The sequence below is a fragment of the Arachis stenosperma genome, chromosome 1 (assembly GCF_014773155.1).
Source record: "Arachis stenosperma cultivar V10309 chromosome 1, arast.V10309.gnm1.PFL2, whole genome shotgun sequence".
Taxonomy (NCBI): Eukaryota; Viridiplantae; Streptophyta; class Magnoliopsida; order Fabales; family Fabaceae; genus Arachis; species Arachis stenosperma.
Genome location: NC_080377.1, coordinates 121,709,523 through 121,781,611, shown reverse-complemented (window position 1 = coordinate 121,781,611; position 72,089 = coordinate 121,709,523). Strand labels below are relative to the sequence as shown.

At 32.0% G+C, this 72,089-nt stretch overlaps 6 protein-coding genes across 6 annotated transcripts; 3 read left to right on the top strand and 3 right to left on the bottom strand.

Annotated features, from left to right (window-relative positions):
• Positions 1-14,719: 14,719 nt before the first annotated feature.
• On the top strand, positions 14,720-15,954 carry LOC130933113 (peroxidase 40). The gene is made up of 4 exons (XM_057862631.1): positions 14,720-14,950; positions 15,038-15,229; positions 15,307-15,472; positions 15,548-15,954. The coding sequence occupies exons 1-4, from the start codon at positions 14,720-14,722 to the stop codon at positions 15,952-15,954; spliced, it is 996 nt and encodes a 331-aa protein (XP_057718614.1).
• Positions 15,955-16,773: 819 nt separating this feature from the next.
• LOC130969482 (flowering time control protein FCA) lies at positions 16,774-26,406 on the bottom strand. Its single transcript, XM_057895224.1, has 19 exons — positions 25,833-26,406; positions 25,131-25,201; positions 24,794-24,872; positions 23,004-23,086; positions 22,864-22,915; positions 22,024-22,091; positions 21,632-21,698; positions 21,372-21,451; positions 21,230-21,294; positions 20,332-20,388; positions 20,047-20,212; positions 19,317-19,394; positions 18,645-19,211; positions 18,137-18,331; positions 17,852-18,043; positions 17,741-17,779; positions 17,527-17,586; positions 17,399-17,444; positions 16,774-17,017 (listed from the first exon to the last, which is right to left on the bottom strand). Exons 1-19 carry the CDS (start codon positions 26,065-26,067, stop codon positions 17,010-17,012), a joined length of 2,208 nt encoding a protein of 735 aa, XP_057751207.1. The 5' UTR covers positions 26,068-26,406; the 3' UTR covers positions 16,774-17,009.
• Positions 26,407-33,635: 7,229 nt separating this feature from the next.
• On the top strand, positions 33,636-39,215 carry LOC130969464 (galactokinase). The gene is made up of 13 exons (XM_057895201.1): positions 33,636-33,936; positions 34,118-34,296; positions 34,473-34,519; positions 34,721-34,815; positions 34,957-35,039; positions 35,724-35,792; positions 36,393-36,578; positions 36,916-37,050; positions 37,234-37,368; positions 37,782-37,852; positions 38,254-38,331; positions 38,474-38,615; positions 38,711-39,215. Exons 1-13 carry the CDS (start codon positions 33,774-33,776, stop codon positions 38,819-38,821), a joined length of 1,494 nt encoding a protein of 497 aa, XP_057751184.1. The 5' UTR covers positions 33,636-33,773; the 3' UTR covers positions 38,822-39,215.
• A 2,235-nt stretch (positions 39,216-41,450) lies between these two features.
• LOC130969472 (uncharacterized) lies at positions 41,451-43,990 on the top strand. Its single transcript, XM_057895212.1, has 4 exons — positions 41,451-41,728; positions 42,056-42,677; positions 43,284-43,440; positions 43,575-43,990. Exons 2-4 carry the CDS (start codon positions 42,224-42,226, stop codon positions 43,633-43,635), a joined length of 672 nt encoding a protein of 223 aa, XP_057751195.1. The 5' UTR covers positions 41,451-41,728; positions 42,056-42,223; the 3' UTR covers positions 43,636-43,990.
• A 1,536-nt stretch (positions 43,991-45,526) lies between these two features.
• LOC130940946 (cell wall / vacuolar inhibitor of fructosidase 1-like) lies at positions 45,527-46,283 on the bottom strand. Its single transcript, XM_057869246.1, has one exon. The coding sequence runs from the start codon at positions 46,188-46,190 to the stop codon at positions 45,639-45,641; it is 552 nt and encodes a 183-aa protein (XP_057725229.1). The 5' UTR covers positions 46,191-46,283; the 3' UTR covers positions 45,527-45,638.
• An 11,097-nt stretch (positions 46,284-57,380) lies between these two features.
• Positions 57,381-57,893, bottom strand: LOC130933105 (cell wall / vacuolar inhibitor of fructosidase 2-like). The gene has a single exon (XM_057862619.1). The coding sequence runs from the start codon at positions 57,891-57,893 to the stop codon at positions 57,381-57,383; it is 513 nt and encodes a 170-aa protein (XP_057718602.1).
• Between the last annotated feature and the right edge of the window lie 14,196 nt (positions 57,894-72,089).

Genomic DNA, 72,089 nt, shown 5'->3' with positions numbered 1-72,089 from the left:
TTGCAATGCATGTAGTACCACCATTTAGCCTTTTCTTATATATGATGGAGTTCCTTTTATTTTTATTTTTTATGTTTCTTTTTTTTTTCTCATCATCTTCCTCTATAAGCTACATACAAAGATGGGGTTCAGCCATTCAATGATGATGTATCTTTCCTACTAAGGAAATTGCTAGAGCATGGTTCTCTTCTTCTTCATGCATCATGATTGATAAGATATTGGTGTGGAGAAAAAGTATTGCCAAATTCATTAAAATCGTACATTTTTATTTTAAGTATAATATATCAAAAATGTTAAGTATATATTAAAATTAATTATTAAAATCAGTCATTAATATATTAGTACATAAATATATATATATATATATATATATATATATATATTTAACTTATTTTTAATATATATTTTGTATTTTAATATGTATTTTATATTTTTAATTTATTTTACCGATTGATTTTAGTGTACACCTAACATGATTATATATATATAACACGCCCTATCATTGTAATTGTGATATATATAGAGAGAGCAAAAGCCATTTGTGTAATGGCCATGCCACTATGCTTTCCAATTAGGTTGGGAATTTTATTTCGATTCTGCTTTGCTAGCTGAATTATATTGAATTGGCTTATAGCCATGCCTATTTATGAAGGTACATGCTAATTATAATTAGTTCTGTAGTGCCATATATATATAGCTTTAGATGATAGCAATTGAATTCTATGTACCACTAGTTTTGATTGCTTTTCTATCACTTCTCATGACACAAAGTATATATGACAGCTTGGATAAATACGGTATATATTCAACGATAAGTAGTCATGCCTCAAATAGGTACTTTGTTTGGGACATGGAATTTAGGTTACTTCTATTTGCTTTTAGTTTCCACTTCTTTGTGCTCATCTTCTCTAATTCCATTGGTAAAAGTTTTATATTTACTACTATTTCTAATTTGAAATCGTTAAGAGATTATCGAACTTTGGTTATTTCGGTTAGGTTGTTCATCAAGATGTTATAAGAGCTTAATTAATTGCAGTTATGATCTGAAACCCTTTTTTAAAGGAAAAAAGAAAAAGAATATATCTATCATAATATGCATGGCCAGGAATAAATTCTTTTCACGATATTGATGAGTTCGTTTGAGGAATTTTAGTATTTTCTCGCCTACAATTTACTTTATTACTGTTTTTAAAGGTTTTATTTTGGATTAATATGTTACTCTCTTTTTAAAATATGAATATTGTTGTAAACTTGGTTGAATGTGGACAGAATATTTCGGATATAGACTGTGCATGTTTTTAACTTGTCTGTGTTTTCTGAATAAAGTTAATATCGATCGAAGTGAGGAGGTAGGAAGAAAATACATAGGATTGAAAATTTTGAGAATAAAGGATTCTGTGTATCCTTTAATTTAGTTAATTTTTCATCATAGTTCATATACTTGAATCTATTAGAAAAGTTGCCTTGACAAGATAGTTGGTATGAGTCAACGTACATTTCAGTCTTTCAGAGGCATAACAATGGCAATGCAACGCAAATTAAATTATAGCAAAAAAATGTTAAGGGAAAAAGGCTTTGTTGAACGCAAAAATTTTGAATTATAATAAGTTCTTTGTGATTGGCATGCATGCAATTGCAAATAGCTATAGAAAGTGAAAACTTTAAGTCATTAGATAACAATTTAATAATTATTTAATAATTTTTAATTATTAACTTTATATAAATGAACTGTATCTAAATTTTCACTATAGAAATATGAACATAATTAGATGTAGGAAGAAGTAAATAGAAAGAGAAGACTTTATTAATAAACATGTAAAGTTGATCATGATCATAAAGCTGTACACATTTTCTCAACCATGCTGCATGCCAATGAATGAATATTCTGTGCTTCAAGCAATCAAAAAACATTTTCCTTTTTTTTTTCGGTTGATATAAAAATTAATTAATATATAAAGCCATTCGAGACTAATTGTGATGACTTTTTTTGGGTATTCCCAAACTTTCCAGCCATCAAAACTTTATGTTCTCGAATTGCAAAAGCTAAGGGCGTATCTTCTTGTAATCCAACTGTAGGAGTGCCAATCAATTTGATGCTTTCAAAAAATAAAAATATCATCGAATCAAGGAATTGGAAGAAGTGAAAAAAAAAAGGTCTATTCATTTGCATAATACAACCCATATGATTCTTTAAGGCATTGGAATCCAAACGTCGGTATGTAACTCATTCATTCAAGTAATAAATAACACTTCTAATAATTTGCGTGGGAAAATAATATTTACTTGATTTATACGTTATAAGATACTATATATATGATATGCTCCATTTAAAATAGAGTAAACGTATGCGGGCATGCTGATCTTAAATTAAATGTTCCACACAAACTCATTATAAGATAAGTTTCAAAATAGGTGGAAAACAAAACAAGAAAATGTTACGTTTCTTTATTCCTTACTTGCTCTGCAAGTTTAGGAATATGTCGGACAAAGGCACATTAGGTGTGTAAAATGTGGCGCCCAAGATGTTAAAAAGAAAGGGAAAAAATAAATAGCATGTAGTAGATTATAACTTCATTTGCCTCTTTTTACTAAACGTTCCTAGCTTTACCCAGGCATTACTATCGCACCAGTTTTTTTCTTTTCTAAACTCAATTCTAATTTACAATCCTGCTTAAAAACTATAATTTTCTGTCGTAGTTATCTTTTTATACGAGAGATTAATTTTCTATGTGAAAAAAAAAATGTAGTGGTGCAACAAGAATAATCAACCGAAAGTCTTATGAGGCACCACATAAATTTAAACTCAATGAAAAATAAGTTCATATATATATATATATATATATATATATATATATATATAATTAAATAAGAGTAATAAAAATGTCAAATTTCAACAATAAAACATCTCGAATGGAGCATCCATCAGTAATGAATCTCTAAGAATAGAATTCACTAAAATCTTCATCATATGCGATGACATGCAACTATGTCCATCTTCGGTCTTTTTAACTTGAATTCTAAGAAAAAAAAAATATTAGCAAAATTTTCATTAAGTTTCGGCGGTTTCATTAACTATTGATGTATCTAAAGGAAAAACAAGTTGTCAACTGCAGTCTTAACTATAACGGGCTTCATTTCCAGAAGCACAAGAAAAAGAGAGCCTTCCACTATCTTCCAAACCCAGATCCTTTTCACTCCGCTGAGTTCATGCCCCACTAACCTCGGCAATGAGTTTTCAATGTACGGATGCAAAACTTCACCAATTCACGCTGTCTGAAATCCATAATCAGTTGGTGGTATATTTTTATTTCACGCCTCTTTCATTTGATTATAAACCCAGGAGGTAAGGGATCCATCATTAGAATTGGGAATGTTCTTGATCTCTTCCCAACTACCAACCATTGGGTCAAGAATCTCGCCAAGGATGCCCGAATTCTGCGATGGTTCTCCCACCACGTATGTAGACCTTTCTGTGGAGGGCAGTCGCTCTGCCTTTGCACGAGAGATATGCATGCTGCCAGCGGTTGAAACGGCAATCAAGAACCCATACATCGGCGAAAAGGGCGTCACCGGAGTAACCACCGATTACATAGATGTCATGATTTAGGAGGGCGCGCATGGTGGACTGTCGGAACGTGGGTGAAGGAATAAGTGGAAGTCGAAGGACAGGGTCGGGGTCTTCAGGGTTGACCATGAACCATTGGACGTGGTTGGAATCAGGGTAGTTGACAGAGAAATATAGCATGGTTTGCTTATCATATAAGGTGGTGTGGGCGTCATAGAAGAGCGGAGAAGAGAGGAGGGAGCAAATAGTTTTGGGAACTTGGGACAGATTAGAGTGGTAGGATCGTGGCACGCGTGCTAACAATGACATTGTTGTTGTTTCTACTTTGAAATTCGCTTAGTGTCCCGAACACCAATTTAATCTTGTATAAACTCTTTCTTCTATGCGAGATTCTTGACCCAGTGGTTGGTAGTTGGGAAGAGATCAAGAACATCCCCGGTTCTGATGATGGATCCCTTATGTCCTGGGTTTATAATCAAATAAAAGAGGCGTGAAATAAAAATATGCCACCAATTGGTTATGGGTTTCAGACAGTGTGGATTGGTGAAGTTTTGTACCGATACGTTGAAAATCCATTGCCGAGGTTAGTGGGGCATGAACTTAGTAAAGTGTAAAGAACCTGGGTTTGAAAGATAGTAGAAGGCTCTCTTTTTCTTGTGCCTCCGAGAATGAAGCCCGTTATGGTTAAGACTGCAACTGACGACTTGTTTCTCCTTTGGATATGTCATAAGTCAATGAAGCCGCCAGAACTTAATGAGAATTTTGCTGATATTTTTTTGCCTTAGAGTTCAAGTTAAAAAGACGAAAGATGGAGAGTTACATGCCACCACGTGTGATGAAGGTTTTAGTTAATTCTTTTCTTACAGCTTCATCACGGATGGATGCTCTATTCAGATGTGTTTTGCTATTGAGATTTGACATTTTTATTACTTTTGTTTAGTTTGTATATATATATATACGAACCTATTTTTCATTGAGTTTAAATTTATGCTGTGCGTGATAAGACCTTCCGTTGATTATTCTTGTTGCACTACTACACCTTTTTTTCTCCAAATAGAAAATTAATCCCTCGCATCAAAGGATAACTGCGATAGGAAATTGCAGTTTTCAAGCAGGATTGTAAACCAGAGTTGAGTTCAGAAAAGAAAGTAACTGATGCGGTAGTAATGCCTGGGTAAAGGAACGTTCAGTAATAAGAGGCAAATGAAGTTATAATCTACTACATATCATTTGAATATGCTAATTTCAATTAATTCATCGAGAAACCAATAACAAAAATAAAGATTGATACATATTTCACAACAATTATATCTCTATTACAAGTTGGTTTACAAACAATAACACCTTATTCTTTTTTAACAGATTATGGAATGAGTGAGTCATTTATCAAGACCCAATTTAGAGCACTACAATATTTAGAGACAACATGGATCAGACTAAGAAGAGTATCAAGGTAGCATTGTGTTGTTTAACTTTCTTTGGGTTCACATATACAAACAGTTACTTGCTACCTTCTGGGTTGAAATATCTAACAAAATTTTATAATATTATATTACAAGAGAACGAGATGTGAATAACCATATTCATAACGACTTTGAATTAATGCTACACCGTTAATAGTCGAAAGAATTTTCCTGCTTTTCTCACAATGGCCCTATACAATTTCATAGTGACTACATTTTTCATTTCACAGGTTATTTAGACCTTGGAGATCCAAATTTCAAATTCCAACATTGTGGAGCTCGATTTTGGTTTCAAGAACGAATTAACAAATACTATAATGCAAGGATTCCAACTTTCACTCTAAGTTGTCATCAAGGCCAAGTCGAATTACTTAGACTACAGTAAGCACCTCAAATACTTAATGATCTAATTTTTAGTCATAATGCAAATGCTACTCACTTCAAAAAAAAAACACGTGCACATACAACAGTATATTTGCTTTTACTTTATTTGGTGGCAAAATAGATAGATGTATTAACTACACTAGGAGGCCTCCTACATTTATATTACATGGTCAGAATTATCATTTAATGAGAAGCTTATTACTAGAAGAGGAAAGTTCAGCAAAATTTGCACAACTTTACATCTATTGCACACAAAATGAGATAAAAAATCGCAGTTCAAATCATGGGTATTAATTTTCTATTCATTCAATTTTGCTTTTCTTTATTAAGCTTTCTTTGACAATGAACATAATTTATACACAACAAAAACTTCTATTTGACAGTTCTGGCGACAAAACCAACCAATGGAATTTGGATATCATATCTGATATTTATCAAAATGCTGGATTAACACAACGTCCTTACAAATAGTTTTCGCATGGTGCGAGATGTTATCAGGACTAATCCGCAAACGAATGTTCGTTTACGGCTTATTGCAAAAAGGGGCAAAGATGGAAGGCGATCTAATCTACTGTCTATTGATGAGGTTGCAGGTTTAGTTGTTGAAGATTTTGATTCAAATACAAAAGTAAGAGATATTATTCTGGAAATAAAATCTGGGCGACTTCAACAAATTTCAGAACTCAACCCATCATGTTTAGGATTAAAATATCTTTTGCTATTTCTTTATGGTGAAGACAGTTGGAGAGAAAACACCCCGTTAAACAAATTGGCAACAAATTCTAGAGAGGAAACCTCCTATATTAGCATGGGGATTTTTTTTGCATTTAGAATCCAGCATAGACCAAGTTGTAAAGGTGTTCTGTTATATTCTCGACGACTTTTTCAACAGTTTTTGGTTTATGCACTCTCAATGGTTGAAGCTTCTAGACTTAAATTTGTATACTCAAACCAAAGACAAATCAGAGCTGAAATCTATAAAGGTATGAAAGATACAATTATGAATGATGAAACTGAGGCGTCATCACTTGGCAAGTGCATTGTTTTACCTGCAACATTCACAGGGGGACCACGATATATGATTCAGAACTACCAAGATGCAATGGCAATTTGTAGGTCACTTGGTTATCTAGATTTATTTATAAGAGTAACCTGCAACCCTAATAGGAAGAATTGAAGCATTATTGTAAGGAAAATAACTTAAAACTTGAAGATAGACCAGACATGATTTGTAGATTATTCAAGGCAAAGTTAGACTTACTCATTAGAGATATCCAAAAGAATAGAATTTTTGGTACATTTAGGGCAGGTAATACTCTAAAGCTACATTTTCGTAGGAAAATATTTATTATTTCAATCCATTATAATACAATCATAATTATTGCATATCTATTATTGCAGTCATATATATTATTGAGTTTCAAAAGCGTGGATTAACGCATTCACATATACTACTATTTCTTGTGCAAGAGCAAATTCCCTGGTCCTGAGGACATAGACAACATTATCTCAACAGAAATTTCATATCTGAATCTGAATCCAAAATACTATCAGGCAGTTAAGGCTTTAATAATGCATGGACCATGCGGAGTTGCAAACAAAAATTCATCTTGCATGGAGAATGGTGTTTGCATCCGACATTTTTCTAAGAAATTCTTAGAGTTTACCACCATCGATCAAAATGGATATCCAGTTTATAGACGTTGAGATGCTGGTTATACCATTGAGGTTTCATGTATTCATTTGGATAATCGGTATGTTGTGCCACATAATAAGTTCTTATTGATGAATTATGGTACTCATATCAATGTTGAATGGTGGAATCAGTCAAGATCGATAAAGTGTCTTTTTAAGTATGTTAACAAGGGAAGTGATCGAGTCACAACTTCTTTTTATTCAAGTTCAATGCTTTCCAACTCTAATTCAATTATAGATAAAGTGAAAATGTATTATGATTGTCGGTATATCTCTCCCTGTGAATCTGCTTGGAGAATATTTGTATTTGATCTTCCCTACAAAAGACCCTCAGTTGAACTGTTAAGCTTTTACTTGCCAGATGAACAACTAGTCATTTTTGAAGATCAAGACAATTTGCAAAAAACTATTAAGAAAGAAACAATTAAAGAATCCATGTTCATAACTTGGTTTCAAGCAAATGCAGAAAACGAGGCAAGTAGACAATTAACTTATAATAATTCTTCAATTGAATTTGTTTGGAAACACAGTCTTAGAATATGAGAACCTAGGAAAAGAAACACTGATATTGGTAGATTATTCTTTGTCCCTCCATCAGTAGGTGAATTATACTATTTAAGAATGTTACTCAATATTGTTAAAGGGCCAAGAAGTTATGAAGAACTTGGGTCTTTCAATGGTGTTGTTTACCCGACATTCAGAGACGCATGCTATGTGCGTGGCTTACTTGATGATAATCAAGAATACATTGATGCTATTGGAGAAGCAAGTCACTGGGGTTCTGGATATTATTTGAGAAAGTTGTTCACAACTCTTTTGTGGTCAAACTCAATGACTCGACCTGAAGTAGTTTTGCAGAAGTGTTGGACTTTACTATTAGATGGGATACTACATAATCATATAAGGGTTAAGTATTTTTTTCGTCCCTAAGATCTTGGGTCAAAATAAAAATCATCCCTGATCTTTTTTCCTTATTAAAATCATCCTCAACGTTACAAAACGTTATAAAATAATCATTTTCTATCTCAATTTTAATTTTTTGACCAAATTACCCTTAACAATTAATAAGAATAATAAAAAACAAAAACAAAAAACCCCTCCCCCTACCCCCACCTCCGATGTCTCTTCCCTCCCCATCCCTTCCTTCTGCTCTTTTCGAACGCCCCTTTCCTCCCCTTCTCCTACCCAAAAAACTCCAATTCTTCTTCTCTCCTTTGACCTTTAGCAACAGCAACAACCAAATTCAGCAACAACAACAAAATTCAACAAATTTAACAATAGCAAATTCAGCAGCAACAACAACCACAAAATAAATCACTAAAAATTTTAATTTGACAACAATTCAACAATCATCAATTGCACTTCAAATCCAAAATCAGCAACCACAGAAATTAAAAAGAATTAAAAAAATGATGTTTATGTTGTTCAAAAGAAAAAGGAAGAACGAAACAAGGAGGAACGAAGATGAATCCAAAACTCCCTAAAACAGCCAACACCACCACTTGAACATGCGCCAAAGGTAAGGATTTTCACCCACTCGTACACTCCCTCCACGTTATGTGTGCCATTTCGGAAGGGGTTTACGTTGAAGCAGGAGGAATGATTGGGGGTTCGGAGCATTCGATGAACTTAAACGGGTTGGGGGAACTGGTCCTTGCTGCAGGTCCTTCACCACTCGTACACTCCCTCCACATTGTGGCTTCTGAAGGAAGTGAGGGAGTATGGCATGGAAAGGGAGATGGAGCAGCTTCAGTGAAGCTCTGTACGCACTCTTCTCTGTGACTCTTGCTACGATTTTCCTGCTCTGTTCCTCGGAATTCTCTGTTCTCTGTCCTCTATACACACTCTTCTCTTCCAACAGTACACGAGAGAGGTTCCCTTGAAGAATTCACTGCTTGCCCTTCCGTTTAGGAGCTTTTGACCATTCTAAGGTTTGAAGATATTGGGATAAAGGCTTTGCTTTATGGTGGTGGTGATGGAGGAGGAGGGAAAAAGAATTCTACTGATGACTTTATGGGGTGTTAATGAGAATGTTAATGAGGAAGGGAGGTTTAATCGAAAGTGATGATCATGGTGGGATGATTTTTAATTTTTTTTTTTTTTTGTTAAGGGGATGGGGGTGATGATCACAGTGGGATGGGGTTTCAATTTTTTTGTTAAGGAGATGGGGATGAGGATAGGGATGGGGATGGGGTCCGGTGGGGGTGGGATGGGGTGCGGTGGGGTTGGGTTATGTTTTTATTTTTTAATTTATTTTTTTATTTTTTTATTAATAGCTAAGGTTAATTTAGTTAAAAAATAAAATTGAGATAAAAAGGATGATTTTATAACGTTTTGTAATGTTGGGGATGATTTTAATAAAAAACAAAAGTTGGAAATGATTTTGATTTTGAGGTCAGACGTTAGGGATGAAAAAAGTACTTAACCCATCATATAACTATGCTTAACTTACCAGGTTTGAACTTATTCATTAACACCTAGATTTATTTTGCTGCAAGTTTCTTCATCAAACGTCCGCAAGATACCATTTATTATCTCCATATTCATATCAAGGTTGTTGAAATTTTTTAACAAATATAAATGTGGCAAGGTACAAATAAATGTTTTGAGGTGTTTTTATTATTCTAATAAGGATTTTCAATTATAATTGCAGATTTAATTTTATCAGATGATGAATTATTAGACCATACTCTAATAGAGATTGAACAAATACTTAATAGCAACAGCAAAATACTTCAAGAATATTCAACAATGCCATTTTCCAACATGGATAACATTCATAGTATGAGACGTGGCTCTTCACAAAATAAATTAATATTAGATAAACTCTGCTATGATAGAGTCATGTTGGCTGAGCAACATAAGCAATATTTATCACAAATGACAACCGAACAAAAATATGTTTATGACCAAATCCTTCGGGCTGTCAATTCAGATTGTGGTAAAATTTTATTCTTATATGGGTATAGAGGTACAGAAAAGACTTTTGTTTGGAATACTGCCTGGAGGACGAACAACTTATTCCAGGTTTGCAATCCCCTTTACTCCTGATGAATATTCCACCTGTAACATAAAACAAGGAAGCCCACCAGCTGAGTTAATTTTGGCAACAAAACTGATAATTTGGGACAAAGCACCAATGATAAGTAAATTCTGCTTTGAAGCGCTAGATCGAACTATGAGAGACTTACTTCAGCACACAAACCATTTAAGTTCACTGTTGCCATTTGGGGGAAAAACAGTCGTCTTTGGTGGTGATTTTAGACAAATTCTTCCAGTGATAACAAAGGGATCTAAACAAGATATGGTTAATGCATCGATTAGTTTCTCTTATCTATGGCATGAATGCAAGTTATTAACTTTATCTCAAAATATGAGATTAAGGTTTTCAATAGAAGATGAAAGCATTAGAGAACAAAAAGAATTTACACAATGGATCCTTGATTTGGGAGATGGAAAACTCGCTCATTCAGAAGATGGAAATAGTGTAGTCTCTTTACCACCTGAACTCTTAATTAATAATTTGATGACCCAATTCATGCAATCATTGAAGCTATATATAATGACTACCTATAGGATCCCACACAATTCAAGCATTTGCATGGTCGTGCTATTCTGGCTCCAACAATCAACGTTGTTGAACAGGTGAATAATTATATGTTATCTTTAAATGAAAATGAAAAAAAAAGTTTATCTCAACTCTGTTGGGAATAAGACACCATTCCCCATTGAGAAAACACCTTTGACAGAGAAATAAAATAGACACAATCACAACACAAGAATTTAACTTGGAAACTCCAATTACCGGAGAAAAAAACCACGGCCGTTGCCAAATGACAACCAGAGAATATCACTATGTAAAAATTGTTACAACACATAGACTTCTTTCTCTCTAACACCGGCACCCCAGTACACCCACACTCTCTCAAAGCAAATATTTAACTACACCTCACAACACTCTCTAATCAAAAGGTATAGAGGAAAAGAAAAGTCAGATACAAGTTTCAAGTGTTTCCGACTGGTGCAAAAAATATGGAGAACTTAGCCTCATATTTATAGCCTAGGCCACCCACTTCATTTGCTATCCTAAGCAATGTGGGACTAATTCAACCAAATCCTAACAATCTCCACCTTGATTGAAATAGTCACACATCTTCAGCTTCCATTGTCAACACCGACAATTCTTTGCTGCCATTGTCTATACCGACAATCATAGTTCAGAGAACTATCATACTCCACCATGAAAGTATACTCACTTGGAATTAGACCACTCCAACCATTTCGCCTTGGTACAGATCGAAACCTTCCTGAAAATTCATGGTGCAACTTCCAAATTGACTTTTTCTAGAAGTTCTTCAGCCATCAACATAACTCCGCCACACACCTTGCATCTCAACGCCAACCAATGCCCGTGTGCAATTGTGGACCCGATTGCCACAACTTATCCTTATCCATGGCAGTGCGGTAATACCATGAGGATACTTCTTGTCTTCAACGCCTTGTGCAAACCTGATTGTATCAACACATCCTTGACTTGTATTTGCCACAAGCCAAAATTGATTCTTCCATCAAATTTCTCTATTTCAAGCTTCACAGCACTTGAATATCCTGACATTGTTGCAACCGTATACTGAAATAGTATAACTCAACTGTAGACCGTGCACTAGGAAGGGTCTCCAGGAAAGAAAGGTGGGTCACAATGGACACATTTAAATACCAGGTCTTTCCTTAGCCAGAAACTTTCCAAACTGCACTCTCACAGTGTCACACTGCCTTCCAGCAACAACAACAGCAACCAAAGATCAACATCAAGCTACAGGACAAAATTCTTTTTTGATGTGGAAGGTCAGATTAGGCTGCAACCACAGAGCATACTAAGAATAAATCCCACCGAACCGAAGCTCTGATACCACTTGTTGGGAATAAGACACCATTCCCCCTTGAGAAAATACCTTTGACAGAGAAATAAAATAGACACAATCACAACACAAGAATTTAACGTGAAAACTCCAATTGCCGGAGAAAAAAATCACGGTCATTGCCAAATGACAACCGGAGAATATCACTATGTGAAAATTGTTACAACACATAGACTTCTTTCTCTCTAACACAGGCACCCCAGTACACCCACACTCTCTCAAAGCAAATATTTAACTACACCTCACAACACTCTCTAATCAAAATGTATAGAGGAAAAGAAAAGTCAGATACAAGCTTCAAGTGTTTCCGACTGGTGCAAAAAATATGGAGAACTTAGCCTCATATTTATAGTTTAGGCCACCCACTCCATTTGCTATCCTAAGCAATGTGGGACTAATTCAACCAAATCCTAACAAGCTCGATTTCACCTTCCTTTAAAGAAGGAGCTGCAGATAGTTTGGCATCAATACACACTCCAGAATTTTTGGCAACTATTAAATCTCCCGGACTTTCAAATCATGAGCTTTGCTTTAAGCATGGGTGTCCTATGATGCTTATTAAAAATATTGATCATTCAGCAGGGCTTTGTAATAGTACTAGATTAGTTATCACAGGGCTTGGTAATAAAGTTATCGAAGCATAAATTTTATCAAGATCTAACATTGGTGAAAAAGTTTTCATATCTAGGATGACATTAACTCCTTCAGATACAAAACTGTCATTTAAGTTTCATCGAAGGCAATTTCATTTGATGCTCTCATATGCCATGACTATAAATAAAAGTCAAAGACAATCATTGGATTATGTTGGAATACTTCTTAAATAGCCATTATTCACACATAACCAACTTTATATTGTAGTCTCAAGAGTTACTAACAAATATGGATTAAAGATTATTATTTCTCATAACGATTCAAACAATTACACTCAAACCAACAATGTCATTTATTATAAAATTTTTAAAAATATTTGATTTTGACATATTTTGTCACACACAATTCGTAAGAATCATATTCTCAATTCTTCTAAATTCTTTCTTTAATTATTTCTCACTTATTTATTTATGTCTCAAGATTTTGTTTTTAAAATTTTACCAACCTTTAATCTTAACATTATATCTATATATTGCACACATTATTAATTTACATATTCACTTGCTACTTTTTAATTTATTGCAGCACAACTATCAACTTATAGTATGAAAAATGCGCAGCTTTACTTCAACAATTAATCTTCCTTCCCCTTTTCATGTATTGATATTAATTAAGCATGTTTAATTAATATATGATTTAGTATTATTAGTTACATTATTATTATCATATTTTTCAGATCAATAAATATATATAATAAATATATCATTATCGAACTTTTATGTATTCATCTCATATTATTGTTATTAATTCCACAAACTCAATAACCCATAGAAATCTTGCTAGTTATAAGATAAGTTTCAAAATAGGTGGAAAACAAAACAAAAAAATGTTACATTTCTTTATTCCTTGCTCTGCAAGTTTAGGAATATGCCGGACAAAGGCACATTATGTGTGTAAAATGTGGCGCCCAAGATGCAAACTTCTAGATGGAAAACACTTCAACTTTCCAAGCTTAATCACATTCACTTTATATAATTATGATTATGATTGGGAAAATAAAAAATGTTACATATGTACATAAAAAAATTAATTATCAAATTAATTATTATATATTTATATATAAATATATATATTATTTAATTTATTTTTATATTTTATATTTTAATATATATTTTATATAAATAATTAATTTAATAATTAATTTTTAATGTAGATATAGCATAATTATTTTGAAATATCACACACCGTTCATAGATAAGTGATTAGCCAAAAATATAGGTATATGGATAAACTCTTGTACATAGAGGGAATTAATATTGTTAATTCTAGGGACTGAAATACCCGTAAATTATCATGGAAATTGGAGAGTTTAGAAAATCAAACACTGGCATAAAATGGATGGGGGTTGAGTTGGTAAAACTCAATGTTGAGTGGATTCAACTAGAGTTGGGCTGGTACCACTGGATCAAGATTTATGTCAATTTGGGCCTTAGAATTTCACATTATCTCTTATCTTTCTTTACTCATTTTAAAGTGGCCCATGAATCCGCTTCTGACCAGTATAAATTCCCATGATCCTTCAAAAGATATCCATGTGAAATTCTTACTCAAGCATGATGGATCAACGTCATGATCTGTTGGCAGCATGTGTAATTGTAACTAATTTGGTTTTCCAGTAAAACATCATTATTTTTAGGAAAAGTTACTCATATAACATTTTCCCCTTTATTTTGAAAGTTTGACGAAGATGTTTTTATGTAAAGAAAATAACTAAAACCTATTAGATAATTTGACTAAATTATTTAACATAATACGTGTCATTATCTTAGAAGATAGTAACCTATTTTGAAACATGATATGGGATACGGTTATAGTGTGTGAAAGATGAAAATGAATTTTGAATGCAAAACGAATGGTAGGGTATGCACATGGCATTAGGTAATTATCGTGATACAGATACATTACTAACCACTCTTTATTATTGACTGTGTCTTCCATCTATTTCATCACCTTTACTCCTCAATATATATATATAGAAGAGCATGCAGTGTTAAGCATGCAAATCCATTAGTGCTACCTTAACAGTGAGATATACAATAATGGGTATGCATTTAGTATTGTTGTGCTTAATGTTGATGAAGGCGAGTTCAACAAGTGCAAATGGTGATGGTGATGGTGATAGTGGGTGTCCATTAAGGAGTGACACATACCAATATAGTTGCCCGGAAGCAGAAGCAATAATCTTCTCATGGGTGGAACAAGCTATATCTCAAGACTCCAGAATGGCAGCCTCATTACTTAGGCTGCATTTCCATGATTGCTTTGTCAATGCAAGACATTCTTTAGTTTCTTTTTTTCACTGCACAAATTAATTGCTTCCATCAAATGTTTATAATAACAATAATAATTGTTTCCAGGGATGTGATGCTTCGGTTCTGTTAGATGACAGAGATGATTTTGTGGGTGAGAAGAGTGCAGCTCCAAACCTGAATTCGTTAAGAGGCTTTGAAGTGATCGACGCAATCAAATCAGAGCTAGAATTAGTGTGTCCTGAAACTGTCTCTTGTGCTGATATATTGGCAACTGTTGCTCGAGATTCTGTCGTTCTGGTTCGTGCTTTGGTTATCCATTATTTACATTTTCGTTTTCGTTTTCATTCCACTAATGAATTTGTTAAGCTACACAGTCAGGAGGTCCAGCTTGGGAAGTGAAAATGGGAAGAAAAGATAGCATAAGTGCAAGCAAGGAAGCAGCAAATAATAACATCCCAGCTCCAAACTCAACGGTTGATGTCCTCTTGACTAAGTTCCAGAATGTCGGACTTAATCTTCAAGACATGGTGGCCTTATCAGGTTAATCAATCATCTCTTGAATTCTTGCATTTGGTGACAAACAAAAACAATGTAAATTCTGTGTGATTATTTCAGGTGCTCATACAATTGGAAAAGCGCGATGCTCCACATTTAGCAGTCGCCTACAGAGTAGCAGTGACTCATCAGATGTTAATATGCAATTCATCGAGTCGTTGCAACAGCTGTGCTCAGGAGAAGATAACACCAACAAAGTTGCACACCTTGACCTCGCTACACCAGCTACATTTGACAGCCAGTACTACGTTAATCTACTTTCTGGGGAGGGGCTACTGCCGTCAGACCAAGCCCTCGTCAATGGGAATGATCATACACGACAAATTGTGGAAACCTATGTCGAGGATCCATCTGCTTTTTTTGACGACTTCAGATATTCAATGGTGAAGATGGGAAGTTTGGGTTCGAGTACCCAAACTGATGGCCAGATTCGAAGGGACTGCCGAACTATTAACTTACCTAATTAATCCTTTTTATAATATGGAATCAAATTATAGTTCCCACATCGACATAGCTTATTGCTTAGTCTTATATACTTGGAACTTGCTAGTTATTACCATTATAAGATTTATCAAACCCATTGAGCAGCGTCTTAAAGCTCTAGTTTCCCTTTGCGGTGGGGCGTATACGAATATTTATAGACGTAGTCTTCTTTCAACATTTAAATCAAGTCTAAAATACTACTTGGACCAATAAGATTCTCCAACAAAACATCAAGAAGCTTCTTGCTAAAATCCGAAAAATAGAAAACTTCATAAGCACTTGAGACTTCCGTAAAGGGCACATCTCATGTGTTGAGATTTACCGACAGGGGAAAAAACGAACGGATATCGTAACGACATTGCAAACAACCATTATCAGTTGACACGGGATCGTACTATGTAGAAGAACTACTAAAATAACGGCGCAACATAAAACTATCCCCACCACAAACAAAATGAAGCGCTATCTCATTCACCTATCCAGCATCAACTTTGCATGGAAGTAGAGAAAAAGATAAATTTAAGAACCAATTTTATATGTAACTTGACTTATGATTTTTAATATTGTTTCACACATTTTTTTTAAAAATAATTTTATCATATACTCAACTAACCCGAGTATTATCTTAACTCATACGAAGCAGGTGTCATGCTACGCTACTATATGAAACGACAGTACCGAAACCTAAGAAATTTCATCTACGATGTCCCTGCAATTATTTTTGTGTTAAAATTTATAATTAAATCGAAGCTTATGTTACACAAGACGTAAGACGCTCTGGTAGGGCGTTTTGGATATTGGTGTACGTATGACCCCACGGCCCTTGGTGTTGGGCCTGAGCTGCTAATATTATATTAGATAAATAAACCCCAACAAGGGCCAAAATAACTCATGAATGACAATAAACGGTTACATGCCATTTTGAAGCAGAATGAAGGTGACAGTGCCCTACCTTTGAGCGATTAGAGATTCTGTTTTTACAGCCATTGAAAGGCTGAAACATCTCGAGCTGCTGCCTCAAAGCTCAAAAAATCCAAGTTCAAACTCCTGCGGGTGCAAATAGAATAGAAAGATATGTCAGCACTGGAAGTGAAAAGAGTAACAAGAATGCTCGAACAAATATCTCCAGCATTCTTAACCAACAAAATTCACAAGTTACCTCCTTTCAAATCCCAACCCAAACTCAGAGAAACAATGGAAATCGAAAAGATACTACAAATTGAAAAACTGCGGACTAACTACCCTTCTAACGAAAATATCCCGAAAAAAATTCCCCACCGACATCAAGGTAAAATAGCAAGGTGATGGCAACATTAGCACATCCTATTTTTTAATTGAAATTCATGTGGTTTGTGTGTGCCTATGCATGTGCACACGTGTGGATGCGCATTTGGGGCAGGGTAGAGAAGTGGGTGCAAGGATTGGAACCTGCAGGCTTATTTTTCCACATCCACTCTTGAGAAGTTTGGATGCCCTGGAATTGATTCATGAAATAACATTAGACTAAAGGACATAATAACACAAATGAAAGATGTGAAGTGTAAACCTCGGAATACCTGAGAGTAGCTTCCAGCATCAACAGCAGAAATTCCAGATGCCTGTATCTGTTTATAATCCTGAATAGAAGCAGTAGTTCCAATTAATACAACAAAAAGGAGCTACCAAAATACTGACAACATAAAGTGCCAGAGGCTCCATGGACTGATTATGAAGAACATTGGGAATCATCTCTCTAGCGATTTAACCAGGTGTTGGCAAGAATAATTTTACCTGAATACCTTGGTGACCTGTAACTCCGTATGCCTGGAACTAGAATTGCAAAATGCAAAGTCAGCAACATAAAATCTTTTTACAATGCAAGAATATCATAGATATGCTTACCACCGGGGGCTGCTGCATTTGTTGATGGTGGAGAGCCCGGCCTTGATTACCTTGAGGCTGAACCTGTTGGACTTGAGGAAGTTGCTGAGCAGATACTACTGAAGGCTGTGACTGAGACTGAGACTGCTGCATAGACATCATTTGCTGTTGCTTTTGCTGTTCATATAATGTCAACTCCTCTGGTTTCTCCCACTATAGGTTCATTACAGTTAACAATAGTTACTCAACTACTCAAGTGAATTATAAGTCAGGGAAGATAATGACAAATAAAAAACAAATTCTTACCCTACTTTCACCAGTGACACTATTGTAGTAATACTTGAAACCCTCTGGAGATAAATGCTCTGTCCAATTAGATTTCACAATAGCTGTGTTTGGGCTTACCACTGGTACAGCAGCAGAAGCAGAAGCAGATGCAGATGAAGGCATTTCTGCAGCAGTGCTGACCATGGTCTGCGGTATGGTTCCAGCCCATTGAGACTACAGGTAGAAAGCATTAGCAGATGAATGTTACTGCAAAGCTTCCTCAAATAATTATAAATTATACATCCCACGAACACTAGTACACTATAACCATATGTCAACTCTAATAATACCATCGATGGAAGAACTGCAACAATCAAAAGCTTTGAAGTAAAACTGATTCAAAACAATTTCCACACGTCCACATTCTACTTAATAAAAATCAAGCAGAAACACTAATCCGCAAAACATGAAACCTATCCAAAGTGAGAAATTGAAATACTAGAATCTAAAGAGAAGGCTAAGCCAAGCAGATTTTAACCAAAAATACCTGATTTTTAGTAGCTTCTGAATTTTGCTGCAATGTATTAGCCTGACTAGATGGTTGTATCATCTGTAGTTGTTGTTGGAGCTGGGAGAAGGCCTGCTGAGAGGAATGAAAGCTTGCTTGTAAAGTCTGAGTTTGCTGTGACAGCATCTGAGCTAACTGAGAGGGGGATTGCTGAAGAGGTTGAACTGTCTGCTGCTGCCCAGTGGGAACTTGCGGTTTATTTGAGGTAGCCAAAGTTGTACCAGATTTTCCGCTAGTATCAAGAGGTGCCTGAGGAAATGCAGTAGCCAAAGAACTCTGCTGAGCTTGGGGTTGTGAAGTTGGGAACTGCCCACTCATGCTATGAATCTGCTGTGAAGGTAGAGAACCAGCAGGGAGTGGAAGTTGTGGCTGGCCAGGATGCCGTACAGATGAAGGGGGTGGAGTTTGTAAGTAGGGTGTCGGACCTTGAGGGTACAACTGGTGGGAAGGAGGCAACTCCTGAGAAGATTGTGTCGGTTTGTGCAATGGTGCTATTTGTTGTTGCTGGCTGGCTGGTGGAATTTGTGGCATAGGCTGGTTGAAATTCTGACAGTGACATTAATGTATTATTCTCTTTTATTTTAGGGTCGCAAACAAGCAGTAAACCCTAATTATTAATTCATGTCAAACTGCTGATTATTTTAATTATACCTGTTGTGAAAATGGTGGAAAATTTTGCACTTGGAAACGGTCATCTATTGGACCTCCCATGCCAGTCATAGGACCACCCTACATTTCATTTTAGTATAAACAATAGATGTGACCAACCAGATCATTGAAAAAAAATAAACAAATGATGGAGGAAGAAGAGTAAAAGGTTTAGAGAAAAGATCACACAACCAGCAACTAATACATCATTTTCTATAATAGATCTAGGAAGGATGATTGGCCAATAACATATAGCAACGAAGTTCTAGTTTAGTACAACCAGATTTCATGTTTCCATCAACTCCTACCATTTTTATCATAAACTAAATACCTATACCAATTAACAGTCAACATTTCCATTTGTCCCATTTAATTGAAATACAAACACAACTTCGGTATTTTTTTTTTTAAAGTGCAATAAAGACAGCATTTTCAAAAAGTACTAATAAATTCTATGATCCCCTCCCTTTTCCCCGTAGCCCTGCCAACAATATGCTACGTATTAAAAGCAGGATGACTTATGTCAATAGATACATACAAAATTTTGCAGTTATAGTTCTACTCATCAAATTAATAGACAACACATTAAATAGGATTGTTCTTTCTTGGCATGACCAGATTTCACAGAATCCAGAACAAATTCAATACTAACATAAACAGTAGACGCACCACATTTCAGAAGGGAAAAGTTGTATTTGGGCAAGCATAACTTCATCTCTTAGTTTATACTTACTGGATTTGTAGGCAATGCCATGTCACCAGACCTTGGAACCATTGGAGGCCCGACCGCACGAAAACCAGCATTCGGAGATGGGCCCATATTTGGTGCATGCATTGGACGCCAAGCATTAGGAGGAGGCATACGATCACCCATGGGATCAGTAATATTTGATGGAAATCTGCACGATGTTATACAGAATGAAACATTACATCACCGAACCACAATACATATATATATAGACACAGGAGAATGAGGAGATACAAGAAAGAAGTAAAAGGGCATGGATGTACATTATACCTTGGGCCTGGTGCATCAAATCTAGAACCATATCCTGGGCCACCAAGTGCAGGACCCCTGAAATGAGCAAGAAAATTTTCTGTAACAACTTTGAGATATATATAGAGCATTTCAAAGTTTGAATAATATGTAGGACACCAAAAATAGTACATATAGGACAGCCATTTGGGTATCAGCTTATTGATTTATGTCTGCTTCTCTGCAACATGTTACGTACCAAGCTAATTAAAAATTAGGGACTTATCTGTTATTGAGTGAACTATGGGCTGGGGGGTATCGTAACTAACTTGCCTAGCTGGAAGGGAGTGAGAGAGTGAGCATTCTGTTATGAGGGAAGGAAAAAAGATGGGATGAGATCAGACTTTAGGACTTGGGAGAGAATCAAGTCTCTTGACTACCGGATACTTATGTTATACCCTCTTTTTACTAATAATAAATACTAGGAAATTGGGTGATATCTCACTGATATCACTCCATCTTCCTTGCCCTTCTATTATTGTTTCATTCTTCTACTTAATCTAGATGCCAGGCTCTTACACAACCCAGCACACTCATTTATATGTCAGAACTCATGCATCAAGAATATTACCTGATTCAAATTCAAATACAAAAAATAAACTCCTTTCCTTCACCCATGATTGTAATAGAAAATAAAAACTTGTTGAGTGCATAAAAATGAGCTCCACAATACCTTTCATCAACTTATCAGTTAATAGCAACCTCAAATTTGAACAAAGCTGTAGTTCAGATTGCCAAATACTAAATAGCACATATTACTTCTAGTTTGGGATTGATAAATGATATCAGTAAGCATAATGCAATCACTGGGTCAAACATGAAAATTGCACAACTTAACAATTTTGTTAAATTTTTGGAGTTAAAATAGACTTCAGCTCACCTAGAATCTCCTTGACGAGGTCTCTTGGGATCAGCAAACCGCACAATTAGAGGTTGATCACAACCCTGTGCAGCAAAGTACAAGAGATTAAAGCAGAAAACTTCCATAAGGAGGACCATTACTAACTTCAAATATTCCTTACTCTCATTGTATAAATCCCATTCAGTGCATTTATAGCTGCCAATGCCATATCCCTATGCGAATATTTAACAAAACCACATCCTTCAATAAAAAAGATGCAAAATATTATGTAATGGATATTGTCGTCAAAGAGAAATACAGATACCGAGACATAGAAGACAAAACCAGAATAAATATTAGGATAGCCCAAAGAATGAAGTAAAAGGTTAATCCGGCATCCTACAGTTCCTAGCTATATCTCCGAACAGATAAAAAACATACCACGGCTTTGCTTTTTCTCATCACGCATGAGATAAACATCTTCAACCCGCCCATATTTTGAGAAAACCTGAAGCAGAGAGGTACATCTATTACTTACATGCTAAAATTAAAAGAAAGGAAAATACTCCCCCCCCCCCCCCCCCCCCCCACCAAAAAAAAAAACCACCACATAGTTAAAGAAGTATAGTAAACAGAAATTAAATATTTATAAGTGAATTTAACATTTCATTAGACAATTTCTTTATATATTTTTGGATAGAAATAAATCATTGAATAACCCAGGCATCAATTCCCTGGTGCCAAAATTTTCCTTCTGAATACCAAACTGTTTTTTCACTGAAAATATTTCTATAATAGCATATAGTGTGAAGCTTAATCAGTAAGCCACATACTTCCTCAACTTCCTTCACTGTAGCTTGTTTGTTCAGAGATCCCACAAATAATTTGTACTCAACTGCACCTATCATAAATTGATTTGCAGCAATAAGAAGAAGTCAGCAAAGAAAGTCCGATGACCCTGAGTACTAATGCTTTAATAAATACAACAAAAGATCACCCAGCCATAAAAGTCTCCATCCAGAATTCAGAGTATGTCACAGACTGAAGTACTATTGGTACCTCTCTCTCTTACCTTTTTCCCTCATCAACTAAGATATTGCTCAAACTGAAAACTAAAGTTCACTAGGGTTCAAATAACTTTTGAGGGGAATATTAAGCTGATACTGCAATAGACAGAAGGCTTGAAGCATGGAAAGTTAAATAACAAGAACTAACAAAAAAATGTAATAAACATGTTTTTCAACCTTTTACCATATAAAAAAAAAAAAGAAAAAAGAAAAGCTAATGATTGTAACATCGATGATCAACCTTTTATGTTCTTTCATAATAAATATGTTTCAATCATAAGAACCCCCTCACATGAAAATTAACAGGGTTTCTTGATAGCTATAGAGACATTTTAATTTGTAAAAGAAGCAGGAAACTACATGTTCAACTTATAACCTATGGGTAGTTATTATCTAATCTTTCTGTATAGTCCCTCATCAAAATAACTGTCTCACATTTTAGATTCATTCAAAAATTAATATATTTGGACAATCCCTGCCTAGATATATTAATTTTCAATGAACCTAAAAGGTAAAAGAGACACATATTTTGAGGAGGAGAGAGTAATGTACATATGGATTTAAAAATTTTCAAATATATCAATTTGAAGAAAGAGAGATAGCTACCAAGCCGTTCCCGCTCCCCGTCAGCATAGCGTACTTGGATAGGACCAACACCCTAATTGGCAATACAAGTGTCAGAAAACCATTAATCATAAATTTCCCTCAATATTCAGTATTTAGGATTCAAAAGCACTGCAACTCACTCCAGGAAGGGTATGCTGATTGTGTAATGCTCTAATTGCCTGATCAGCTTCTTCTGAGGTAGCATATTTTATGAAACAACAACCTGCACAACAAAAATCTTTTATGGCAGTTATATTAAAATTATAACCCAAACCCACCTTTTCATCACAACAGATATCAACTATAAATCCACAACCACCAAAGAACTCATTTGCCACCAAAGGTTAACAGTAACTACAAAATGTTTTGATAGATAGAAAGTTGGAAAAAAAGAGTTCTGCCCATGGTTATTAATTACTGAACAAATGAGATCAACGTCTTGTTGTGCACATTGTAACAACTATATGGGAAAGGACAATAGATTAAATAAAATTTAAGAGCATAACGAGCAATTGAAATTATAAAAAAAAAAAACAATTAACACAGGATTTTCAATGGACCATGTAGACAAGTTCCCATAGGTCAAGAGACCAAAAATCCTAAACAATGAATACTAACACATAATCTGGCAACTGGCAATTATCACCAGTAGACTATATCATAAGCAATATCTAATTTAGCTGAGCAAGTAAAATTCTATTCCATATCTCTTATAAGAAGCTGATGTCACATTATGCAGATTTATACTTTCCCAAGGCAGAGAGAGAAACTTCGCTTGAGAAGACATTAACTAAAGCAACTACACCAGATAGATCCACAGAACAGGAATCCTTGTACTAATATATTCACAATCGACTGGTTCAAAACATGAGTATGTGCGCTGAATACACACTCATGCCTAGTAATTTACTTAGTATAGAAACTGAACTGCTCTAATAAATGAAGCACAATGGTGAATCCAACCTTAGCACAAATATGGGAAGGCAGAAGCACAAATGACTTATACCAGTTGGAAATAGATTCAATCTATTCAAATACCAACTCCACAAATACATGTATGTGGACATCACTATTTTTATCCCAAACCAGGACACATAAGAAATCACAGGCTTCCAAAATAAATTTGGAAGGGGTGGCATAATTATACGTAATCGCATGCCTAGCATCACAACGAAGCAAATTCAATGTTCCAAAAGATAATGATAATTCTAAATCCACACCATCACGAAACGTTAAAGTAAATCCATCACATAAGCGCAACAATAAAACTGAATCCACTCGCCTACGCTTTACATAACAAGCTGCAAATGAACATCCATCAGTCATATCACCAACCGGTCTGCCATTCATAAGGGAACTAATGAAGTGTACCATCCATGTTTTGTCAACCCAACTTCAGACCCATGCAATTTATTGAATTAAAACAGATATATGACATGCCAAGCCATTCAATAAGCTATTACGTTCACCAAAACATGAAAAACATGAAACCACTAGAAATACATTGTGATTCACACCATTCAATTGTAACAATCCCAATGTTTTTCTCTGTTCCCTTTGTACAAAAACTGCCTTCTAAATTCTTGACACAAACAACCCTACAACTATGGCATCCGAAACTCCCACTACAATTAGTTGTTGGGTAATGCCCCCACTGCTGCAGCTACAATTGCAAGAGCAGGATCTTTTGGTCCTCCAAGATCCCATCTGCTATACAAAGAGCAGCTTACAGGTTTACACGTCTTGCCTCCTTCTGGTATGACAGGACGAGGAACAAAAAGGGTGGAACCAAAACCAACAAGCCTGAACTTGTTGCAAAAACAAACTGAGATGATGATGAGCTCATTTTTCCTCCCATCAGCCTCTCAAAGGACCTGAAATAAGATGCATATAAATCACAACAGTCTCAGCATATTAAAATTATAAATACCTTGATGCTGCCCAGTTTTTTTATCCTTGATCAGCGCGACCTCAATCACATTCCCATGTTCCTCAAACAAAGGTCGAATCTAACATCATGATCGTGACAAGGAAATAATTAGTCATCAAATACTAGACTAGTTTAATATCTTTCAATGTTGTGAAAAGCATTAAATCATTAGACAATAACAACAAAGCCTTGTCCCACAAGGCGAGATCGGCTATATAGATTAAATGACGTCATAACGTCTTGTAAGGCATCAAGTTTGTAGTATGTGCATTTATGTTTAGATCTCTCTTGACAATTTAACAATATAATAACAATAAACACGGTTAGTATATCTTACATCTTCTTCAGTGGCTGTTCGGGGCACAGATCCAACAAATAGTTTGGCAAAGTTTCCACCATCAAAACGATCTAAAAAGGACAAATGTTTCAATCATTTCATTTGAAGGATAGCAAGTGCCATAAGTCATGCTAGGCTTTCATGGAAAACATTAGGGTAGAAAAAGCATGGGTGAAATTATATTAATAGAGCAAAAACTGAAACAACTATTGTTGCAGGACATATAAAACTACAATCAAGCCTTCTCCAACTAACCATGGCTATAAAATAACAGAATAAGTGGACGCCTATATATTCTGGAGCTCAGGTAGGAACCGAATTATAACAGTACTTTAAGCAAGTAAAAAACGTAAGCTAATACCAGCATTCTAAAATATATATCCGAATTGCAGGTTTTCAATTATGATTCAGGTGCGGTTTTGTTGTGATCACTGCAATTTACAACAATATAATTATGCACACAATTCCCGGGTATACTGACAATCACAACCGCAATTGCCACTACGGACAGCAACTTTAAATTCTTAATAACAATATTTAATACAGATTTAAACTCTTAAAAAACGTATCCCAACGCCAAAGCTCAAGAAGCCTCATGCCAACGCCACCCAGCTCAATCAATTGCGATTAAACCAAACCACGCAAAAATACATTCTGCCAACAAACGGAAAACGAAGAGCTCCAATTCAAACTCAAACTCACCTGGCGAAACTCCACGAAACCCTCGCTTGTGACCAGACAGCTGCGGAGGAGGAGCCTGGTAAGTGTTGAACCCGTATTCTCCATAACCGTCACCACCCATCGGCCCGAACCCTTCCCCGGGGCCAATTGGGTGGAAACCTCCAGGCCCAGCGGGAGAGCGACGTGGCGAGCTGTGGAAGCCGCGGCCTCCAGAGCGGAAGTGCGCGGGGCTCCGACGAGAGTTGTGGTATGTCATGGGAGAATCGGAGAAGCGAGAGTGCGGCCTCGAAGAGTGACGGTGGCCATGAGAATCATCGTTGTTGTTGTTGTTATTGTTTCCATAGCGGTCTCCTCTGTGCCTATCCAGCTTGGCCAACACTAAATTGGAACGAAACCCTAACCCTAGAGAGAGAAAGTTAGAGAGAGAGAGAGAGAGAAAGAGAGAAACGAAGTGGAATTTGCGAGAGAGGGAAGAGAGTGTGTAATTAGTCCCTAGTGTTAGAAGCTGTGTGCAACGGTTGGGGAAGCTGCGTGTGTTGTGGCACTTTTCTTTTCAGGTTATAGAGCGTAACAAATGTGACAACGACGATGAAAGGGAAATCAACGACGACTTGACTCGTCTCTGTTTTATGCGAATTGGGCCTTTTATAAGCACTGGGCCCAACCCATGTAACTCTTGCTACTACAAACATTTGAGTTTTGACTGTGACTCCTTATCTGCATGCTTGCCCAACGTTATATCATTTTTCGTTTTAACTACCTGTGGTTTTTTGTTCTTTCTGGACAACACTGTCGGATTCGGATATTCGGATGATGTTGTCTCAAGTCTTCAAATCATGATAACTGACGAGCATTGGATCGTCCGTCACAACTCACAACCTAGCTGCGTCTACTATATTCTTTTTTTTTTTTAAGTAAATACCCAAATTAAAATAAACTTGGATTAGTTTACTCGTCTATTAACTAAGTTAATTTAGTGCTAATTAGAATTTTGGGTTAACGTTAAGTAGTTAATTATGTAGATTTACTGTTTACAGTTTATTGGATTAGCTTAGGATAATCACTTAGCTTCATTAATTTTTATAAGTATTTTTAAAAATTTCATTAGTTTTGATTATTAATTTTGTTTATTAAGTTTTAACTTGTACTAACTTTGTCTTTGTTTTAGGATTTTTATTTTCTTTTATTTAAAGATTATGTAGTGTTATTGTGGATTGTTCATGCTGCTTATATATGTAGGTTGTTCATGCAGTACTGATATTAACTTTTTTATCTCTAAATCTGTTAAATTGCTTAAATTTTACGTCGGATTTATTTTTTCTATGATAGATCTTTAGGACAGAAGTAGGAGAAATTTGCCTAATAACGCCATCTTAAAATCTTTGTGTTGCTAGAAAATTGCATGGTGGTAAAGGAATACCTACTAGAACGGCTAGGATTTCATGTTTGTTTGAATGTTTGTTTGTTTTGATATATGCTTACAATTGTTTAAATTAAACTGTGAAATTTCTGTGGTGGAGGTTCTTGAATTAAGAGAAAACTTTGCCGAATTTTCCTTAACATTGTTTTTAAACATGTTTCATTTGTAAAAGTTAAAAATTACATTTGTTAGAGGTCGCTAATTATAGCCGAAACTCTGTCGAAATTTCTAAAGAATTCATAAAATGTGTTAGTTACTTGTTTTAATATATGATTGCGATTGTTTAAATTGTGATAATTGAGAATTTTTTTTTTTTTTGAGGTTTCTGAATTAAGAAAAAATTCTGCCGAATTTCTGTTAAAATTATTTAGGGACATGATTGGTATATAAAATTTAAAATTTACATTTGGTGGAGGTCGCTGATTATAGTCGAAACTCTGCCGAAATTTCTAAAAAGAAAATTAATAATTAAGTTGTGTTGTTTGTTGAATTCTAGGTTGTTTATAGCAAAATGATTCTAAGCTATCGCTTGTGGATGTATGACAGGAATAACAAACAACTGGGGGGGACAAAATCTGAGTTCTTTGAGGGGGTTTAACTACCTTAATTATTTGTTTCAGGTAGACATATCCTGTAGAAGTAGTGGCGGAGGTCACCCTCATGGTTAGGGTAGAGGGTGGGGGACTCACCCCCGATAACTACTCAATCACCCTCTACATTCGCTACGCCGGTAACATCACAAGCACAGCTCTAGGGAACTAGTCTTTCATCATGATTTTGAACTATAATTATTGGGGTTCTGCAACTGTTGCTCCACCTCGATCTGAGACAGAGTCGACTCCTTTACCACCTCCACCTCCTTAGCAGGTCCCGACATCCACGCCACTTCTTGTGGTCGACCCCGAAGCAATGCTAGCTTCTTCTCATGGATCCCGACCATATCCCGCATCACAACAGGTCACTAAGATGTTGATTTTGCCTGATGGCATGACTAAGTAAACATTAAACTTCTTTAATTTGTATAACTATTTATATTTCGTTCACCTTTAATGTATATTTTCTACTAAATGTAAATTATCTCATTGTAGGTTTGCACTAAATAATAATATTTGTATACAGAAGTGTATAAACGTTATAAAGTTGCTTTATGACCATTCTTGACCTGGCTACAAGAAGGTCTTTCCTAAAGTCAGAGAGAGATGATTTAATAAGTGGACTATAAGTTAGTTATTTATGTTAATTAAATTTCATTTATGGTTTTATAATGTTAGTTTTAACCATATATTATGATAATAAAAAAGATCTTCCACCACTGTATGGCAAATTATCTTCAGCATATGTTAGACGACGTGCAAATGAGGAGGGACCACCTGACGCAGTGACTTCGACCCAACATTAAGAAGGCCTTGTATTTGTACTGGGAGACAGATGAAGATTTCAAATGTCGTTAGGCCACGAATAGGGCCAACAGTGCGTCAAATAACACAGGGAGTTCGACAACGATTATGAAGACAAAGGCCAAAATGATATAACTTCTTTAAATATGTTTAGCTAGTTTTATCTTTGTTTCTTTAATTAATTGAGACTTTTTTAATATGCTTATCCAATATGTGCAGACAAAGTCGTTGGAGCGTCCTGTTTCTTTGGCCGAGGTCTTCAAACAAGCCCGCATGCTCAAGGAGAACAATGAGAGATTTGCTTATCGGCGCTCTACAGACTTTTATGTAAGTAATCAACCTTTTATAGTATTTATAATATACTATCGTATCTATAATTATATTGACATTCATATTGAATGTGTTAGGATTTATACACTTATAACTTTGAGGTTGCAACACAGCAATCTCAGCAAATAATGGCAATGCTTCGAGCACATCCATAGTGGATCTTGATGTCATGTGGCACCATCTTAATCACAGAAGAGCACCATCTTTGGAGTGGGGTCGTTCTTCACCAGCAACTTGCGCACATCCACCTTTTAGGCTTCTTCTACCTCGGCCAACAGCTTTGCAGATCCGTCGGATATTGATTTGTGTAAGTAGGTCCATAGCCTGACACAGAGCCAACACGGTCACCAGTTCAATTTGGCTGGTAAGAGATACAACGAGCTCCTTGCACGCATGGGAAAGAGGGATGCTCAGGATACAGAGACAGAGTCCTTTAAATAGGAGTTGAGCACATATAGCGCATGGGAGGGACATCGGTGCTAAAGGTAGCTCCTTTTCGTATGCATATGAGCTACCTTTTAGCATAAAGATAGCTCCTTTTATGGGAGAGATCATGAGTATTAGAGGAAGGTAACCAATTAATGATATAGGTGGCCGAAAGAAAAGCATCGTCCCAATACTGTAAAGAAAAAGAAATCGTTGCAAGCATGGCAAGTCTTGTCTTAGTGACATGTCGATATTTTCTTTTGGCCCTCCCATTCTATTGACGGGTATATGGGCATGAAAATCGATGAGTGATGCCATGGTTGATGAGAAAAGAGGTGAAGACTGAAGAAAGATACTCCCTCCATGGTGTGTTTGAAGGTTTTTGATCTTCAAACCTGTAAACTTTTTGATTGTAGATTTAAATTGAACAAATGCCTAAAACGCTTGAGAATTAATATGCAGTAAATAAATTGAAGTGTAACGAGTATATGCATCAATAAAAGTGATATAATAGCAATACAGATAATTGAAAAAAATATACGGTGGCTAAGAAAGAGAAAAATGTGACTGTAAGTGAAGCAAGAACAAGAGCATATGAGGGTCTCTACCAGTCTTTAGGTACGAAGGAATGAGAAAAATGTATGTATAGAATTGCAAAGAGTCGTGAAAGAGAAACGAGATACTTGGATCAGGTTAAGTGCATAAAGGATAAAAACGGAGAGATTTTCCCTCAAGATGAGAAGATCAATGAAATGTGATAAAGCTATTTCTACAAGTTATTTAATGAAGAATAGAAGACTTTTTCGAGTCTTGGTCGATTATGCATGAGGGAAGAAGATCAAAACTTCGACTATTATTAAAGGATTTGAGACTTCGAGGTAAAAGAGGCTCTAAACGGATGAAAAATGACAGAGCAGTAGGACTCGATAATATCCCGATTGAAGTTTGAAAGGGACTTGGAGAGAAAAGCATCAGTTAGTTAACCAAGCTTTTTAATGAGATTTTAAAATAAAAAAAGATGCTAGATGAGTGGAGAAAGAGTACCTTGGTACCTATCTACAAGAATAAGGGGGATATACAGAGTTGCAAAAATTATAGAGGGATCAATCTCATGAGCCATACCATAAAGTTATGGAAAAGGGTGATAAAATCGAGGTTGAGACAAGAGGCATAAGTAACAGAAAATCAATTTAGCTAGACAGATCCACGGTGAAACTACATACCTGTTAAGAATGATAATAGAGAGGTATCGTAGTAATAAAAGGGATCTACATATGGTGTTTATTGATTTGGAAAAAGTGTACGATAGAGTGCTAAGGGATGTCTTATGGAGGTTTTGGAAAGGAAGAGAGTAAGGATAGCATATATTCGTGCAATTAAAGACATGTATGATGGAGTGCAACTAGTGTGAAGACTCAAAGTGATATGACAGAAAAATTTTCTATTGGTATATGATTACACCAGGATTCATCCTTAAGTCCATACCTTTTTACATTAGGCTTTGAAGTACTCACAAAGCATATCCAAGAGTCTGTGTCATGGAGTATGCTTTTTGCCGATGATATTATCCTTACGAGAGAGTTAAGGAAATACCTAAATAAGAAGTTGGATTTATGGAGAGAAGTTTTAGAAGTGTATGGTTTGTGCATAAGGCATAGCAAGACGAAATATATGGAATGTAAGTTTGGCCCCGAAGGAAAAACCCTAATACAGAGGTGAAGATTGGAAAAAATATCATACAAAAAGTTAAAAGTTTATGTATCTTGGGTGCATCATATGGATAATGAAAAGATTTAACATGATGTAAATTATAGGATTTAAGTAGGTTGGTCAAAATGGTAGAGTGCGTATGGTTTTATATGTGAAAAAAAAAATGCCTTTAAAACTTAAATGTAAATTCTATCGCACTGCTATCACCAGCTATGCTCTATAGTATAGAGTATTGGGCGGCCAAAGGGAGCACGGAGATAAATTAAATGTAGCAGAGATGAAGATGTTGAGATAAATGAGTGGTCATACGCAATTGGATAGAATAAGAAACGAAGATATATGATAGAGACTTTCAGGTGGTTTAGACATGTGAGAAGAAGACCGACAGAGCACTCAGTCAGGAGAGTGGATGAGATGGAAGATGGATAAGGAATGAAAGGTAAAGGAAAATCTAGGAAAATCATCAATGAATTGGTCAAACGAGATCTATATGTAAACAATTTTTTTTGTAGACATAATAGAGTTTAAAAATGTCATTTGATTCATGTAATCGAATCCACCTAGTGAGACAAGACTTTATTGTTGTTGTTATTTATATATTTATATACAAATATATAATGACTAATTTAATAGTTAATTCTAGCATTTTTGTTTTTATACACACATTTGTGAGTTTAAATGTTAGAGAACAAATTTGGATCAAGAATTTCTATTGATAAAGAAGTTTGATAACATGGTTGATCTTTATGTTAATATAGATAGGCCTACACATAATTGGAAGAGACAAAATTTTTAATATAAGTATAATATTAAGTATTTGTATTGATCAATCATACTCGAATAAGTTTTTAAACAATTATGTTAGGTTATGTTAGGTGTACATTAATATTTAGCTATCAAATTAGTTATTATTTATATAAAATATATATTAAAATATAAATTATATATTTAAAATAAATTAAATAATACATATATTTATATATAGTAAATAATTTAGTATCTGATTTATATACACATAGTATTTTTATTTTTAAATACACCAATTTGTAATCATTGTATGAAAATTATTTTGTTTTGGTAAAATAAAATTTTTGAGTGAGACATAATAGATATTCCTTAATCCCTGTACATTCTTCTTAACCACTCAATTATAATTGTTTTATCTAAAATATGACTTAATGAAATACAATCACACAAATGCTCCATATATTTTATAAAGCTCTTGGTAATTAAATAAGATATATATATATATATATATATATATATATATATATATACTAGTTTTTGAATGATCACTTTCAAAAAAGATAAACCCACTTTATCTCACAGTCTATACACAGTACCAAATCTATAAATTAATGATGCACTACAAGTTTGTGCTATGATAATTGAGGAATATAAAATCGGTAGAGTACATATTGAACACATCACTAAGCAATAATTGAAAATATCTAAGCTTAAACCCTTTGTACCTCACATGAAAGCTTAGGAATATGATGGGATGTGTTGTAGTCTTGTAGACTAATATATAATATACCATTTATATTGACTGTCACATGAAATACAAACCAATAATAATAATAATAATAATAATAATAATAATAATAATAATAATAATAATAATAATAATATAGAATTTAAGATTAACTACCAAATCACTATTTAAAAAATTCAGTTACTGATAATAAAATTCTTAAAAAATATTATTGACAAAATATTTTTTAAATAATTTAAAAATATAACAAAATAACTAATAAATATTATATTTTTTATATATAACAAAAAATTTTGTATTTAACAAATGACTTATTTATTTGATATAAATTTTTTAATAATATTTGAATAAATATTTAAAAGATGTATAAAAATTTGAAATAAAATTTAATATCTATATTTTTTTAAAATTTATTTGAATAAAATTATTAATTTTTAAAGATAAAAAATATTATTTTTTTAATAATAATTACAAAATTTATATTAAAATTTAATTTTTAAAATTTATTTTTGGAATATAAATTTAATATTTAAATTTTTTTATCTCATTTATAAATTTTTCAAAAATTTATTTGTTGTTATTATTTTTTAAAATTCTTTTTGTAAGTAATGTGAGCTTTGGCTACTATTTGATAGTTTACTCTAGAATTTATATGCTCAGTTGTCTAAAATTTTGGGAATGTATAATTGAATTCAATTTCAAAATCCTGAAAAGATTCATAATTCAAATTGATTGAGTCGGGTTATTTCTGCTTGGAAACATACACGAGAATTAAGTGGATCTGACAACAACAATCGGGATTAACAGTTCCTACTTAGTTGTTCATCCACTCACTTACCATCATTAGTTGCAATTCGTGATTAATTAATTGTTCAATTTACAAAAAAGTTTAAAATCTTAAATTCTTAATAATAATTGTTATTGATATTTTTCTCAAATGATAAGGGGAATAATTCTTTGTCTAAGGTGCTACGTGTAAACAACCCTACGTGTTTTCAGTGGTAATCATCACTCGCCACTACAAATAAAACAAAACGCTTCAATTTTCAAAGTCGTTTAACAGATAAATAAATAAAAACACTGAAATCTGAAAACTCGCTTCTAAAGTGAGAGAAACATAAACAGAAAGCGAAAGCTGAAGAGAGATTCTGCATTTTGAATCAGGAAACAAAGAGAAGAGAAGAATGGCGAAACACGAGGAGCTTCCGATCCCGATTTTCCAAAGCTTGAACGATGTCTATGGCGAAGGCTCTCAGCTCGAAGAAGCTAAGCTCCGCTTTGACACGGCCAAGTCCAAGTTTCAAGAATTCTTCGGTCACGCGCCTCAACTCTTCGCTCGCTCACCTGGTTCGTTCATTCTTTCTCTCTCTATTGAACATTTTCATGTCAGCATGTGTGTTTGCATGGTTATGCATTGGTTACGGATCTTCGTGAATCGCGAGATTGATTCATTTTCTGTGTGTTTTAATTAATTAATTAATTAGATTAATTATGAATATGTTTATTGTTATTATTTGCGGTGGTGCAGGGAGAGTGAACTTGATTGGGGAGCACATTGACTATGAGGGATATTCGGTGTTGCCTATGGCAATTCGGCAAGATACGATCGTGGCGATTCGGAAGAATGAAAGCAGCAAGGAGCTTAGGATCGCTAATGTTAATGATAAAAAGTATTCCATGTGCACTTACCCTGCTGACCCCAACCAGGTCCATCCTCAATTCAATTCTTCAATTCCTCTTTGTTTTTGCGTTTTTTTAATTATTATTATTATTATTACAGTTCTAACTTCTAAGAGTGGATGTTTACTGTTTATTTGAAGATTCAGTTTACCAATAAGATAGTTCTGTTTTGTTAATATACTCTGGCTTTCAATTTCGAACAGCAACTCGATTTGAAGAATCACAAATGGGGCCACTATTTTATTTGTGGGTGAGTTTATTTTGGTTTATGTTTCTTTTTAATGATATATCTTCCTAATTCTTAAACAAAACAAAAAAGTATTGAATGCATTAGGAGGATAAATCATTAAAATAGATGTCAATGATATTCTCTATTTGCTAAACAAGAAATAATTAGTAGCATTTTTTTAAAATGAATTCTTAATATTATCTGTCTATATGGTTTCTGTAGGTACAAAGGTTTCCACGACTATGCAAAAGCAAAAGGGGTGAATGTTGGTCCACCAGTTGGACTTGATGTTGTTATTGATGGAATTGTGCCAACAGGTGTGCTCATTGATCCAAATTAGAATGTCACCAATGATATCAAAGTTTAGCTCAAGTGATCACCATCATTATCTTTCTTGCTCTATTGGAGATGATGAGAGAAACATAATTTATTAATCTATTCACTATTTATTTTTACAGGTTCTGGACTATCAAGTTCTGCAGCATTTGTTTGTTCTTCCACAATTGCTATTATGGCTGCTTTTGATGCTAACTTCCCAAAGGTCTGCATTTTCTACTTGATTGTAAATACTATTTTTCCCTTCAGGGGGAGCTTGCAAATTCCTCCGGTTAAAATTTGCATGGATAAATTATTTGTAACATCTTGTTGTACTTTTTATCTTTTAACTGTAATAATAATGATTTTTTTAAGAAAATAGAAGTGAAACTGTTTGTATCATTCAGGTAACAAAAGAGAAAGAGCTTGTTAAACCTTTTAGATGTGCCCATCCGGATTAACTTTATGCCAAATCAACTTTATGAAAAAAAAATCTATTTGATACAGTGCCCCCACTGACATGATAGTGTTGCTGGAATTCCAATTCTTACACTCTTAGAAAAAATCAGATCTAGTCATCAATTCAAATATCAAACTGAGGCTATCGGAAGTTGTTGTTTCAGAAATCTTTATCCTCCATGCTTTGTTGATTTTCATGATCTGTTTTAGTTTTTTTTAGTATGACTATTATCTGAGATACATTTCGAATAGACCTTCTTAGTGTCAGGTTGTGCCAACTAAATGAATTAACTTATTTAGCTATCGGTCACAATGAAGATATGCTAGGATAAATGGACAATTACCACCTTGTTGAGTTCATGTATTTTTTATAATTAATTATGTAATTTGTGTATTTAATATTTTTTCCCTGGTTTTGTACCTAACATACATTATCCTATATTGTTGACAGAAAGAAATTGCACAAGTTACATGTGACTGTGAACGATATGTCGGGACCCAATCTGGTGGGATGGATCAGGTTGGGTACATCTTTTCTCATACGGATGTTTTTTACCAATTTTAATGCAGATGTAGAGTTTAATTTTGATGCATTGATAGTATAAAACGTTTTATACAGTTGTGCAATCACATCCGTTCTTTTTGATGACCATTCATGCGGTTAGTGTAAAAAGTAGTTATTTTTACTGATATGACGTTACATAATTGGATACACGTGTAAAACTACTTTACACGCATCAAAATTAAATTCTGCAAATGTATGCCAATTACTTATCACTAATGCAGGTTTGGTCTTTTATTCCATATCTCCTCCCAGTGGAGTGGCCTTAATAAATATTGCATTGTAGCTTCTTTCTCTTTTTACTTATTAGCCACTATGATAGATATCTCAATTTGAAAATGCTAGTTGAGACCTAAATTTTTTGTAGAAGTCATTTGCATCAAGTCATTAGTGCATTATTCTGTATCCAGTCAGCCCTTTTGTTTGTGAATAAATTTTAATTGTTACGTGATTCACAGCATTTTTATCCAGCATATGAATTCCTACATTTGTTGCTCTTTCCTGGACATTCTGACATGTAACCTAGACTTGACTTTTCCCCTTTGTTTTACTTGACAGGCAATCTCTGTCATGGCCAAAACCGGCTTTGCAGAGCTGATTGATTTCAACCCAATTCGTGCAACTGATGTGCAACTTCCTGCTGGCGGGACTTTTGTGATAGCCCATTCTTTGGCAGAGTCTCAGAAGGCTGTTACTGCTGCTACAAATTATAATAATAGGGTTGTTGAATGCCGTTTGGCTTCTGTAAGTACATTTCGGACTAATCGATGTTATTTGTTGTATCCTCTTGTATTATTTCTGTAACAACCTTCCAATGTCGACCTATATCTTATATCCACCACTAGCATTTTTATCTCTCAATAAGATTTAACTTGTAAGTTCTTGAATATCCTAGCATCTAAATGTTTATATCTATTTATTGAACAAGATAATAACACTATCTCTTCATTTCTGCTATTTCTGGCCCTTTTTCCTAGAACTGCTAATTTGGTGTCAGTCAAATGCTTATTGCTTAGGCTAACTAGCTAATCCTATTGTGTTGTTAACTATATTAATAGAGTGCTTCTTTTAAATTTTCCAGATTGTGCTTGGTATAAAGTTGGGGCTGAATCCCAAAGAGGCAATGTCAAAAGTGAGCACATTGTCTGACGTTGAAGGATTATGTGTACAATTTGCTGGTAAACGTAATTCCTCTGATCCAGTACTTGCTGTCAAGGTAATTTTACCTGGTATTATGCCATCTATAAAATTGGACAAGCAAGACAAGTTTCTTTCTTCTTTCTAAACTTCATATTATGAACATTTTGTTTCAATTGATATAAAATTTACCTTTTTTCTTAAGTTCATAGAAATTGTTAGCATTTTCCTGTTTAAAATCTTAACTATGTTCTGGGTACAGGAATATTTGAAGGAAGAACCATATACAGCTAAAGAAATTGAGGCAATTACGGGTGAAAAGTTGACGTCATTTTTGGGCGGCAATGCTGCTTATTTGGAAGTTTTAAAAGTTGCAAAGCACTACAAATTACATCAGGTTCTTTTCTAATCCTCATTAGCAGAGTTATTGAGATCTGATTCTTATGTTATCACTTGGTTGATAACTTTTAATATGGTATCAACTGTTCATCTAGTTCTGCTCTCTCTTGATTAGTGACTACTGTAATACTGTAGGGTAATTTCTGATTATCTAGATTGCATTTGTATTACCATGTTGCAATTCTGAGCATAACTTTTCTTGTTAATTATTTGGTTTAAAACCTATAGTTTTGTACGGAATTAGTCATGCTTTTTGGTTCAGGATTTCTTTAATAATTGAAAACTGCTGATCAGATAGTTTTTGCACCTTTTGATTATTTTCTTGATTATTTAGAGTTCATGTATGATTTTCTCCAATTATATGATATCTAAATATTTCCTGTGCCTTTGCATTGATGCATTTATTCTCAGAGAGCTGCTCATGTTTATTCGGAAGCCAAGAGGGTGCACGCTTTCAAGGACGTTGTATCATCAAATCTAAGGTGAGATTGAACCCTTGTTCTTTTATTAGTGTTTCATTTTCTGTGCTCTTGATTATTATTATTATTATTATTATTATTATTATTCGCATCACATATTTCTTGATTGCTTAAAGCTTCTAGAAGAATTGTCCAGGTATTTGGTAGTTCATTAGCATAGGGATAAAAAAACACTGATTTACAGATCATTTTAACCCTGGAAAATTTAAGTTACAGTTAAATCTGAATTCTGTTTGAGTGAACATTTTTATTTTACTGTATGAATAGTACATGATAGGAGTTAAAGTTATTTGTCTTTCTGTTTTCATCAACATGATGGCAAGGACTTACCTGTTTGTCTATTTTGTAATTCTTTTGTGTGTGTGCATAAATTTTGTGGAAGTTAACTTCTCAATTCTTTTCAGTGATGAGGAGATGCTAAAGAAGCTTGGTGACCTAATGAACGAGAGTCATTATAGCTGCAGCGTTTTATATGAATGCAGGTATTGGCAGCATACTTATACTTGCTTTCAAAATTTTGGCAGAATGAGGAATAGTTCTTGGAAACTGTACTTTCCCTTCTTGGCATGAAAGTTGATATTTTTCTTCTTTTTGTTTTAATATATTTTTTGTTGATTGAATCAGCTGTCCTGAGTTGGAAGAACTCGTAAAAGTTTCTCGTGAGAATGGTGCTCTTGGGGCAAGGCTTACTGGAGCTGGATGGGGTGGCTGTGCTGTTGCTTTGGTGAAAGAGAGCATAGTCCCACAGTATATCCTTAATTTGAAGGTTTGCATCCCTACAATACTAGGCCGCCTAAATCATTGAGAATTTGTAATTATTAATTAACATGTCTTTAACAATGGATTCTTTATACGTTGCAGGAACATTATTTCCAAAAAAGGATTGACAAGGGTGTTATCAAGAAGGACGACCTTGGTCTTTATCTTTTTGCTTCGAAGCCATCAAGTGGTGCTGCCATCTTCAAGTTCTAATTTATTTCCTTTTATGATTGAAAGTTGTGAAACATATATGGTATTTTTTAGATCTTAATAAATTGCTTAATGCAATTGCTTATGGTCTATATGGAGTAATAAGGTTAGAGGCTCCTTGATTTGCTTCATAGTTGCTTTTGATATACTAGCTAGTATAGCCAAAACGATTAATTTTGTTGATAATTCTTAAATCCATCTAGAATATTTTCCTTTTAGTGCAGTCAATTATAGAAACATGATTAACGTGGTTCTATTAGCTCTGCTGATCAGACAGACTTATGTTTATGTTTCAATTTCAATGCTGGGGCCTTCAAATCTTGTAATATCGAAACCCACATGCATTTGTACCTTTGTCATTGAACATGTAGAAATAAGCTGCACGTGTTATGCTAAAGGTTCTTTTCATTGGTTTGTTCTGCCCCCAAGGATGCAACCCTTGAATCTAAATGAAATACAAGGAACCCCACACGACAGCTACGTCTATACGACGTATCCAAAGAACTATTAACAATAAACTAACAATATTCTATAGGTTACGATGAATTAACGTTTAATTTTGATTCATGACGAAAAAAAAAACGTTAAATTTTGATTGATCAAGGAAAAGAGTCCATCCTCTCAAGAAATTCAAGGTCTCACTTTGAATCCCAACGTCCTGGTGATTAAAGCAGCTTTATTTAGGGGAAGAATTAGATGTATTCGTTCTATGAGAATACAGTTCTGATTCATTTATCATTGAGCATAATAAGTTATATTAAATGGAATGCAATAAATATTTTCGCGAGGAATAATCTTTTGTAGATGCTCAGCATATCTCTCACTAAGTTTGGTAGACTGGTCCTACTGTCACGTCCCATTACTCTGCGGACTCAGTTCATGAACCTTGAAGCCAAAAAGTGATACTTACAAGGAAATAATACCAACAAAAAAAAAATAAATAAAATCATACTAGCTAAATAATAAAGATGACCTATGATGGTAATGAAATCTGGTTATTGAAAACAAGTTATTTTCCATATAAGCATGTAATGTAAGTTTCACTAGTTATAGAAGTATATATTAGATTCTATAATGAACGAAATTTGCAGTATTGCACATGCTTAACGAAATAGCACCGAAGATGCGTAGAGTGATAAACGTGTTTCAAATCCGAATCCTTTACGACCGGGGGGAAATTAAAAAATAAAAAAAGAAAAAGAAAGAGTTTTTATAAAAAAGAAAAGGTAAACCTTTACCTTTTCTGTTTTTGTCCTAAAATTTTTATTTCTTATATATCACTACCAGATAATCTGATATGAGTGATATCCTGAGGTTGTGGAGTCCAATGCAGAGACTTCTTTTTTGATGATAATCATTGCCGATATTTCTTTTGTTATAAATAATAATAGATAATAGATAGATACAACTCTGCATATCATTAACCCAAAAAAATTGTCGGTGTAGCATCAACGATCAATAATGAATTAATGACGCTATTTAAGGTTTTATGTGAATTACTCCACCGATAGTGGATACACATACACATGATAAATTGTTTAAAATAAAATCAAACAATAAGAAGAAAGAAATAATTTTTTTAAATATTTAGCTAACATAAATATTTGGAAAATACAAATTAAAATTATTAATAATAAAAAGTTTTAAATAATTTATATTAACAAATGCAATTTGAACTTTAAAATATTTTTTATAACTGTTTAATTAATAATTTTATTATGTGCTCTAAAAAAATATATTAACTAAATTTTTTTAATCATATTTTTAATAATTTTGTAATTTTTAAATAAAATAAAATCATAAATATAAATAATTTGACTCGTAGCTAATTTTATTTAATAGAATAAGATTTTGTCATTGTTATAATTGTGTAAGAATTTACAATGTATTTAGTATGGTAATAATTTAAAAGAAAATAATAATACACTCAAAATTTTGTATAACATTACGTTTCCTATGATTTTTTTATTGTATAATATAAATTTAAGGAAAAATGAACAACATTATCCAAACCAAAGTAAAAATATTCATTTACTAATTTAAAAAGATACGTATCAAAAAACTAAAATTAATATAAATTTAAGGAAAAATGAACAACATTATCCAAACCAAAGTAAAAATATTCATTTACTAATTTAAAAAGATACGTATCAAAAAACTAAAATTGGTAATAACTTTATAATACACGTATTGAAGAAATTATTTTGAATATATTCCCAGAGATGACAACATTATAACAAAAATATCTATTTTACTAATAGTAATTCAAATATGAAAACAACGTTAATTAATAGTGATATTGATGTATAATTAATGGTCCCAAACAAGCACACATGACAAAATTCATTCAAAAAGAAAAGAAGAAGAAAAGAAACAAAAGAAATGAAAGAAACATGAGGAAGCTTTTTTTTTTAAATTATCTCCTGATAATTTAAAGATTAATTCATCGTAAATTTAAATTTTATTTAAAAATATATTATTAATAAATAGATTATTATATGTTTAAAATAAAATTTAAATTTTTTATATTTATCTAAGTAGACAAATAAATTGATCACTGCACTAATTTAAATTAATTTGAAACTGAGGAAGCTGATAGTAAAATGTGGAGTTGCCAACTGTCGGCAGGTTCTCTCCTTTGAAGCTTCCTTTGGTTATATTTTGGCTGTATAAATATGCCCTTTTTTTTTTCCGGAACACACTAAAATTTCAAATAAAATATACACATTTTAATTTTAATTTTAATTTTTAACATAATTGCAGTTAATAATTCCAGTTTCCAGTTTCCAACTTAGGTTAAGGTAGTTTCCTAGTAGCCATGTTCTGAAATCTGTAAACTCCATTCGTGTCCGTGCTTCAAGCTCTTTTGTCCCTCATCGGATCTTGGGTTACTTCTCTTTCCCTCAAAGGGTATTCCTCTTTTCTTCATCTTCTTCAATGCTCTTTTTTTTTATTATTATTATTAATTTATTATTATTATTCATGGTTGAAGCTACCTTTAAATTAAAGCTGCTACCTTTGGCTCCTTTTCATCTGTTTCCAGTTGTATATATGCATTTCAATGATGTGGCTGCAATTTAGCTTTCATTTTATGATGTGGAGTGTTTCCTAGTGCTACTTTCTTTTTTTTTTTCTTCCTTTGAATGTTGTTTGTGTAAGTTTGGATTGGTGTTTTTAGCTATTGTAAGATTTTAGTTTGGTTCAATTGATTGAATTCTGTCTCTTGTTATGATGCAGGGTCAGTCAATTCAGTTCTAGGGTTACATTTTTGTTTTACATAAAAAAGAACAGAAAATCACCCTGTATTATACATTGACAAGGTGATTTTCTGTTATAAATTGAGTTCAAGGAACTTGTCTTTTCTTAATTGGGACAGTTTGGAGGAAAATTTGGATTAGTTTTGGGATGGATCATAGAAGTGCAAAAGATGAGGATGCTGAAATTGATCTTGAATGTGGGGTGGCAATAAGTGATGATTTTCAGAAAAGTGATGATAATAAGCATAGGGTATCCTGCAATGACTCGAATTTAAGTGGAGCTTCCATGGATTTTTTGGAAGTTACAAACAAGTCTTCAGTACATTGTGCAGCCAAAACTCCTACCTCAAAGGAGAAGCATAAGAAGTCCTGTAACAAAAAGTCTCCGAAACCTCCAAGGCCTCCGCGAGCTCCATCATTGGATGCGGCCGACCAAAAGCTAATCAGGGAGATATCTGAACTCGCCATGTTGAAGCGTGCGAGGATAGAACGCATGAAAGCCTTGAAGAAGATGAAAGCTGCAAAGACATCTTCGGCTTCCGGAAGCAGCATGTTTGCCATGATTTTTACTGTTATCTTCTGCATTGTGATAGTACTCCAAGGTAATTACTATATTATAACAAAAGTAATTTATATTATGCATGTGACCTTTTGTTTCTAACCTTGTGCACTATAACAAGATGGTGGGTTTAAGTTAGAATCGATAGATGCTATGTTGATAACATTATTTGGAATCATTGAGTTGGAATTTTGCTTTACTTTGTTTTGGTTTGTTTGTATTTTGCTTTCATTATCACGTCTGCATGTTGGTCGATTCGAATTTCATGCTTATTACTTCAGTACTATGTTTAATGACTCCATGAAAAGTCATTGTTTTGGTCAAACTTGCATGTTGGATAGAATTCCCTTGTCCACAATTATAGACCGATGATAACTAATGTTAATATTTGTTGAGTACTCTTCTATGAAATATCACCATGTTGAATTTCTACTCACATATCTAATGATAGTTACTGTTTTCTCTAACAAGGAATAATTAAAGAATCAAAAGTTCTATGATTAGGTTTAGAATTTAGCTTGATTCAATAGTTGTTATGTATGAACAATCATCACATGGAGCTTTTTTAACAAATTATGTATTTCATCTCCATTTGTGAATGCTGTAACTTCCTTTTTTAACCCAGTTTTTTAACATGTTCCCTTTGCAGGCATGTCGCCTGGAAAAACTTCGGTGGCGAGTTTCCAGGGATCTCCTGAACCTGCAGGAGAAGCAGAAGCTGCTCTGATTGAAGTTCAACTTCAACACCACCTCAATCCATCTTCAAGTGATGTAACTGCCCCCAGTTTTGAGTCTTACTCTCACAAGTAAGTTGAAATGCAATGCATGTTGTTCGTTGAACTGCCTTTGGTGGAACCTCTTTCTTCCTATTGTTTTTGTCATTAATATAGGAGTTAGCAGCCTTGTAACATCATCTTTGTTCCTTGATGGTACCTTGCAGCTTTGTTCAGCGGATTACCGGTTCGGATTTGCCTGTAAAACTGAGCAGAGATGCACATTAAGCATTTGTTCTTGACCAAGAAAAGAGGGTTTAGTGCTCTTGTGCTGCTTCTCTTCTTGCCTTTCAAAGCATTTTCTTCATTATGAGACTCAATATGTTGGGTAGTTTATCCCCAGTGTGTATATTAATCAATGATGGGGGTGAGTTAAATTACCATAATAGTGTTATAGGTGTAGTTACTTACCTCCTTGGCAACTACATGTTGCTTTTTCATACTCTCTAAAGTTAAGAGTTGGAGGAGATTTTGCTTTCCAAGTTTGATAATTATGTATGAATATGATCACCTAATTTATGTTGTATTGATGTATTTGTATCATTTCCCTCTTGTGAATCAATAAGAGAAGGCCTTTTAAATCTTTCTTGGTACCATCTTTCTAACTAGTCAACTTCCCTTGATAAGATTATATTCCATCTTCTTAGACCCTAGGAGACATGGATTAAAATTGATGAGTTTTACAATTGGCAAGAGTGTTTTGGGCTAACATTTGACTCGAATAGAATAAGAACACTCTGTTCGCAGAGCTATTTACTCGATCGTAGGTATTTCGTAGACATTTCGAGAGATAAATAGTCAATTTTAAAAGAGTTTATTGTAAACTTCTTTCAGATATGATTCTACCTGATTTAGAAGGAAAGAACTTGCATCAGTATCTCAATTTGAATTTAAACGTGAGTTTGATTTACACCATGTTCTCAGAAATATTTATCATCTGAAAAGAGGAACAATTGTCAAGAGTGCTTTGAGCTACATTTGACTTGAGTAGAAATCCATCTAACAAGAGGAAAAGATCAGAGACTAAAATTTGACAGCAACAAATTATGTATGTATGTAATGAAATATTGGAATACAATGTCAAGAAAGGGACGGCTGATTGGTTTAATAGAGAATTTAAACATTGAGACAAGGAAGATGGATGTGGCTATGAAACCATATTATGAATCAATTATGTGATGCCAAGCTTGGACCATAATGCAATGTTAATTGTTAATTGTAAATTTTAATGTGCATGTTGCAATGTTGAGAACTGAATAGATAGACATGTGATGGTGCATGTGACAATGCCTCTCTCTATCTGTGATCCGACAAACATATTTAAGAAAAAAGTTGACAAAGCAACCTTCGTCTTGTGGGAAATCGACACCTATAACAGTTTCCAATCTGTATCAATCGAAAGTTCTCGATTACTCAAACCCATTTCACATTGGCAACTCCTCAACCTAATTTTTCACTTTTTAAAAAGTTTATTATTTCACATATTTGATAAATAAAAAGTTTAATTAATAAATAAATTAGTATTTATTACTACACTAGTAGTAATAGTAATAATAATTGTTACAAATGACCTTCTATTTATTTAAAACCTACTTAATATTAAAAAGTTGAAAAATCATGGTTTAGAGAAATGCTAACAAAACCAACAACTATAATTTTTTTTACAAATTATATAATTTAGAACATAACCAAAAGAACAAAACAGATAATACCTGGAATCTACAATTAATTACATGATTTTAAAGTTGAATGAAACTGAAGTAACGGTAAGTTTGACAGGTTGTCAGAAAAGGCTCAAGGTTATTATAAACATCTGCTTCAAAGTACATAGAAATATAACCGGTTTGGTCGAGTGATCAGTTCACTCGTTCACTTAAATAAGTATTAGGAGTTCAAATCCTGCTTTGTACATACAACAGACCTTTAAATGAAAATTAAATTCACGGATTATTCTTTGATCTATCGGACTAAGAGATATCGTGAAAAACTTCAAACAAAAATAGATAGGAATAGAATCATATCATATTAGTCTATGGAAATATATACAAAACCAAAACCAAAGCATATATTAAAGCATTTACTATTATGAAACAAGAACAACAGCAATGCTAAATACAAGTGCCAAACGAGTTTCTATATATATATTGTCTCAGAAACAGTATCTAGATTCTAGACGCAACCTGCTACAACCAAGAATAATGTGTAAGAAATTAAAAAAGGAAAAAGAAGAATCAGCCATTTAACAAAAGCTTAACAATTGCAGCAGCAACATCAACAAGCTTCTGCATAATCCCATTCCTATCACCCAAAGGAGACTGATTCCCAGAGAATTTCTTGTTGCAAGCATCAAGTTCTTTCTCAGCATCAGAAATACAGTAACTTGCAAAGCCAAATTTGCCTTGTTTCAAAGCATCAACAGCTTGAGGAAGAATATACTTAACAACAGGGATATAAGACTCAGCACAAAAGGCCAATTGTTGCTCCAATTGTTGATCAGATGTTTTCTTAATGAGGTCTTGAATGTAGTTGAGAGTGTCAGTGGCATTTTCTTCAATGTTGTTCACCATTATCACAGCCATACCCTTTGGATCACTCTTTGGGGTGAGAGGATTTGAATGGAGGATGCTGCTGCAGAGTTCATAGAATGGTGTCTTCTTGCATATTTGGTCTATCAAATCATCACCACCATCATCTGAAGATGATTGGCTACTCACTAGTCTTGTGGATACAAGAGTCAAGCAGAGAAGAACAAGTGTTAAAGATGTTGAGGCCTTATTCTTCATTTTCTTTTCTTCTTCAAATGATGGGTTGGGATTTTTGAGAGGAATTTTGTGTTATGAGTTCTGATCTCTCTAACCTTCTTTCTTGGCAGGTATTTATGGTTAGTTTGGCCGTTGTTTGAGTTCAATTTGGTAATTTATATTTTTTTTAAAAAAATATATAAGCTAAATGGTTAAAGAAATAGAAATTAATTTCTATTATGTAATGATCATCGTTGTCTATTAAAAATTAATTATTACATCAGTGATTTATATAAAATATATTTTTAGTATGTACATAGTATTTTTATGGTGAAAATTCATATGCAGTTAATGTTATGTGAAGTTGATAGTTGAGAATCGTTAAATAATTTGACAAGTTTGACTAAGGGTCCGTTTGGATAGATTCATAAGTTACTTTTAATGTCTGATACAATTATTAAAACCAAATTATAACTTTTTAAAAAGTTAGTTTAGTGCTTATAGAGAAGTTAAAAAAAATAATTTTTCTCATGAGAAAAAAATTTGTATCACTCTTCTCTTAAAATAAACACTTTTATAACTAAAAAAAATCAAATATAAAATAACTTATTTATAAGTTATTTTTAATATAAACATTTATTATTTAAACTATTTTTTTAAAAAGAGTTTAATTAAGCTGTTTATCCAAACTAAATCCAAATTATCATTTCAACTATCAATTTTACATGAAATTAACTAAATTTTCACCCTTTTTTATTACAAAATAATTAACCATAATAAGTGCATACAAAAAATTAACCAACAAATCAATCTATAAAAAAAATTATGTATAATTTTTTGAGTGAATTAATTTTTTTCTATCGGTAAACTATTCTAATGATAGCTAATCTTATTATTAAGGTCTCTTACATTCCAAAAGTAAAAAGTCAAATTTAATTAATCAAAATTTGATTTAAATAATGAAAATAATTATGTATATAACTAGGATCCATCAAACAACTATTAATTTCTATAGAAAATTCGAAAACATAATCAACTAATAATAAATTTTAGTAGTGTAAATGAACATTGTAAACTTTTTTCACAATAATTATTAGTTGTTCTAATTATATAAACAACATTTCTCTTAAAATGATAGGAGGATTCAATTCCACATTAAGGAGCACCACTTTATGTCGGTGTATACCATTTTTTTAATGTAGATTTTGTAGTCTTTTCAATAGAAGAATGGTCACAAGTATGTTGTTTTATCTTTGTAACTATGGGCTACCAATGTAATTATTGGATGAATCCTTTGTTTTTAGAAAGGTCAATCCTGCTTGGATATCACGGATACCTTGTTTTCATCTTCCCCTTTTTATTTATAATAATTTAATTTTGATGTATTAACAGTATAAAACGTTTTACACAATCGTGTAATTATATCTATTTTTTTGAATGATCATTTATGTTAGAGGTGAGCACGGATAACGGGTATTCGATTACCTGTCTGAACACGAATCGAACTAATTAAATTAGTTCTGAAACCAACAGATAATCGAGTCCAACCCGAACCAAACCAATGACCTTTGTTAGTGATTGGTTCGGATATCGGTTCTGGAGATATGGAACCCGAACCAACCCGTGAACCCAATTATATATTAATTAAATAAAAATATATATATATAGCTTTTAGTGGCTTTTAATGAGATTATTCGCTATTAATACTTTTGGATTTTAAAGAGTTTAGGTTTTAATGTATTTGGTATTTAACATCTTTAGATTATTTTTATTGATGTTACTTGTTTGTTGTACTTGTTGAATTTCGAAGATAAAAAATTAGTTTTTTTATAAATTTCAAAGTCATCGGGTACCCTATTACCTGAATCAAACTAATCCGTTGTTAATCGGTTTGGTTTGGTTCGAATACATGCACAAAAAAAATACAAATCCGAACCAAACCAAACTAATTACATTTTGATCAGTTCAATTCTACTTTTATCTTGAATTCGAACCAAACTGACCCGTACTCACATAAATTTTGTGTCGTTAATATAAAAAATAATTATTTTTACTGAGCGTTGTATAATTAAATACATGTATATAATTACTTTAATACTAACGGTTCATTAAAATTAAATTCTATTTATAATTGAAACCAATCCCAGCCAAACCTTCTTCTGTTCTGTTCTCTTTTGTTTCTTGTTCTCTTCCTACTTTACTTGTAAGATGCCAAATCAAAGATCTTTCGATATGATGTTTGCTCATTAAACCAAATTCTTTTTCTCTGGGAATTTAAGAAACATTATTATTATTATTGACCCCAAGAGACTGACACATACTTGTTCATTGTTTTTTAACTAAGATTTTAGTATACATTAGAGGACAAATACTCCCATGATTTCATTGTGTTAGAGCAATCTTGTTTTCCTCATCAATCAAGGCATTCCCTTGCACCATATGACATACTAACTAACAACTATAATAATTTGCATTTTCTTATATTTCAAGACTCAAACATAATCATCACCTTTTTTGTCTTCTTATTAACAAATATTTTGATGCTCTCCTCCATTGACATTCAAGAATCTTTTAACATATTAAAGTTATTCTACAATTATTTGTAGCCTCATATTTTAGTTGATCAAATCAAATATATATCACACATTTTTTACCTCCAAAATTTCACTCCTCTCTTTAGAGCCACCAATTTTGTCATGTGTGTTTGGTGCTCACTTCTTGTGGTTGGACCAATAATAATAATAATAATAATAATAAATTAATAATAAAGGTAAATACGTGTGTGTCGCTTAATGACATATCACCTAATGTCTTAAAGTAACTAAGTAAGGGAATATTTTAATGAATAAAAGGTCAAGAATTCAAATCGAATCTTATTTTTGACATAGTTGATCTACAACAAAGAAAATAATCATTATTCTCACAGTAATATTAGAGAAATAAAAAAATAATTAAAACTTGATTTATTTAATTTTCATTAGTTATTGTAATAATTAATTAATATTAAACAAAATAAATTTTAGTTTTTTTAATTAATTTTTTTTAGTTACCAAATATTTTCTTTTGACAGTAAATACCAGCAAGAGTTTCTTATACTTTGAAATTGAACTAATTATTTTGTTAATTCAGGGGATACCAACCTAAACTAGTTCTTAACATTAGAAAAGGACGAGCCTATATGCATAATTTTGTTCTACTTGTTAAATAAGATTATATGTATAAAACTATAAATTATTTTGGTTCGCCCAACTCCATCATCAATATTATTTGTTTTAATTTTCTTCTCCACAAATTTATATTTAATAAATAAGATTGAGAGGAATCCGTGTGAAAGGAGAGAAAAAGACAGATGCATCAAATTATACCTATGAGTATGACCTACCTGGTTCCAACAACGTTCCAATAATTGAATAATAAACAAGAATAAAATAAGAAACAAAACAGAAAGTTAAGGGGGTGAAAAGTAAAAAAGTAAAAAGCTGGCAAATTATTCGAATGTTTTATTCCAGAAACAAATCAAACGAGAATCACGAGAGTCCATACATACAGAACTATATATACATTATTTGAGGCTAGTGTGTTATTATTGTAAATATGATATGATAATGCAGGACTAAGAGCTAAGCTAATAGCACTTTCATATTGGACAAACACACGCATGCAATCAATCATATACTATAAAACAAATGATTAAATTGCATCATAATCTATTCTTTGGTTGTCTACAGTATTTCTAGACTCGGCAGGTTAAGAAATAATCTGTCGCGAATATGAGCTTCATTTAAAGGTCTGTTACTGGCTAATGAATTGCTGTATATACAAAGCGGGATTCGAACTCTCAACATTTATTTAAGTGGACGAGTGAATTAACTACCCAACTAATTCAAGTTGGTTAATTGCATCATAATCTTAGTCATGTTTCATGTTATTGGTGACTATATTGCTGATTTACACTTGATGGAAGCTGGTCTCAAAGGACTTCAATCAAGGTAAGGTATGACTGAGAATCGTTAAATTATTTAATATGTTTGATTAAACTACTTAACGTACATGTTTTTATATTTTAACTGTTATCTTCACCTAAATACATCTTTATATGAGTAATTACTTTTAATCAATCATATATGCAGAGCATGTTCTTCAAAAGTAGTGTCCCCACTCTCCCACCATAAATTTAAAAGAATCAATAGCTAGCCAGCTTTAGGTTCCACAAGACTACAACATTACCATTCAAGAATGTTGCTTAGTATAAAGAAATTAAGAGATGGATTCAGAGTTCCTATATAAGGCAATGTTTGGTTTGCTTGTCATCATTTCAGCCATGATTACTCCATGCCCATGGACATGTGCACAGCGCTTCTTCTCTAACATAAAGTCCAAAGGCCATGATTGGTTTGTCTGATATGCATGTTTCCTCTTCCAGAATTGGTTTATTGGGAGCAATGTTTTGTAGTGACATATTAGTTTGGTCATCATTGGTAGTATTGACTATGAAGATTGTATCTTTCACAAGAGTGCACATACATGGTTGTTATGAGTTACCTCCATCAACATATTCTAATTCATAAGACTAATCTATTACATAGGAGAATTCCATTAGAAAAAGTAAAAGGCAAGGATAAACTAAGTCGTACTTAAAAAATTTACATTGTTGTCAAAAATAACTTTACAAGATTCAAATGATAAATAAATTTTTAAAAAATTTAAAAACGCTATAAAAAAGAACTAAATATTAAATATATATTTGTAAAAAACTTTAGAATTCGGATTTTGATAATTTTTTTTCAAGAATTATTAAAAAAAATATCTTTTTATCTATAAAATTGATAATTTTATGTCAAGTAAATTTTTTAAAAAAATTATTGTGAATGATTAAGTTTTTTTGAAGAATAAAAAATTTTAGACATCAAATTTTGCTCCAATTTTTTATTTGTACCTTCTAAATAGTTTTATAAATGTTACTGAAAATAATTAGTCCCAATAGATAAGTTGTCTGCTAAACTAAAACATTATTTTGCCACTTAAAAGATATATTTATTGTATTACAAAAAAAACAACGCTAAATACCATCAGATGTAGTATCAGATATTAGTGGTGGATTTATCGCTGAATTTGGCAATAAATTCGTTGGGTAAAAAAGTTACTGCTGAATTTGATTTTCGATGATAAATTCGCTAGCAATAATTAGAGGAAAAAAAAGAAAAATTCGTGCGATCATTATGTGGGATTTACCAGCAGATTTGGCGGATAAATCCGCCGATAATCTAAATTAGTGCAACGCTGCGTTTTGATCATTCGCAAAGTATTACTGTCGGATTTATCTGTCAGTAAATCCGACGGTAATATTGCCCTAAATTCGAATCGCGAACTCTCTCCCCCCCATTTTTGAACCAATCTCTCTCTCTAACCTTCTCTCCCCTCCAAACTACCTCCGACATCCCCTCCACTAGCGTCGACTACTACCAACAGCGTTCAAAGACTACGTGGACTCCTTACGTTGCGTTGGTCGCTCTATCGTCGCCGTTTTCGTTGCTTCCGCCACTATTGCCGCCGCTATGGCTACCACCACTGTCACCACTGCTCCCTGTATCGCTGAAGCTGCCTCATTCCTCCCTCCAAGTATGTTGTCCTTCTCCTTCTTCCTATTATTTTTTTCAATTTATTTAAAAAAACCTAATGCAGCCTTGCCGATTGGTCACCGCTGCCGCCATTTTGCCGTCTGTATTGCCACCACATCAATAAAGTCCTTTGCATCGCCATTGTCTCTAGGTAACTCAATAGTTATTTTTTATTTGATTTTAATTTATTATGTATTAAAAAATTTGTAATTAAGATATTTGTATTAGAAATTTAATAGTTTTCAGATTTAGTTCATAATGTATTAATTTAGATTTAGAATTTTTTAATTTTGTTTTGATTTTGGATTTTTTTTATTCTATTTTGATAATTCTATGTTTGAAATTTACACTGTTCTGATTAGTTAATTATTGTTTGAATCTGCAAGTGTAAGATCCTCAATTGTATTGTTTTGATTTCTATTCTAATGTTGTTTGAGTTAATTATTTTTTGAGATACTTAGTTAGTTGTTGTTAATTATCTGAATTAATTATTGGTTTTATTATTTATTGTTGTTACTTTTTTAAATTTATTATTTTCTGAGTTAATTATTTGATTATTGTTAATTGTTTGAGTTAATCTTAACTTGTTTATTTTCTGAATTCATTATTGACTTATTATTTATTGTTGTTAATTTTCTAAGTTTATTATTATCTGAGTTAATTAATTTTGAGTTAATTAGTTGATTATTGTTAATTGTTTGAATTAATCTTAACTTATTTATTGTCTGAATTCATTATTGACTTATTGTTTTTAAGTTTATTATTATTTGAATTAATTATTTTCTGAGTTAATTAGTGTTGTATTTTTTGATATATCAGTTTAGAAATTATTGAATTTAAATATTTAAAATTATATATTAATTTTTAAACAAATTTTTTTAAAAAATTAAAATTTAAGTTTACCATTAGATTTATCGTTGGTAAAATTTGCCGATAGTTATTAATTTAATTATTAATTAATAATATATTATCGTCAGATTTATCAGAGAAAAATCTGACAGTAAAAATTATCGGCAAAAATTATTTGACAGTAATTAGCGGTAGACGAAAAAATCTACCAATAAATAATTACTAATGAGGTTTATATCATCGGATTGATTCTGACGGTAATCATATTACTAGCAAATTTTTTTAGTAAATTCGTTGATAAATCCAACGATATTTAATGAATTTTTTATAGTGATGATTATTTTTGTTACGTTTTTAAATCATTCAAGAACTTATTTATGATTTATATTTTTAAAAATGGTTTTTGTCAAATGACATAAATTTTTGAAACCATTTTAATAGTTTATCCAAATGGTGATGGTGGTGGTTCAATTTTTTACTAGAATTTAAGTTACCAAGCATTAATTCTTTACCATAATAATCTAGTTTTCAATTAAAATTAAATGTGACTCGTTAACAATACCGTGGTTCAATTTTTATTTAGATTTACAATTAAGACTCAACATATATCATCTTTGTCTGCCACCATGATTATATCTTCAATGCAATTATTTTATGAATTTATCTATTATATGTCCTAAATATATATGGTAAGATTACAAATTAAAATTGTTTATTAAAAATATAAAAAATTTAAATTTTTAATGTATTTATTTTATATCTCTTAAATAAAAAATTTAAAATTTTTTATTAATGATAAATTTATCTTGTGTCTTTAAGAGTTAAGATACACATTAGCTAAATTTTTTTTGGTGACAGCTAAATCCTTATTTTATTTTATTAAATTGAAACCTCTACTTTTTTTTAATGCGATTATTTATATTTTGAATAATACTGTTTGAAAGATAATTAAAAATTAATTTAAAATAATTTAAATTATTTTATTTTATATTTTACTTGATGTTATATTTTATTTTACATTTTCTTGCTAGATATATTATAGTGTAACAATATAATTATAGATGATTTTGAAAGAATAAATTAAAACTCAGATATGTCACTAGTTTTGTCAAGATTTTAAAAAATAAAATAAACCCCTTAAAAAATGGAGCAAAAGAAGTGGAAAGAAAAGTACCAAATAAAATAAACCCCTTGCGTGGTTTATTTTGAAGTGATTCCTCGTGTGAATAAATGTTTTCATGTAAAAGATGATAATAAAAAGAGTTGAGTGACAAATAAGCACTGAAAATTAATATTTTGAATAAATTAATTTAAAAATATCAATAATTTTAAAAATTAATATTTTGAATAAATTAATTTTTAAAAAATATCAATAAATTTTTAAAATAGTAGATGTTGATACATTACTTTTAAATTAGGTCCTAATTAATAAAAGGTCTTAATTAATTTGAGTTAACTTGTCTATAGAATACTTTATTAATATTTTTTATGAACTAATCTCTTTAAAATATAAATCTTCAAAATTTTATTTGTCATTTTATTAATTTACTCTAATAAAAAACATAAAATAATTAAATTACTTAACATAATATATATATATATATATATATATATATATATATTAATATTTTAATTATTTTATTTACATAAACATACATTCATACTTAATTAAGTTTAATTACTCTTACTAATTCTCTAGCAATAGCCGCTAGCAAGAGAGCCATATCATGAATAAGAGTATTGAAATTGGTAATTGGAGATTCCCCATTGAAGCTTTCCTCACAATCACTGACTCCATGGGAAGCAGTATCATCAGCACCAACTTCAGCCATCCGTGGATTCCCATCCTTGAAAGCATCAATGGCTACTTTAACATCAACATACAAAATATTATTGTAACTTCCAAGACATGCTTTCAACTGATGAACCTTCAAATCCGGTCTTTCTGCGGCCGAAATCATTATATTCGGTAGATTTTGTCCCTGGCGAGTTTTGCTTTGAGTTGTAAAATTCTTGCCATGAGTATTCCAACATCTTGAACATCCTTAACAGTGTTGCTCCTAGGATCAGCTTTGATGTAGTGAAAGCATTGGTCAGGGTTTGGTGTGTTGCTACATGCTTGCACTATAACTTTGTGTTTGTCATCATCACTATGAGACATTGAAGCTACAACAACAATAATAGTGCACAAGAATATACTAAGAGATGATAAGTAGTACTGCTTCTTCATGTTTATATTATAAGTCTTCAAGATTGTATGAGTATTTTATAAGTGAGAGGGTGAGACAACCCTTTCCTTTAGGAAGAGGTGGGTGGATTCTTTGGCTAATAATTTAGGTCAATGATGAATCTAGCAAAATATTACATGCTTCGTGAATTGTGTTCTAAATTTAATTTCAAGAGCATTTTAAATGGAGTATTTTTCGAGTCCAAAATGTTTAGTAATTAAAAGAAATTAGTTAAAATTCGTGATAATAATTAAAAAAATATTAAATAAAATAAGTTTTTGTTTTTTTTTAATATCACTTTTGATATTTTTAATAATTGAATTGATGTAGAATTAAATTTATATTGGAATTAATTTATGAAATGAAATTGATATTACTTTAGAGATTTTGATGAAGAACCAATAAAATTTTGTCATTTGTATAATTATGATGATGAAATAATTTAAAATAATATAAAATTCTAATTGAATGAAAATTAAGCGCTACAGGAACAAATTTCATTTTTAATTTTAAATTATTATTTATGATATATGGTCTTACAAATATTTTTGTAGGATCCAACATGAAATAAAATTAGAACTAGTATTGGTGATGCTCCAAGGTCTTCTAAACTAAGAAAAGGGTTAACTATCCATTTGATATCTAAAAGAATTAATCACTAACAAAAAAATTTTTAAAATGTATTATCAACAAAATGACCTCTAAAAGATTTGAAAAATGCATAAAAAATAATAAATAAATTATATATTTTTTTGTAAGTGACAAAAAATTTTTGTATTTAACAAACGACTTATTTATTTAATTTAAACTTTTATGAAAACATTTGAATTAAATATTTAAAAGATGTAAAAAAAATCAGAACAAAATTAATCTCTGGATTTTTTTAAAAAAAATGTGGTCATATACAATATTTTTTTAAATTCACTTGACATAAAATTATAAAATTTTAAAAATAAAAAATAATTATAATTATAGAAATTTCATCAAAATATAATATTTAAAGTTTTTTTTAGAATATATATTTAAAATGTAATTTTTTGTCGTATTTTTAAATCTTTCGATAACTTATTTGTCGTTAGTATTTTTTGGAATTCGTTTGTTAATGATATAAATTTTTAGGTACTATTTTAGTAGTTTACTCAATAAAAAAATTAATAAAATAAAAAAATAATTGAATTACTCTTAAATAAAGATCATATAAGTTTCACATAATAAAAATTATAAATTTAATAATAATTATTTTTTTGTCTAATTTAATATTTTATCACTTTATAATTCTTATGTTAAATTTAGTAAAAAGAAATCCTCTACAACTGTTCTGAGGAATCCCCCCCCCCCCCCCCCCCTCTCTCCTAAATGTATAACACATGAGAATTCCTTTTCTTTTTATCCTCTGTTGACTACTTTAGATTTACGACGAATTCTTGTGTCTATAGAAGTTGGGCTTAATTTGTCTAAAAATAAAAATACAATAAAGTGAGATCTATTTTTTTATGTTTAAATTCTATTAGTAAAATTTAAGTAGGAAGAATGAATTTTCTCAAGTCTTAATTGTTAAAAAAAATTGAGAGAGTAAAACGTGATTTTTAATTTTTTATTATTTTTTTTATAATTTTTTTGTCTTATTTATAAAATTAATAGTGAGAAAATAAAAAGATTACACTTTATTCATTTAATTGTTAAAAAAATAAAGAGGATCTATTCAATACCAAATTAGCATTTTAAAGATTCTAATGCTAATAAAATAGTACCTAATTTTTATTATTGATAAAATAATTTTTAACAAATGTGTCTCCAAACTTACCGAAACAAATTTTCGACAAACATAATACTAATGTGACCACCATATTTTAATAACCTGATAAATTACTCCCAAAATTTGCTTCCCAACACACTATATCAAGCGTGAGAATGACTTTGTAGATATCTTTAACTTTTTCATAGAAGCTCCTCACACACCAGGGCACCCACAGGAACAACATAGTCAAATTTCTCCACCTCACACATACTCGTGTTGAATTGATTGTACGTTTTTCATTTATTATGTTGATAGTTATTAAAATTGAATTCTAAATTAACCTGGTCAAAATACTAAATTACTAGTTGAACCATTTGACTTAATAATAATAATAAATTAAATATATAAAATTATAATAAAAAATGAAAACTTAAATATAAAAATAAAGAAATGTGAAAGAAAATTCGCAATTTAAAAGTTGTCCACAATCATAATGAACACACTAGTGTATTATGGACGCGTATGGGTCAAAAGATTGTACTGCAATTGCATACAAATCGTCTCATTTTCAATAAATTTAAATGTCGTTAGCCATTAGATTGCAGATGTTTGTGGTGTTTATAGAAAACCAACTTTGTTAAACCATCGATTCGAAAAACTATGATGGTAAATACCCAATTTATCATTATTAGACTAATTATAAATCCTACAAAATTCGTGTAAAGTGAAATTAGTTGTGCAATAATTAAAGTAGTTATATAGGTTTATTTGAGTCACCAAAAAAAAAAAAATCAGCCATTTACAAAATCTTAAGAATTGCAGCAGAAATATCAAGAAGCTGCTGCATAATCCCATTCCTAGAACTCAAAGGTGACTGATTCCCAGTGAATTTCTTGTTGCAAGCATCAATGTCTTTCTCAGCATAAGAAATATAGTAATTTGCAAGGTCAAAGTCGCCCCGGTTTATAGAATCAACAGCTTCACGAAGAACATACTTAACAAGAGGGATATATGACTGATCAGCACAAAAGGCCAATTTGTTCTGCAATTCATGGTCAGAGACTTTCTTAATAAGGTCTCCAATGTATTTGAGGGTGTCAGTTGCATTTGCTACAGCGTAGTTGATGATTATCACAACCATACCCTTTGGATCACTTGGGGTGGCAGGGTTTGAATGGATGATATTGCTACAGAGTTCATAGTATGGTGTCTTCTTGCATGTTTGGTCTATCAAATCATCCGAATATGTTGTGGATACAAGAGTCAAAGAGAGAAGAACAAGTGTTAAAGTGGTTGAGGCCTTATTCCTCATTTTCTTTTTCTTGAAACGATGATGGGTTGGGATTCAGTGAGGAATTATGAGTTAGTTTGGCAGGTATTTATGGTTAGTTTGGCCGTTATCTGAATTCAATTTGATAAAAACAAAACAATTATTGTACATTAAAGTCAGTTTTCAACTAGTATTTTTACCGGTAATAATGTTATGAGAATATACATTTTTTAAAATTACAGTCCATTTTATTCTAACAGTATAAATTATGCATGTCATAAAATATTTAAAAAATCAAACTACTTTTACAAAAAATGTTGTAGATTAACAAAAGTCTCTGACTAAGAAGACCAAGGTATCTATAGATATTTTTACCCGTAATAATATTACGGGAATATACATTTTTTAAAGTTACAGTCCACTTTGTTTTGACAGTATAAATTATGCGTGGCATAAAATATTTATAAAATCAAACTATTTTTACAAAAAAAAAAAGTCATAGATTGACCAAAGTCTCTGGCTAAGAAGACCAATGTATCTATAGATAAAAAATCAAATAATAAAATTTTAGTTATTATTTTTATATGAAAATGTCTAATCTTTTATTAACAATTAATTCTAATATTCGTTATCTAAAATTTGAGATAATTTAACGTGTATATTTTTATATTTAATTAGGTGTTAAGTCTGTTGCATAAATAGAAATAATTAATTTTTATACTTGTTATTTAAAAATAATATTTTTTCTCTCTATGTATATAAAAATATAATTCGATATTAGCATAAAAAATTATATTAATAGTTATAAAATTAATTCAAAATTAATTTTTTTAAAATAATTGAATTTTGATTCTAACTTTTAATTATAACATTAGTATTTTCTCCAAATTATATGTAATAAACATTTGAAAGAAGAGAAATAAAATTATAGATTAAATAGATAAGTGGTGAAAATTTAAAACTAAAAAAAATGTATATAATAATAATAATTTTTATTTGAATTATATTATTTTAATAATTTTATTTTCTGCAGAACAGAAAGGTAGAAAAAATAGAGAATGAAAGAAAAGAGAGAGAAAGATAAAGATGAAAAATGAGAGTGAGAGTGAGTTTGTTAATTTTGGAAGAAAAAATTTTATTTTAATTGTTATAAAAAAATATCGGATTACATATATATTTTGATTTGTCAAAATTACTAATATAAAATATAAATTATATATAGAATAAAAATAGTAGAGAGAAATAGAAAAATGGAGAGAGGTAGATGAGAGAATTTAGGAAGAGAGTTTATTAATTTTGGAAAAAAATATTTTCGCTCAATTTTAATAAGAGAGTGTCATGTGACACATTTGATTATTAAATTAGATAATAATATATGATACATAATATAGGTATATTTCAATTTCAATTTAAATATTTTAATTTTAATTTTAATACAATTAAAGAATGTCATGTTGCACATTTTGATATTGTCAAATTAGTAATTAGTCATTGATATTAATAATGATATATAAAATAGGGAAAAAGTTTGGTAACCAAAATTTTTCAGCCATAATTAGCCAAAACTTTCCATAATTCACTTCATTTATATTATTTAATATCAGTTTCATTTTTTATCCCACTCTCTTATCATTCTACTTATCACCGTTCTTATCAAATCTACTTATTAATGATATTAATTATAAAATCATATCCTTTTTTATTAGGCATTATTATAATCAATACTTAATATTTCTTTTTATAATTTGATTTTTATATATAAAAATACAATAAAGATTAATAATTATATTTAAGAACGGTAATTATAATATCAATTACATTAAATAATTGCAATTGATTCTTTGTCCGTTATGATATTTATTATTAATTATTAGAGATATGAAACATGAAACATATCCTAATATATACTTTATGTTAATTCAATCATATTCATTCAAAAATTACAAGAATAACACCATTGTAAGCACAATAGTGTATCAACCAAGAAATTTTACATGAAATTATTTTTATCATTGTAATTTGTATGGTAATTGATTTCGACCTTAATACAGTACCTATGGTAGAAGGTGTTCTAATGAGGTATGGTAATAGCCTGGATTATTTTTTATGTATTTTTTAGCACTTTAATTATATGCATAACATTTTTTTATCATTATTTGTTTGCTATTTATGTCTAGAAAAATAAATTTTTTAATTATTTTTGTTATATTTTTTAATTTTTAAAAATAATTTTATAAAAATAGAAGCATTTAAAATTGTTTTCGTAACATGTGAATGATATACTTTCACCTTTGATTTATTTTTACATCTTTTTTTTCAAATTTTTATTTGTAGTATCCTTAATTATATATTTGGATCTCTTATTAGCAAAATCCTAATTTTTATAGAGACTAAAAACTGGAAAACCAATAATTATTTTAGAAGAATGTTTTATATACCATTTTATATATGTTTCAAATGTATACCTTCAAATGTATACCTTTAATTTTTATATATGTTTAAAATGTACACCTTTAATTTTTTAAAATAGTTTTATGATGTTGATCGCTAAAATAAGAAGCATTTTTTTAATATTTAAACTTTCTTTTGGTAAATGGTATTTAAATCTTTTGATTTTGCTCACTAATTTTTTTTTTAGTTATATGCATAATATTTGTGTAAAGTTCGTACTTTACGCAATCAATTAGTTTATATGAATAACATCCATAATTACATAAAGTTAACATCCACGTTAACATACATAATAAAACGAAATTAGCACTTAAAATTACGGAAAAAGTTTGGTAACCAAAATTTAACATCCATAAATTTATCCACATAACATCTATAATTTCATATTAATAACATCCATAATTTATATTCATAATATTCATAATTTCATACTTTTGATGTCTATAGTTAATAAATTTTTATAGTTAATATTATCAAATTTTAGACTATACGTCTTATTGTATTCTTCAAATGATCTCATATGTGAACTAGTAGGTCATGATTTTAATTATTTTAATATTTTTTTAATATTCATATGTATGCTTATTTATTGATTTTAATATGACGAGTTAATAATTATTTTTAAAAAATTATTTTTAAATTTTTGTTTATATTTTATATTTTATTTTTTATTTTTTAATAATCTATATGTAAAATATAAATTGTATAGTAGAAGTTGTTAAAATTTTTTAATTATTTAACTTTCATAATTTTTGCAGAGAATTATTGTATTTAATGGATAATAATGTGATTGAGAGATGTTAGATATTTGATTCGAGAGAAACTAAAATTGATTTTGGAAAGAATATTAATGACTCTAAATATGCAGCAAAATGATAGGTGATAAGCAGGATAAGTGATAAGGAGGTGTATATCACTTGCTTATCAAGAGAATAGAAATTTTTACATGACATTTCTATATTGTAATTATTTTTTGGCTACCTAGTATTACCCATAAAATAGATAGAGTGGTTGAAGGAATAAGATAGATAGAGAAAGGAAGAGGGAGGAGGGGAGAACTTTTTAAGTTTGGAGGAAAAGATTTGATTTCAATTGCAATGAAGAAGTGACATGTGGCACATTTTTGTTGTAAAATTAGTATAAAAGAGGGAAGAATTCTTTAATTTTGGAGGGAAAGATTTAATTTCAATTGCAATGAGGGAATGATTTAGTATGGAGGAGAGAAAAATTTCTTAATTTTAAAGGAAAAGATTTAATTTAATTACAATGAGAAAGTGACATGTGGCACATTTTGTTTATAAAATTAGAAGTATATAATAAAATATAATAAATATAAAATATATATTAAAATATAAAATATACATTAAAAATAAATTAAATAACATATGTATTTATAGTAAATATTAATTAATGGCTTCTTAAAATTAGCAAAATATTTAATTTACAACAAAAGTTAAAAAAAAAATAAAAACAACACTTATTATGAAATAAAGGAAGTAGAATAATTTATAATAAAACTCTACATTCAAGCAAAATACTTAATTAAATCTAACCAAATTGTTATAACAATTTTTTAAATCACGCGTCTCTTTCTATTAAGGGTGTCCATGGATCGGATCGTATCCGCAGATCCGCGATAAATATCCGCATCCGATCCGAAAATTGCAGATACAATCCTCCGCAAATTGATTGGATCGGATCCGCACATTTTGCATATCGGATCGCGGATCTGCTCTACATCCGCGTATCCGATCCGCGGATCCGCAGATCCATACAATAATAATTAAAAATAAATAAATATATATGTTTGGTATTATATTTACTTGTTTGTATGTTCTAGTTAGTAATTATTATTTATATATTGTCTTATTTTATTTTTGTTATTTAACAAGAGTTTGATTAAAAATATTTTATAAATAAATAAGTTTAAAAGTATAAAAGAAAAATTTTTATTAAATTTTTTTACATAGAAATATGATTAAAAAGAGAAGGTTTAATTATGCGGATATATTCGATATCCGATCCAATCCGCACATTTGCGGATCGGATCGGATCGGATCTGGCACTAAAAAGTGCGGATATCATATCCGATGAAAATTGTGCGGATTAGATAGAATTTTCGGCCATATTCGATCCGATCCGATCTGCGGACACCCCTATTTCTACTTCTCCTTCTCTGTTTCCTTCTCCTTCTCCTCCTCCTTCTTCTTCTAAATTCTTGCAAACAGGTTCTTCTTCTTCACTTCTTTTTCTTTTTCTTTTGTTATCGTCATCACCAATAACACCAGCATTTTGCAAACATCTTTATTAGTTCTGATTTTCTCTATTGCCATCATTAAATAATTTTGGTTCATCATTTCTTAATTTATTTTGATTCATTTGTATGTTAATTGAGGTTCACTTGATGCTGCTGATAAGTATTATTGACCAAATTTTTATTTCTTAAGTGATTTCGGTTTATTTCTTTGTTTAATTGAGGTTCATTTGGATTTAGAATTGAATTTGATGTGTTTTTATTAATGATTGAGTCTTTTTTACTGTTTGTTCAAATTTGAACTAATTTCGGTTCATTTGTGTGCTAATTGAGGTTCACTTGATATTGCTGATAAGTATTGTCAAATTTTTTATTTCTTAAGTAATTTCGGTTCATTTTTGTAGTATAATTGAAGTTTGTTTGGATCCAGAAATGAATTTGATGTGTTTTTGTTGATAATTGAGTTTTCTTTACTGCTTGTTCAAATCTGCACTAAGTGAATGAAATAGAGTAAAATCTAATGTAATTGAATAAAGTGATAATAAATAATTTCATTCTTCTTTTTTGTTAAAAAATTTGGTCAATACTTATCAGCAGCATCAAGTGAACCTCAATTAACACAAATACATTGAATTCTTTTCTGGATCCAAATGAATCTCAAATAAACTAAAAAATGAATCGAAATTACTTAAAGAATAAAAAATTTTGTTAAATTTGGATTAACTTAGTTAGACTTAGTTGCCAAAAACACGTGGATGTATAATTAGATTGAATAATTTAATCATACCATGTGTAAAAGAAATATATAAGTATAGAAATATGTATTTATTATCTCATAAAAACATTATTATATTAATATAAACGAATTTAATTGTTTTTATTGCAAATTTGATTATTTTAGTAATTAATTATTTAATTAAAAATAATATGTGAATTAATATATAAATATATTTAAATGTATAATAGATATAGTTAATTTTTTTGGCAATTTCACTAACGGAGAATATAAATTTTATTCAAACTATTGGTTAACGCAGATCATTTTTTTTAGCATTCCCCTTTTAAAAGAATCATTGAAGACGATATGATGGAAAATTTTTTGACTGAATTAAATTTTTCCTATGCATGAAATATTTTAGTCAACTAATTAACCTTATCATTAAAGTCTCACACTTTTAACGCTTTCACTGTTGTAAAATAAATAAATGAGGAAGATATAATAAAATAACAAAATATAAATAGAAGATGCTAATATTAATATTCACCAATATTATTATAATATATTGATATTGTATTAATAGAATATGGAAAGAAAAAAAGAGAAAGGAGATAAAAGCATATGAAAGAGAGAGAATATTTGTTGTTAATATTGATGTGTATAAAACAAGCGAGACTTCACCTATTTATACAGGTGACAAGCCTTTATTTTCAAATTTCATTAACTTTCAATTTGCTTTGAAAAGCTATTCCTTCAGTATAGGAAAGTTAGCCGCCCAATCTCATAAATGGACATTCAATTTGTTTTTATCATAATAGTCCCCCTTGAATGTCCATTTAGGATCATACCTCATTAAAATCTTACTAAACAAAAATTCAATGGGAAAAAACTTTAGTGAAGGAAAAAGAGTACAAAATCCTTTGTGATGGGGACTGTCTCAAAAAAAACCTTGAAAAAAAAAACCCAATGGAAAAAAAATCAGACCAAGGAAAAAAGAGTATAGTCTCCTCCTCTTGTCGACATTATTTAATGTTTCGAAATCGGCGCATCCCAATTTCATGCACCAATCTTTCAAAGGAGGATTTTGGGAGTGACTTTGTAAATAAATCTACCAGATTGTCACTTGAGCGGATTTGTTGGGCATCAAGTGTCCCTTGATTTTGAAGATCATGAGTGAAGAAAAATTTGGAAGAAATATGCTTTGTTCTATCATCTTTGATGTATCCGCCTTTAAGCTGAGCAATGCATGTTGTATTATCTTCAAACAGGACAGTTGGAGCTATCTTATGATCAATCAGTCCACATGATGACAGAATATATTAGATCAAACTCCTGAGCCAATAACACTCGCGACTAGCTTCATGTATCGCTAGTATTTCAGCATAATTAGAGGATGTTGCAGCAATCGTCTATTTCGTGGACCTCGATGATATAGCTGTACCACCATATGTGAACAGGTATCTTGTTTGAGATCTATCTTTATGTGGATCAGACAAGTATCCGGCATCTGCATAGCCAACTAGTTGTGACTTGGATCCATAGGGATAAAACAATCCCATATCAACCGTTTCATGAAGATATTGAAAGATTTGCTTGATTCCACTCCAATGTCTTCTGGTTGGAGAGAAACTATACCTTGCTAGTAAATTCACCACGAATGATATGTCAGATCGCGTATTATTAGCAAGATACATTAGCGCTCCAAGGATATCTTCATTCTCTTTTTTAGGACGGAATTGATCCTTTTCCACATCCAAAGATCTTACGATCATTAGGGTACTCAAGGGATGTGACTTATCCACATAAATTTTTTTCAAGATCTTTTCTGTGTATGTCACTTGATGAATAAAGATCCCATTTTTTGTATGCTCGATCTGCAGGCCGAGACAAGATTTAGTCTTTCGAAGATCTTTCATCTCAAACTCTTCTTTTAGAATTTTTATAATTGTTAGAATCTCTTCAGGAGTTCCAATGATATTTAAATCATCAACGTACACAGCAATTATAATGAATCCAGATGCAGATTTCTTTATGAAAACACATAGGCAGATATCATCATTCTTAAATCCGTTTTTGGCTAGATACTCAGTAAGACGATTATACCACATTCGTCCAGATTGCTTTAGACCATCTAAAGATCTTTACAATTTAACTGAGTATAATCCCTGTGAATATTTATTGGATGGTTTGGATATCTTTAGTCCTTCAGGGACTTTCATATAGATATCCCGATCTAATAATCCATATAAGTAGGCTGTTACCACATCTATTAAATGCATATGCAGTTTATAATATGCAGATAAACTGACCAAATAACGCAATGTTATCGCATCTACTACAGGGGAATACATTTCTTCATAATCTATACCGGGCCTTTGTGAAAAACCTTGTGCCACAAGTCGGGCTTTATAGCGCACAACTTCATTTTTCTCATTTCATTTTCACATAAATACCCATCGGTATCCAACAGGTTTTACATCTCAGGTGTACGGACTACAGGTCCAAAAACTTCACGTTTTGCAAGTGAGTCTAATTCAGCCTTCATGGCTTCTTCCTATTTTGGCCAATCATTACTTTGTCGACATTCTTTGACTGATCTTGGCTCAAGATCCTTACTTTGATGCATGATATTTAATGCCACATTATACACAAATATTTCATTGACAATTGTCTTATTAAATACGATTTCTCTCCTGTAAAGACATAATTTATCAAGATCTTGTCATTTTCACAATTTTCAGGTACCTGAACATCTTCTGGCGTTAAAATTATATCAAAATTTTGGACAATTGCAGGTGTCTTTACTATGTATTTTTCAACAGAAATCGTATTTACCTCTTTTCTTTTCCGAGGATTTTTGTTTTTGAAACTGACAGGCCTGCCATGCTTCTGGCGTGAATTTGCTTCAGTGCTACTTGTCCTACTGGGACATCATTTTGAATTGGGGCATTTTCCGTTGATATATAAGATTTGGTTATCCTCTTTGTATCGAAAAATGCATCAGGCAATTCATTTGCTATTCTTTGCAAATGTATAATCTTTTGAACTTCTAGTTCACATTGTCCTAATCGAGGATCTAAATGCATCAACGATGATGCATTCCCATTAAGTTCCTTTTCAGGAAGCTTATTCTCTCCCCCTAATGTTGGAAATTTTGATTCATCAAAATGACAATTCGCAAATCGGGCTTTAAAAACATCTCCCGTTTGTATCTCAAGATACCTCACTATAGAAGGAGAATCATATCCAATATATATCCTTAATTTTCTTTGGGATCCCATTTTGGTGCGATTAGGTGGTACAATGGGAACATATATCGCACACTAAAATATTTTTAAATGGAAAATTTTTTGCTGCTGGTCAAACGCTAATTGCATAGGAGAGAACTGATGGTAACTCGTTGGCCTCAAATGAATAAGTGTTGCGCCATGTAAAATAGCATGCCCCAAACCGAGGTTGGGAGATTTGTTCTCATGAGTAAGGGTCTAGCAATTAATTGGAGGCACTTAATAAGTGATTCTGCTAACCCATTTTGTGTGTGAACATGAGCTACTGGATGTTCAACACTTATTCCATTAGCCATATAATAAACATCAAAAGTTTGGGAAGTAAATTCACCAGCATTATCAAGACGAATTGCTTTGATTGGATTTTCTGGAAATTGTGCTTTTAATCGAATAATTTGAGCTAGTAATCTCGCAAACGCTAGGTTGCGAGAGACAATAAGCACACATGTGACCATCTCGAAGATACGTCTATCAGGACCATAAAATATCTAAAAGATCCACATGGTGGATGAATAGGTCCACATATATCACCTTAAATCCTTTCTAGGAATTCAGGGGACTCAAATCCAATCTTTACTGGTAATGGCCTTAAAATTAACTTTCCTTGAGATGCAGCACAATAAAATTCACTAGATTTAAGAATCTTCTGGTTCTTTAGTGAATGTCCATGGGAATTTTTAATAATTCTCCGCATCATGGTTGTTCTCAAATGACCCAATCGGTCGTGCCAAGTTATGAATTCATTTGGGCTAGTAAACTTCTGGTTTACAGTGACATGTGATTCAATTGCACTAATCTTGGTATAATATAACCCAGATGAAAGTGAGGGCAACTTTTCTAATATAACCTTTTTATTTGAATCATGAGTTGTGATACATAAGTACTCATGACTTCCCTCATTCATAGTCTCAATATGATATCTATTTCGGCGAATATCTTTAAAGCTCAACAAGTTTCTTAGAGACTTGGTAGACAACAGTGCATTATTTATTATGAATTTTGTTCCTCCAGAAAACAAAATTATAGCTCTTTCGGAGCATTCAATCACATTGCCTGAGCCAATAATAGTATTAACATATTCTTCTTTTGGCACAACATGGGTAAAATATATATCACTTTTGAGAATAGTGTGCGAACTTGCACTATTCGCAAGGCATACATCTTCATTACATATCCTTGCCATTTTCTTCAAAGACAAATAATAATAAAATGAGTAGTATGCATAGTTAAATTGAATACTTGATCAGAATTATTTTTCTAAGAAACACTGTACATAAAAATAATGTCATATACTAAAACTTTATTTTTAAACTTGACATATTTAATGATTTCAAAATTTATAAACATTAATATTTCATTATTTATATACATCATATTTGAAACTTAAATATATAGAAAATAAAACTTAACAAGAAGTTGTTTACATTATTTATTTACATGGATACTTAACAATCTCACATATTAAATTATTCCATCATTGATCAAATGACCAATATTTTTTTCAGGGTCCTCAAAGAAATCAGATACATGATAATGAGAGGTGGAATTTTCAACATCATTTGAAACAAAATTTGTTTCCTTTCCTTTGTCATCCTTTTTCAAAGATGCTTGGTAAAGATCAACTAGATGCCTTGGTGTACGACAGGTACGCGACTAATGACTCTTTCCACCACAACGGAAATACTTATCCTCTGTTGATTTATTTTGCCCAATATTTCTTTCTTTATCCCACTTCTGGTGAGATCCTCTCTTTTGAACATAATTTCTTTTCCTTCCATAATTTTTCTTGTTATTAAAACCTTGCCATTTACCTCTTCTGGGGTAATGATTTGCTGCATTTACTTCAAGAAATAGGGCGGCGCCAGCTGGGCGCACTTCGTGATTCTTTAAAAGTAACTCATTGTTGCATTTAATAACAAAAAGGTAAGAAATTAACTCAAAATATTTTTTAAATCATTTTTTTCGATACTGCTGCTGCAGGAGCACATTCAAGGCATGGAAAGTCGAGAAAATTTTCTTTAACATATCATTATCAGATATCTTTTCCCCACATAATTTTATTCGTGGGGTGATTCAAAACATTGCCGAATTATATTCATTTATGGATTTAAAATCCTGCAGACGCAAGTGCGTCCATTCATATCGGGCTTGAGGAAGTATCACCATTTTTTTATGATTATACCTTTCTTTAAGGTCTTTTCAAAGATCTGCAGGATCTTTTAATGTGAGATATTCATTTTTCAATCCTTCATCAAGATGACGACGAAGAAAAATTATGGCTTTGGCTTTATCCTTCTAGGATGCATTATTTTCAGCTTTAATGGTATCTCCAAGATTCATTAAATCAAGGTGGATTTTAGCATCTAATATCTATGATAAATAATTGTTTCTAGATATATCAAGAGCATTGAATTCAAGATGAGAGAGTTTCGACATAATAAAAAAAATTTGTTACCTCAGTCTTTCTAAAATTTGATCAGAGTCTCGTGCTGATAATGTGTTGTAAAATAAATAAATGAAGAAGATATAATAAAATAACAAAGTATAAATAGAAGACGCCAATATTAATATTCACCAATATTATTATAATATATTGATATTGTATTAATAGAATATGGAAAGAAAAGAGAGAAAAAGAAGAGAATAATATATGAAAGAGAGAAAGAGAATATTTGTTATTAATATTGCTGTGTATAAAACAAGCGAGGCTTCACCTATTTGTAAAGGTGATAAGCCTTTTCAACCTTCATTAACTTTTAATTTACCTTAAAAAGATATTCCTTCAATATAAAAAAAATTAGCCGCCTAATCTCATAAATGGGCATTCAATTTATTTTTATCACAACATTCATGAAAATCATTATTTCAGTTGATCAAATCAAATATAAATATTTTAGCCTCGCAAGACTTTGATCGATTAAAAAATATTATATCTACATTAAAATTATTTATTATATATATATATATATATATATATATATATATATATATATATATATACTAACTTAAAAGTTAACTTTTTACGTATTAATATATGTAAAGCATATATACTGTAAAGCATGTTCTGCAACATTCTAGTATTTGTAGTGACATTCGTTTCTCTTAAACTCACCTACCAAAATATATTAACAAAAAAAAAAAAAAAAACACAATCTTACAAAGTGTTCCGTTCTAAATGCGTCGAGGTCTGTAGCTTTCAGTCAAGCACCTGGATCCTTGATCGAGTTATACGTCGTCCAGGTATAAATATGTGGTTTTAACCTCGGCCTTCTGAAACATGGTGGCAGGAGCACCAGCACAAAGTACTCTGACGCTCAAATAAGTATGTAAGTTATAAGAGATGATAATAATAAAATCAGAGTGAATTATGTGACCTGAGCTTTTATGAGTTAAAGGGATTAGTTTTATAGACGTCTTGCGTTAGTGGTGGACCTCGTAGGTTCTGATTCCTCTTGTGAGTGCAGTTATAAGTATCTTTGACTTGTACAGAGTCGTGTTTGAGTAGTGTAGTCTGTTTGAGGATAACGGTTTTAGAAGATAACGTTGGCCTTATGATTAGTGACATGTGCTGTTTTGTTTGTTTCCGCTCTTTGAGGTCGGTTCGTGAATGAGTTTGCTTGCCGATTATTATGGGGGTACACGTCATAGCCCCAAGGTCGTCTAGTGTTTTGTGTAGAACGTAGGCGAGCTTTAATGATGTTCTTGACTTTCATACGTGGCTAAATGTTGTTTTATTGAAAAATTTCGAAAAAGTGTTGAATGGTTTTACCTTCGTGTCTTCACAAGTCATGTCGCCTTTATAGTGGTTTATTGCCTCTTGGGTTTTCCACGTTTCTTAGTGGGTGTGAATTAACTTACCCACTACAATAGTGGGCTTGCAATAATAGTTATCTTTTCTGTTTTGGAAATTACGCTTCATTGCTTCCTCTTCTTACTGTTTTATTCTCGCTATGTCTTCGAAAGGTTAATGTTTCTTCTATTTTCTTTTACTATTGCTGTTCGTTTCCTTTTCATGGCGGGAGAAAAGTTAAAAGAGAAATTGAAAGCTGTTGAGGTTAGGAAAGATGATCCATATCACTGAGTCCATGATGATGTTAGAACCCGTTCTTCTTCTTTTATCAGTGTCGAGTCCTTTTATGAGTTGAGGGGTTTGGACTTTATTAGGGGTGGTTCTGGTGTTGTTGTTGAGTTTCAACCCTGTTTCAATAGTGATAGGGTTTGTGAGAGAATGGGTGATTGGGAGTATTTTTACATGTATACTCCGTGTATGATTGAGCTTGGTGTGAAGTTCCCCTTTTCTTCTTTTGAGTGTGACGTCCTTACTCAACTCAACTGTGCGCCGTCGCAGTTGCACCCAAATTCCTGGGCGTTCCTCCGTGCCTTCCAATGTTTGATGGATTTCCTTTCATTTCCTTGTTCATTGTCGTTGTTCTTCTCGCTTTTTCAGGCGAAGGGTGTTCGTAAGGGTTTGTGGGTCTGTCTTAGCAGTTTTTCGGGTCGGTCTCTCTTTCTTCTTTACAAGTCTTCTTTTAAGAATTTTAAGTCTCTCTTTGTTAAGGTTCGTTCAACCGAGTCTGAGTATCCCTTTTATTTGGATGATGAGCTTAGTGAGAAATTTCTCCTATACTGGTGTTCTGAGCCGAGCCAAATCCTTGAGGCCTCCGAACGAAGTGAGGAGGAGGAGTTTATGATGGACTTTAATGTTGATAGTGTTGCTGCTGGGGAGTGTATGTCCATTCCTGATATTTTGCGTTTATATGATTTGGATGATAGTGAGGGTTTGAAAGCGTACATAGGTAATGTTTTTGGTTGTATGTTGTTTGTGTTGGTTTTTGTTGAGTTTTCTGATATTGATGGTTTCTTGTAGGTGGTCGAGTTCTTCTGTTGGATCCCAACAAGTTGCAGTCTTTTTTAAATAAGAAGAAAGAAAAGGGGGTTAGTGGCTCTGGTGATCGAAAAGATGCTGGAGAGCAAGCTTTCTCTTCTGTTGCCCATCCCACATCTTCGTTCAAGAGGAAGAGGGACGATGTGTCCTTGGAGGTTATCTCCGAGGGTGGTCAGGAGGTTGTGGGTGGTGGGGAGCTTGCTTTTGATCGGCAGAAGAAGCTTCATGCTTTATTGCTGGATCTAGTTCTCATTCCCTTTGGAGCGAGCAGTTCAACTTTGCCGAGCTCTCTGATAGGGCGTTGCAGTATCCTGGTGATATGCTTATGACTCGTCGAATTGGCATGGAGGCGCTTGGCAAGTTTGTTCAGGTAGTTTTTGCTTTTGCTTTAGTTCCCTTTGCTTTTCTCAATCTTGTTTTTCACCTCAGGAGAGTGTTTGTAGGTTGTTGCTTCTCGTTTACTCTGCATTGGCCGTACTGCCGAGCTCATTGGCGCCGAGCAGCAGGAGATAGTGGACAAAGTTACTGATTTAGAGAAGTCGTATAAAGGAAGAATCGCCGAATTGGAGAAATCAGTGAAAGAGAAAGAGGATGTTTCTATTAGTGCTGTTGTTAGGGCAAAGGAATCTGAGGAGGATATGGT

Excerpts from the sequence above, each read along its gene's own strand:
- LOC130969464 (XM_057895201.1), top strand. The coding sequence starts at position 33,774 with ATGGCGAAACACGAGGAGCTTCCGATCCCGATTTTCCAAAGCTTGAAC. Across the intron at positions 34,297-34,472 it reads ACCCTGCTGACCCCAACCAG|CAACTCGATTTGAAGAATCA; the intron begins GTCCATCCTCAA and ends AATTTCGAACAG. Across the intron at positions 37,369-37,781 it reads AGCACTACAAATTACATCAG|AGAGCTGCTCATGTTTATTC; the intron begins GTTCTTTTCTAA and ends ATTTATTCTCAG.
- LOC130969482 (XM_057895224.1), bottom strand. The coding sequence starts at position 26,067 with ATGACATACCACAACTCTCGTCGGAGCCCCGCGCACTTCCGCTCTGGA. Across the intron at positions 22,916-23,003 it reads ATCAGCATACCCTTCCTGGA|GGTGTTGGTCCTATCCAAGT; the intron begins GTGAGTTGCAGT and ends ATTGCCAATTAG. Across the intron at positions 17,445-17,526 it reads ATGCTGGAAGCTACTCTCAG|GGCATCCAAACTTCTCAAGA; the intron begins GTATTCCGAGGT and ends AATCAATTCCAG.
- LOC130933113 (XM_057862631.1), top strand. The coding sequence starts at position 14,720 with ATGGGTATGCATTTAGTATTGTTGTGCTTAATGTTGATGAAGGCGAGT. Across the intron at positions 14,951-15,037 it reads TCCATGATTGCTTTGTCAAT|GGATGTGATGCTTCGGTTCT; the intron begins GCAAGACATTCT and ends AATTGTTTCCAG. Across the intron at positions 15,230-15,306 it reads CTCGAGATTCTGTCGTTCTG|TCAGGAGGTCCAGCTTGGGA; the intron begins GTTCGTGCTTTG and ends TAAGCTACACAG.
- LOC130940946 (XM_057869246.1), bottom strand. The coding sequence starts at position 46,190 with ATGAAGAATAAGGCCTCAACATCTTTAACACTTGTTCTTCTCTGCTTG.
- LOC130969472 (XM_057895212.1), top strand. The coding sequence starts at position 42,224 with ATGGATCATAGAAGTGCAAAAGATGAGGATGCTGAAATTGATCTTGAA. Across the intron at positions 42,678-43,283 it reads CATTGTGATAGTACTCCAAG|GCATGTCGCCTGGAAAAACT; the intron begins GTAATTACTATA and ends TTCCCTTTGCAG. Across the intron at positions 43,441-43,574 it reads TTTGAGTCTTACTCTCACAA|CTTTGTTCAGCGGATTACCG; the intron begins GTAAGTTGAAAT and ends GGTACCTTGCAG.
- LOC130933105 (XM_057862619.1), bottom strand. The coding sequence starts at position 57,893 with ATGAGGAATAAGGCCTCAACCACTTTAACACTTGTTCTTCTCTCTTTG.